Here is a 72089-nt window from a genome sequence, read left to right on the forward strand (position 1 = left end):
TAAAACTTGGTTCTATTGCTGTTATCTTTAATAAGTAAAAGGAAGTTGATGTGACTGGTTATGCAAGCCTAAAAATTTTCTGCGAATCTGACAGACTTTGAGAGAATTGAATTTCTATTGTTTAAAACAACAGATTTTTAACAATGTGTAACTAGCATGGTTTGCAAAAAAACAAAAACTTTGCACGTCCATCTTTAATACTTCCACGGTTAAAGACATCTTAAACTGATTATTCCGAAAGACATCTTGTTAAGATGTCTTACAGATGTTTTAAACTGGTTATCGACAAACTCTAACAACTTCCTTTTTTATTGATTTACATTTCTTGTCTACTCTTCCATCCTGTATTTGGAATCTATATATTTAGGCTTTAAATGAATAATCTCCTTAACAAACTGGCCCTTTTCTTCAGATTTAACATACGATTAGTCTTTTTATTACATCCAGTTTTAACATCACTTGGATGATTTGGTTAAATCTCACTCGTATCAAATCTAGCCTCAGCAATTGAAGACACATCTCTGCAAAAATCGTGGGCTTTTGTACATTAAACTTACCGTATCAGTATTCTAAATTTCTTCTTTATCTGCATATTTTCTCTTTATGTAACCTAACTAAATTCAAACATTGTATTTGCGTATTATTGCATTTTTGCTATAACCAAGAACACATTTACCAAGGATTACTTGTTTGTTGAATATCGCCTTTGTGCTTTTTATGTTTATACTTTACTGAGTTTTATAAAATACATTACAATATCTAAAGTTTGGTTTCGCAGCTAGTTTCTTAACCTTAACTTCATCGTTAGCTAATCTAATATTAACTCTAGCTCGTATAATTTTTATAGCTTTTTTCAAGAAACAGAATTTTTCAATAGCTTAAAAAAGTCCTTTTCAAACTCATTTTTAACCTTCACTTTAGCGTTAGCATTACATTTTTTATATTGCTTTAACCATAGTCTTTCATTAAACTTTATTTCTCTATGAATATCTGTAACTATCATTCCATATTTCACATATACTTTCAGTCTCATGATGAACAACATATTTTTATTGCTTAAAATAGGTACTACATTTTTAATATTACCTATTCTTTTTCTTTCAGGTATTAATGAGTAGTCGCGTAAATTATACGATTGTTTTGGATTTCTAGATCCACTTCTAAGATACAAGCATGATTTTACAATAAATGAATTTTATCTTCTACCATCCTTTCAAAACCATCTGTGAGTAGAGGATTACATATTGCACCTAAATAGAGATTATTTGCATCTCAATTGGTGATACGCTAGGGTGATTCATCTTCGTAGTATTCATCTCCCATTTAATTATTATTCGCTTTAGCATACCTCTTAGGAGGTTCCAACTCGAATACCTTTTTCACACAAGAGTAACATATCAGGACATGAAAGCAGTTCCAATTTTTCACCAGGTAATTTAGTTAGTTGTGCTACATTAGCATCAAAAGTAATTCTTGGTTAATATATTTTATTCTATATGTTTTTTAATTTCATTATCAGCAACAACTTATTCCAGTCAATTCGAGTGTTTATTATTTTAGGTACCATAGAAGGTACTGCTAAAGGTATCACAGGTTTAACATCAAATGCAATTTTATCACTCACCTCAATGTTTAGTATATCAATCACATATGGCGTTATTCTAATCAGCTTAGTCTTTCCCAGTTTTGAATAGCCAGTTATGCCTAAGCTTTTTATAGTTCTTCTTAATTATTTAATATCAGCATTTTTAACTGTGTAGATAAAACTTTTGTTTGCAACAGGATTTTTTATACCGTTTTAATTTAGTATTCATGTTTATTTAGTATTTCAACATGCTATCAAAGCATTACGCAATTGCTCATTCGGATCTAACAATAATTGGATATTTATTTTTCCCTACACAACTATACCAAAAAGATAGTGTTGAAGATTACCGATGAGTTTAAAAGCTTTGCACAAGCTTGGATAAATAAATTCTTCTCCAATCTCAACAGACTTAAATGACAGATTTTAGAATTTTTCTTACATCAAAAAGTAAAGAAGATTTTTTTAAGCTGGTCCAAGTCGCTCTAACGATTTTATCTTTAGAGTTGGTCGAACACGTCATTGAATCTGAAGGAAATTTTACTAATTTTATCATTTAGCTCTGTTTACAGTTCTTAACTCTAACTATGCCATTTTTTCTTACAACCCAGCCAGCGCCACGTTGAGTGTCAATTAACACCTCTGGTTCTCAACGCGTGTTTAAAACATTTAAAATTACATCGGTAGTTTTAAACACATGTTTAATACATTGTATTTAACCAAAGTTTTAGCTTCTGCAAGGAGTTGTCTTATTCGAAGAAAAAGAACCAGTAAAACATCTTCTGTACGTACTCTAAACGCGTTTTAATAATGTTCAATAATGTTCGTATTCTAGAAATAAAAGCCATTTAAATGGATGATTAAATTTTGTTTCACCATTTTTTTTTTCTTGTTTTATTTGTTTAACAATGTAATGTGTGTTCAATGTGTGTAGTATTGTAATTTTATGAATATAGTAAGATTTACTTGTATGTAAATTTTTATTTATTTATGTAATACACATTTTAAAGCAAATGTTTTTCTTATAAAAAAAATCAAAACTTTTATATAAAGGTATGAAGCGGTTGAAATGCTCAAAATCTGAAATAGGTTATATGAAAAGAAAGAGAGTTACCAATTTCAATCAGTTATCATAAGAAGAAAGTCAATTGACATCAGCTGATAATCAAGGTTTGCTATACCCATAGTTGCAATTCTGATGAGAAGGCATTAACTATATCTAATAAACCATTTGCTTCAGTAGAAAATGATCATATGAATAATATTGAATATGATTCAACCTCTTGGGAAAATGTTGATAATTAGGAATTTTTAGAAATTAAATCATCCATTGACGCAAAAAACAAGAGGTTCGCTATTAAATACAAACAAGACATGAATTTTTTGAAAGTTTCACAAATTGGGCTGTAAACTGCAATTTACCAAAAAAACAGTTCTGTAATCTGTAAAGATTGCTCAGAAATAGTGGCAGATATTTTGGTGATATACGAAAAGATCCACGCACTCTTTTTAATTATGGTTTATACGTTGCAGAATTGCTAAATGTTTTCAACAACTTTTTGTAATGGCTATCTGCTGTGGTATGAGTAAACCAAGTAATGTTGATGAGTTTTCAGCTGATTTTGTGTTTGATGCTAACAATTTACTTAAACATGGACGGTATGTTGACGGAAAACACGTAAATATTAGTATCCGTGCTTTTATTTACAATGCTCCCGCAAGGACATGTCTAAGAATGGCTGTGAACGATACACATGTGTTGGAATTGCATACCACCATTGAATTGTTTTAATAGAACCATAGGTCAGCTTTGAACAGATACTCAATTTCGAGCCGGAAGTTATCCACTGCACAAAAAATCTAACAGCCTTTTACTGCAAGTTTGTATTCTTGATATTATTCAACATTTTATTTTAGACAATACATCTTGGCTTTTTAGGTGTATGCATAAGGTCTATGCATTATATAATGGCAGGACCTCGAGATGTTTTTATTAGTATTGCAAATCTTGAACTTATTTCTAGGAATTTTATAGAAATATCAAAAAGGATACCTACCTTCAGAGTTTGCAAAACACCCCCGAAGCATAATACTATTTAAAAGGTGGAAGGCTGCAGAATTTCGTCAATCACTGTTGTACATTGGCATTGTTGTATTCAGAGATAAATTGTCTTCTAAGCAGTATGAATTGTCTTCTGCCTTTTCCATAGCTGTAACGATTCTACATATAAAAAATGATTTACAAAGAATTCGTCCTTTGAACTTTGTTAATGAGCTTTTGCAAACTTTTGTTCAAAATTCCAAGGTGCTTTTTAGAAAATCATTTGTTACTTGTAATGCATATAATCTTCTTTATTTAGTCAATGATGCTAAATACTATGGTTGTTTGCAATGGAATCTTTCATGCTTTCCATTTGAAAGTTACTTGTATAACTTAAACGTTGTGTACAAAGACTCAACAAAAATTGCTTAGCTTCTGCTATAAAACGCATCCTGGAACAATTCTAATTCTAAACTAATAACTAAGATTTATTTTGGATCTACCATTTATTTGATGAGATAAACAATTGATCTTTGATAACAATTTTTTAATCTTTGATAAACAATTGCAACTTGGCTTTCCACACAAAACATTGCTTTTTTTTCGCTGAGTTCTTTAATTTAGTTTTGCTTAGTTTGATGATATGCGTGATTCTTTAAAGTTTTGGTTTTATTCTTTCTTATTTTAAGTCAGCGAAGAAGTATGTGGTTTGGAAGAATGCTGAAAATGTTATATAATAGTTTCATTTGGCTCTTATCTTCATTTTTAGAAATTCCGAAAAAAACGAACTCGCTTTAAAGTTTTATTCATGTTGTGTAGTGTTAACCTTCAACTTTAAATACTGGAAAGTAAATATTCAATTTAAGACGACACGCTGTAAAGTGTAATTACTTCTTTGTAGGCCTGATCTCCAGCTTTAAATTTTTCTCACTTGTATTTCTTGTTTCTTTATTTTCACTTTATTTATCACTAGTTTATTAATCATCAATTTTGAGTATTAACTCGAAGGTATAGTAGTAGTTTAATTGGTTTATTGAAGGCCTTATCTCCATTTTGAAACTATACAAGCAGTTTTAGGCAACATCAAATTTTATCGATTTCACCGCCTTATATCCACTTTGAGGTTTAAGAGAGCAAATATGAAACATTACGGAAATTACTGTTCATGTTGTAAAAATATCCAGTTGGTGTTAACTTTAACACAGTTTTGTTATTTGACTGCAAAGAAATGAACATCACAAACATCAGACTTTCTGAAGCGCAATATTGAGAAATAAAGAAACTTTGATAGCTAGAATAAACTTATAAAGAAATATTGATAATTTTTGTGTTGATATAATAAATGTCGCTTACATTATAACATAAATTTACTAAAGATTTTTATTATTTAAGAATGTTTGCATAAATATTAAACTATAAAAGGACATCACATATGATCAGTGCCTATAAAACAGACAATGTTTGAAACTCTTTAGTTCCAAGAAAAGCAATAACTTTATGGCTAACTACTAACTAGTAAAGTTAACAAATGTTTCTTAATGATTTTCTATTCATACCATTTATGGTTACGGTTGGCTACCAAACTACCTATTGAATTGACACAATTATATTATTTTGTTGTTGCATGTTAACAATAAAAATACCATTTTCCAGAACTGCGATAGATTGTTGGGTAGCGTCCTCGGAACAAATACGGAACTGGTACTAGAACAAAAAGTGTGAAGTTCACTTTTTTTTTTAAGCATGCCATTCACTACGTTCCACTAAAAACTGCATTACATCTCGTCCCAGTTCTCTTGGTGGTGCCAATAGATCAACAATATCAGACAGAGTAAGAAAATATTTTTCGGTAAAGTCGGGTGAGACAAACTGGTTGTCCGTCATTCAGCAGTATTTTTTCAGCAATATTATATCAACATCTAAATTTTTCAGTAGACGTGCAAAATTAGAAGTGTAAATTTTTTTTCACAATTTACACTTTCAATGGCATAAATTTCATATATATGTGCGTTTATTCTGATTCGCTTGTGTCCGAACTCAATCCATTATACAATAAAGTTTTTCAATAAACCTTTTTACTTTTGACGTACTATTTTCCTAATTTCCCAAATCAAATCTTTTACTTGTCTATTTAAACAAAGATGGTTTATAAAGACTGCTACAAATGCTACACCAAAGTTTTTTTTCAATTTGTCAGCAACTAGTACTTCCAAACGGATTTTTTCTAAGTTAACCTTTTCACGAAGAAAACACATACCCTCAAACAATAATAATTTTACCGTAAATAATGTAATAAGTTTAAACTAGACTTCGGTAAATTCAAATCAGTTGATCATTTTGGATAAAGTTATTGATGCAACAAGTGAGCATCCAAACGGTGGTAAGCTATAGTCCAGATAGTTCTTTGTAGATGGTCTCTCTGATTGTGGTTAAACATTTATCTACAAGTATATAGTTGTAGATATGAACCGAGAGGCCTTTTTGCTGTTACAGGCGTAAATACTGGTATTGCCGCAGCGCTTCTTAAAGGAAAAATCACTTAAAATAGTTTATTAACACCATTATGGCGAAAAGTTTAGAAAATCAAAGCAAAGTAAACTAATAAGCTAATTGAGCTGTGACTTAAGATCAAATTAACTTGACCGAGTATTTCGCATAAGATTTGTAATGCACTCCTGTTTTTCTAAGAATAATGAATCCGAAATGATTACTAGGAATGATGAATCAAAAATAGTTTTTACGAACGATTAGTTAAAAATGTTTATCTAAGAAAGATGAACTCAAAATGGTTACTTGAAAAGATGAATCAAAAATAATTTTCTAAGAATTATGGGTAATACTGCAGTTAAGCGGCGTAAATTAATTTAATTTTCGCTTGATTAAACTCTGCGATGATGAAAATGAAAAAAATTAATCTGAAAGTGACGTTACGAAACATGAAAGAAAACCACATTCGAAATATGGAAAAATTCGAAATGTATAAAAAGAAAAGAAAAGAAAAGAAAAGCCTCATACAAAAGTTAAGTAAAAGTAATAGTCACTGTTAAATTTTCTTATTTTCTCATTTCTATTACATATGTATTATATACGTATTATATTTATATATAGAAAAATTAATTTTGTTAATTAATTCTGCACTGAATAAATCGTTTATATTAAAAAAATAGTTATTCTTAGTTAACATGGTAAATCTTCGTTTAGATGGCTATGCAGCGTGTTGGTCGTGGGAGACCAAGTGCTCCGACAACTATTGTTGGTGAAGATGAAACCCTGGCTGAACCACGTGTGTTGCAAGAAAATTGGTGTTTAATGGAGCTTGGTCACTCTATTAAACACCGATTCTCTGCTTTACAGTGGTTAGCAAAGCGAAGATTGATAAAAAATAGTATGTAGTGTGATACGTGCCAACGTCAGTTAGGGCTAAAGGCATATCAAGATGCAACAAATGGTTACCGGTGGTATTGTAAAGGTTGCAAACAGCGGCGAAGTGTAAGAGGGGGATCCTTCTTCAGTCAAAGTAGGTTGATACTTCAAAAGTTGATTTGTTATATTTATGGCTGGAGTCGCAATATGTCACAGAGCGATATACAACATGAAGCCTGTATGAATGACGCTAGCAATACATTAGGTGGTTTGGGAAACTTTTGCCGAGATGTCTGCGAAGTTTACCTGGAAACAAATCCAAAAATTATAGAGGGTTTTAATGCTGACGGGACATCAATTGTAGTCGAAATTGACAAATCTAACGTCTTTCACCGTAAATATCATCGTGGGCAGTGGCGCCCAGGTCAATAGGTATTTGGTGGAATCGAGAGAGAGAGTCACGCAAGTGCTTCTTAGTTAAAGTTCCAGATCGAAATGTACAAGCTCTCAAAAACCTTATAGAAAGATTTATTTTGCCAGGAAAGTCATATCGTTTCTGGGCTTCTTATGCTGGTTTAGATAACCTCCAAGATGGTATATATTCTCATTCAGTTGTCATTTGCATGAACGCAATTTTGTTAATCCCCTTAATAGCGATGTTCATACACAAAACGTCGAAAACCTTTGGATGCGTGTCAAGCGTAAACTTCGACAGCAGTTTGGTACGCGTGAAGACTTGTTTGCATCATATCTTCATGAATTTATCTGGCGTCAAACATCTAAAGATTTTCCAATATTTTCGGCGTTTCTATCTTGTGTGTTTCGTCAGTATCGTCTGTAATTGATAAATAAAACGGCTATTTTCATAGCCACACATTTTTTAAAAATATATTAGCAAGAACAGTAATTGTAGTATCCTATATTCTATAACTCTAATAAGAAGTTTGTCTAAAACAAACTAAAATTATACAATCATAAAATTTCTTTACATATTTAATAATGTAATAAGTAAATATTAACAATATAAATGATAAAATGATTAAATATCAACAATAAAAAAAGAAAAGAAAAATATTTAACAAAAAAGTATTTAAAAAATAACTACTTTGAAATTTATTTACTTACGTTTTTATAATTATTTTAAGAACTTTTAGCCTCTGCGAGCGAGAGCGCTAAAAGTAAAAAATATTGAATTATTTTACGCCGCTTAACTGCAGTATTAAGGAATTATGAATCCAAAATGATTTTCTAAAATTGATGAATCTAAAATGGTTACTAGGATAGATGAATCAAAAATAGTTTTCCAAGAATGACGAAACCAAAATGGTTTTATTAGAAAAAATGAATCCAAAATTGTTTTTTAAGAACAATTAGTGCAAAATGATTTTCTAGGAATGATGAATTCAAAATGGTTATTAAAAAAGATGAATCCAAAATCGTTTTCTTAACATGATGACTTCAAAATGTTTTCTTAGAATGATGACTCCAACATGGCTTTCTAAGAAATGATGAGTCAAACATGGCTTTCTAAGAAATGATGAGTCAAACATGGCTTTCTAAGAATGATAGCTCTAACATGCTTTTCTAAAAATGATGGTAATCGGTGATTCGTACTCTGCGTTGAAGCCTGAAGCACCGATTTTTATTAAGATTACCAGTAAGAATGTAATTTAAAATAGTTCAAATACTTTAACAAAATAAAAAAACGATTTATTTCAATTTTAAATTTATTTCATTAAGCGTAAAAATATCAAGGAATCATCAAACAATACACGCTTTCAACAAAATCTTTCATCTCTGCGGCATCTTTTACCCAATGACTCCTCCTTTCGGTCCCGTTATCCTTAAGAAAAAGTTGTAACTTTAAATATTACTTCCATTTTCAAAATATATTTCGTTCGAAACGATTTTTTAAGCAAACTTTATTATGAATGCGTACAACTAAGTACCATGACTGTTTTCAACGACGCCCTTTTCCTTTTCCACGCCCTTTTCCGCGCCCTTTTTTACCACCACGACCTTTTTTTGGATCGCTCATCATATCCATTTCTTCGTAATCGCTGTCATCAAATCTGAAAACAGTAGCGTTTTCAAACAATTGTTTGCAGTGATTTTAGTAAACATAGTTATTAAATAATTAAATAGTTTTTTTTGATAAATAGAACATATTTAAACTCACAACTCTCTATTTCCGTTAGTCATTGGGAAATCTTCTTCTTCATCCTCTTCCTAAAACAAAAAGATAGCTATATCATACACAAATTTATATAGTGTTTTGTTAAACGAGCTAAAGTCACATTTATGAGCTGAAATATAAGCGGTATATAGTTTGAAAAATCGTAAATAAATGCGCTCTAATTGGAAATTAAACTATTAATTACATAAGCATTCATATTGAGAAAGCAACTGAAACACCGAAGGAAACTAACTTACGCCATAATTATTCACAAACTGATAGTCTCTCTCTTCGTATCTAAAAGCATTTGTCTCTGGTAAATAACATAAAATAAACATTCGATTCATTGAAGTAAAATGAGCGACTTAAAACATGTTGCCATAAACTGAATTCGAAACGCATATAGAGAAGAGCAAAGTAACTTACCTCGGGATGGCTATAAAGTTGTTTCTTGCTCGCCAACTTGGTGCAGCTTCATTATGCTAAAAGAAAAACCAAAAAGCATTCCGAAGATCTGGACAACTCTACATTCAGCGGATAAACTGAAATACTCACCAGGAACTGAACTGAAATTACAACCAGAAGTAGAATGCTAAGTTGACCCATTTTTTGAATGTCTTCCTTAGGTAAAAAGCCAAAATTATAATATATATATCGTGTTTGAGCTTTTATAAACTTCTTTGAATTAGCCTTACAAAAGCTTAATTATCATGGATGTTGTGTGATTGGATAAATTCCAACCATGCGTGATAAGACAATTGCTCGTTGGTTGTCCGTTTTTATCCTTATTATTAAAATTCTTATGCTCTGTTTAAAGGGAATTAATTATTAATGGCCTAGTTTTTTTGAAACCACGGAATAAAGTTTATTTAATCTCTTTTATATTTCACTAATCCTTTTGTTTGACAAATAAAAATGTAAAATATTTACATTCACACAACGAAAGATGCTGTTTTCCGAAAGAAATTTTAGATTTACATTTTGAACTTTAAATCGTTATTTATTTTCAATTTTTAATACAAATTATCTAACAAATGGAATAACAATTGCAGCTAGAAAGATTGGTAGGAAGTAATGTTTATAAAATAGAGGGCTTCTCTAAGGTGGCAAAATGAATATCATAAACAGCGAAATGCAAACAAATTGAAAACCTCCTCGGGTTTTTTTTTCTTTCTACGTTTAGTTTTCACGAAAACTAATTTGATTTTCCTGCCTATTATCACAATGACATTCAAGCTTTAATCACAATAACTCTGAAACTATTTATGAGTTCACAATTTCAATTACATTTAAGCCACAACAACTTAAGAGTTCGCAGTATTAATCACTGATAAGTTTAATCTTTTCATGCTTTCCAAATTTTTATCGCCATCTACTCATAAGTATGCATTAATTGGATTTTCATTTATGGTTTATAATGACAAGTAACTAAAGTTAGGTTTGAAGCGAAAGCCTAATTTAATTTTTTACTGATTAAATATAGGTAGGTATCAGTTTTGGAAACACTCATTAATGCTTTTATGATTCATAATTGATTCCTTATTTAGATATTATATTTTCGAAACACTAAAATGGCTTTACTTAACATTAAAAATATGGATGAAAATTGCTTCTTTTGATTTGTTAAAGTTAAAGTGTCATTACCATTCTTGACAGCCATGAGAGTTTTATAAATATAACTGGTTGTGAGCATCCTGCAGTTTGTTCAACAAAAGATTTGTCTATTTTTTCTCTAAACGAAGGGTTATCAATGCCATCAGTTTCTTCTAACACTTTTTTATCACATTCGTTTATGCAAATAGCTGTGCCTTTTAAGTAGACGGCACACATCATTATGATATGTAGCATTATCAGCTCTATTTCTGGGCTTGTTTCATTTTTTAACTGTTTTCATTCTTCTTGTTTGTGCCAAGAACAGTGAACTTTTTATTTGGTAAATGCATTTCGAACGGTAGCTTTCTAATGATAGATTTTAATAATAATTAACCTTTGACCAACGAGTCATTTACAGTAGGTTTAACTAAAAAAAAGGCGTTTTGTGGAACTTTCAAAAATCAACTTTTGTTTTGCCAAATACTTTTTCATTCTCTTTTCATGTTGCAAACATTTTTGAAAGTTTTTGAACTCTTCACAATCAAATTTCAGTGATCTTTTAACCTTTTACGCAACATATTTTTTGTATGTAAAGTAACTTTTTAGATCTGAAGGATGCGTTGCGCAGTGCAGTCTCACACGCTACACAATCTTTATCTCTGAAAAAGTCAGTAGTGTCCTAATGCATACCATCATCCATAGCTATTCTTTAATCATCATCGAAACTAAGAGGCAATTGAATTACTTCTTTTGAGGAACTTCTAGATCTAATGAAGACGCCGGTTTTTGAACATGGTCAAAAAATGGAGTGAGCCAGCTTTCGATTCTTCAACTGCTGATTAAACAGTTTTTCTACAATACCGAACAACTGGATCAAACTCATTTGTCTTCATTCTTGAAACGTCACGTGAATGATGTTTTTACATCATTTGAATTTATTTTGAGCTTCTTCAGCTTTTCACTCAGTAGACTTCAGTTACAAAAATGGAGCTTCTTTTTTCTGGCTCATGGATAATGTTTTATGCAAAAAAGACGTATAACACCCATAACACAAGCAGAGCTTCCATGTTTGCATAGTTGCAAAAAGCCGAGAATGCACGCCTTTTATTTTATATAAAAGGTTTCTGAAGTGGGTAACACTCAAACTAAAGAAAAAGCCTGTCAGTTGCAAACTTTCATCCCAAATCCTATTGCGTTTAAAAAATTAGGCTTATTATAACTTAATTCTTTTTTGCTTTTAAAGCAATTAAAAGGAGTTTGGTTTTAACACGTTTGACATTTTTGAAACCACCGAGTGAAGGACACTTAATCTTGCTTACATTTCAGTCGTCCCTTTCTTAAACAAATAAAATAGGCATTACGTTTAAAAACACGCGACATAAGATATATTAGATTTATTACTTGAACCGATATCATTTCTTCTTAAATCGCCATGCGAGTTATCAAATAACTGATGCTAGAAACTTTGGTGAAGAAATAGCATGAAGTAATGTAATAAAATAGAGGTCAGTGAGGCAGGTGACGAAATGAATCTCAAAAACCTCTTCTGTAACTGCCAAATGCAGAAAAGTCGCAAAAGGAATATGATCATGATTTTCTTCGCTACATTTGCTTTTCACCAAAACTGAGTTTGAACCTTATGCATAAAGTTTTAATCACATTTAAGCCAAACCGGTTTATGAGATTGCAATTTTTATCCATCTTAAGTTTAAAATATTCATGATTTCACAATCTTAATCGCTTTCAACCCAAAATTATTTATGAGTTGGATTATCATATTTGAGCTGTTGAAACAAAGCGTAACATAACTTTTTTGCGGATTAAATAGTCTGATATCATTTTTAAATATAGTCATTCATGCCTCCATGACTTTTAATTGATTCTTTTTTAGGCTATAATATGTTTAGGAGTTATTCAACAGTTTTTTTGATAAGTTAGCATTTTTTATAGAAAAAAGCTTACAAAACGAATGGGCTAGCCAAGCTTGAGTCTGCAATAGAAGCACACGCGTTAGCTCAGCCGAACACTTTTTACGCTTTGCAATCATAAAAAATGTTGCTCAGCGAAAACATACGCTTCGTAGGATGGTTTATGTTTATAATGGCATGCAAAGCAAGATAAGGCAGTTCACAAATTCATTACTAATGCATTATGCACATGCAAATCCGCAAATTTCAAGTTCTTCTCAGCGCAGCATGCGCAGGTCCTTCATTTTTACCGTGCTGCGCACGGCCTTTGTAATAACAGGCCTGAAATACGCGTAAAGAAAAAACAAACTCTAGGCGGATGTTTGTAAAATCAAAAATGGAGAAAAGTTTGTCGTTTTTTTAGTGTTTACATATAATTTTACTGTTATATATATATATATATATATATATATATATATATATATATATATATATATATATATATATATATATATATATATATATATATTATATCTATATACATAACTGAATTATATATATATATATATATATATATATATATATATATATATATATATATATAATACAGTTATGTATATAGATATAATGCAGAATGTATTTTTATTTTTAAAATATATATTTAAAATCAGCTGCTTATAATTATTTGATAAGCAGTATTTTTTTATTTGTTTTTTATATATTTAGTTAAATGTAATCTTTCAAAACAAAACTTACCATATCATGTCTTTTAAATGTTTTGTAACTAGTTGTATAGGAGATAATGATAAAAAGCATAAAGTTAAACTTTTTTGATTACCAAATAAAAACCGTAATCCTCAAGAAAGAGAAAGATGGGTTTGATCTTTTCCAAGAGAAAACATTCCAAATAGTCCAAATACATTCATTTGTGAAAATCATTTGCCAGTTTATTATGAAACATTCATGTTAAAAGTCGTCCCTTAAATCTACCAACTATTTTCATCTGTGTATTTCAAAGTCAAATTCCTACAGCTCCATCAACAAAAAGAACAACGACAAAATCATTACCATCTACGCGTAACATGAAACCTGATGAAGTTTCAGCTCACTTGGATTTGTATGAAGTTAATTGTTTTGATGATCTTTACCTTAAAGTAAGCAAAGAAGTTATTCCATTTCCAGTAACATCTTTTGCAGTGGATGATGGTTTAATAGTCCAAAGTAAGGATTATATTGATGTCTCTGCTATTCAACAGTTTCTTTTAAAAGTTAGCATTGATATGCGATTTGAAGATTTTCATTTTGGATCTAGATGCTCTATTATACCACTGTGCAGGAATCGAATACATAAAATTACATCTTACTTACAAATTTTAGAAGCTATTCGATATTTACATTCCGTTGAAATGGATCATAAGAAAAACATTATCCAACAACAAGTTGTTAGCATACATGCATTAACATTTATTGGTAATAAAAAATATTCTCCAGAAACTCTAGGTAGGGCTTTTGAGTATTTTTAAATTTCAAGATCTCTTTACAGTCGTATTAGAGATGACTATGAAAAGCCAAGTATTGTAACACTTGGTAAACTTATATCTAAGGTTAGTAAGCTAGAGGAATTTGATTTGCTCAACAAATATTTTATGCAACTAGAAGATCCTCGTCAAAAAAATGTAATTATTATAATCGATGAAGTTTATGTAAAACCACAACTAACCCAGCTAACACAAAACGTTCCAGCACGTTCGACAAACGTTAGAAACGTTCGAGCACGTTTTAAGAACGTTCCATAAAAGTTCTGGATGCATATTCACTAAACTTTTTCTTAGCGTAAGTTATAAGCGCAAGTTTGGCATAAGTTCAAAATTATAAAAATCGTATTCACCAAACTTGCGCAGTTGCGTTTCAAAAAAACTTTCGTAAATTTTTGCGTAAGTTCAGTTCTAAACTATCGGTATTTACCAAACTGAAATGGGTTCACCAAACTTTTTAGAAACTTGCTCAGCTCTTTTACACAAAAAAAAATTTAGTTTGCTATGAGCTGCCCAAACTTTGGCGTAACTTTAAATTCACAAAATTATTAGAATAGCATTACATTATTTTGATGCATATATAGTTCTATTGTCAGATTGATATATTGTTAGGGATCTTAATATTTATAAACTATATATATTATAATAAGGGTTAGCAATAATCTTAGATATTAATGAAAATTAACTGTATCATAATGATATAACATCTTATTAAGATGCTTGATATATCCTATATATAATCATCATAATGATATAGCATCTTAATAAGCTTGATGTATCTTCCACATAATGATATAGCATCTTATATTAGATGATATATTGTCATGTTATTAATATCACATAATTTAACATCTTTATAATTGAACATAACATCTTTAAAGTTGTTATTATATATATATATATATATATATATATATATATATATATATATATATATATATATATATATATATATATAAATAGTATAACATCTTTGTAAGATGTTATATTATGAGGGGATTTGTATTATAAGTCCCTGTACAACAATATAACATCTTATAAAGATATAGTAAGTTTATAATATTTACATATAAAGATAAAATAAGTTTTATAAATAGTATAAATAATTTTTATATAATGAAGCTATAATAAATTTTTATAATTACATATATGTTCTTCTTCACAACTTTTTTAAAAAGGTACATTCATAATAAGTATTAAGATCATAGTTTATTTTGTTGTTTTAACAGCTTTATAAAAATTTAGTCAAAATGGATATTCCAATTATTCTAGCTGCACATGGTCAAGATCAAATAAGACTTTTATCAACTGGGAGTTTTCAAGCAGTAATTGGTAAGAATTGTTAGTCAATGCCATAAAGATTAACTGTAATCTTATGATTCTTTATTAATGGATGGTTACGAATGCAGCTGAAAGGTGGTACTTCCCAGACAGCCTACGACACCGGGCCAGAATTCCGGCGAATCATCGCACGCCGTGACGACTAGATAAGTAACGGGCCAGTACTGGCCCGAATCTGGCATGCTTCTGGCGAGTAGTCGTACGCCATTGCGATGGCATTTGTTATTGGGCCAACACTGCCCCGATTGTGGCGGTTAAAGAGTTCTGCCCAAATGTCGTTTTGCCATAACCGACATTATTTTGAATATTTTCTGCATCATCCATGATGACTTTTTAGACGCGAAGCCAAATGCTTACAAAATATATTTCGCAAATTTCTTGCTTTTGCTGTTTTTTATTATACTATTATTACAATACGTATTGTAGTGATAATAGCAAAAGTACGTTTGCTATTAAAAAAATGTTGCTTTTTTATGAAAACGTATAGTTATTTTGTAATTAGAATTGCAATTACTACATCCTAACTCTTGCAGTAGTAAGTGCTACTGTAAAAAGTTTAGATGTCGTTTGATGAAAATAATGTAAATTTCACTTGTGTTAGCACATATCGTTACAGTAATTTTATGTAAAGGTTAGCTATGTTTTTATATTATAAACAGTTTGAATAACATTCATGCAAGATTGATTTAACAATAAAACAGAAATGATCAAAGAAAAGGCTATTTAAAGGTTAGAAGATTAAGTTTTAAACACAATAACTGTAAGATAATCAAGTTTTTAAATAAAAAACTTTTTTACATTATATATATATATATATATATATATATATATATATATATATATATATATATATATATATATATATATATATATATATATATATATATATATATATATATATATATATATATATATATATATATATATATTACATTATTATTACAAAGTTAATCATTTACGAACAAATAATGGCATAAAGTCATTTGTGATGTTAATACTATTTTAATAACTCATTGCCCTAATATTTGGTGTATTGGGGCAAACTTTTTGGTACATTCTTGTTTTCAGACTCCAATTACTTCTTTCCATTTGCAAATCAATCTCATTTGACATAAACATGAACATACTTAAGCTTATAGTCCTTAAAGTGCCATATCTAAAACAAAATATCCTGCAGGCACCCATGCAACATTTTAACAATATATCATCGCCTTCGATTTTTAAACATATAGTTTTTGATTTGTGTTCTTCTTAAAATATCAAGTCAAATTTGGTTGGTTTGAGTTAATTCAGATTGAACGCCAGGTACACCATCTTAACTATTGCCCTCAAAGTTAATTTCAAAAATATTTTGCATGAAGTTTTAGGGGTGTACTGAAGTGTTCCACCACTTTTGTGCAAACACTTCCAACTGTTTTTGAGACGTCTAATGGTTTGCTCCACATCATTACGTACCTGATGATGAACTTTATTAGAATATATTTCCTCTGGAGTAGTTGGCTGTGTAATTAAATTGTGTAATCATGACTGGTGACAACCCATATCCTGAGTCTGCAAAAAGGAAACCTGCATTTGGATCATATTCTATTGACTGTTTTAATGCAGAATTAAAAAAGATAAAGCATCATGGCACGATCCAGGATACTTTGCAACATCTCTAAACTTTCCATCAGCATCAATGACAACATGACAGTTCAAAGCAGGATATCCTTTTCTAAAAAAAAACTAGTTTAAAACTTTTAAAATAATAAAATATTTAAATATACTGAGAGCAGCTAAAACCTTTTTGGGAAACATTGGTATCATGTTAGAAAAACTGTTCACCTTTGCCGAAACAAAAAATTGTTTTTTTACATGATCTTTTATCATAAACTATATGACCTTATATTATAATATTGTTTTAAGTTTAGCACTTACGTTAAATAACTAGATGTTTTCAAACTTTAAAGAACGATGATGTGCTATTTAAAATATTCAAAAAAACTTTGATTTTTGTAATAAACATGTTGCACTTTGTGAAATTGAAGTATTGCCTCTTCATAAATAAAATATTTTTTTTACATGTTATTAACAATATGAAGCGCTCTATAATAACTTAATTATGTGAAGTAAACTGCAGCATAAAAAACCACCTAAAAAAATGGAAATAGTAAATAATTTTTTTTTAATATAAAATAATAGAACAGAAATTTTTTTTTTAATCTTGTATGCATTATATGCAAACATACGTAGACAGAATAAATATGAAACTACAGCTTGACTGGCTTCCATGAGAGGTGTCACCTAAAATTATATGAAACTACAGCTTGACTGGCTTCCATGAGAGGTGTCACCTAAAATTATATGAAACAACATGTGAACGAAATATGGATATTGACTATTATATTTTAATTAAACAAAGCAATTTAGTTATCTGAGAGAAAAGTGACCTTTGACAAGGTAAAATCACAATTTAGGAACAGTAGAAAGGTGCAGTATAAAATTAATCTCTTGATATAATCTATTATGCTAAGTTAAAAAAGTTTAAGGTTTGTTTCATTTTTGCTATAAAATAATGAAGCATCATATTTACATATATAGAAAAAAGAAATTACACTTTTTTTCTTAATTTATAAACTGAAAAATGGATAAAGTTATCTTTAAGTAAGCAAACATGAGTAGCCTAAAAACAGGTTTGCCACCCCAATTTACTTTTTCTCTGAGTTTTCCCTGATAAAGAATGTTTTCCCCCAAGTTTAACTCTTGAAACTCCGTGAACTTCTCAATCTTTCCAGGTTATCCCAAAGATTTTATTTATACATATTAAAAATTATTTATACTAACAAGCTATAAGCTTTACAACAACAGTTACATTTTGGAAATTCATTGTTATTTGTCTTGACAAAATATTCTTTAAAAAAAAACATAAATTATGATATAAAATTGGAAAAAACATCTTTTCTGTAAACAAAGTTTTCCAGGATTTCCCTGGGATTTTTGCTACCTCTAGGTTTGCTAGGTATTCCAGTTTGAATTAAAACCCTGTATAAACCCAGACAGCCTCCCGTTAGAGGTCCAATGCTGGCCCAGTTCCACTTGCGACAGCGGCGCGATGCCGGCTATTGATCACGGCCTAATGTCAAAACAGCCAATGGGCCAGCATCGCTAGCCAGCACTGGCCCCAGGATTTGTCCGTGATCTTATGCCAGCACTGATCCGTTACTTTTAATCAATATACATTCACTAACGCGATATTATTAGCCATTTCTATGTGATATGGCACAAAAAGCAAATATTAAAGTAAATATTTTTTGATAATTATTCCAGTTCAAATTGACAAAAATAATTGTAAATAGAACAGGTATTATTGATAGTTTGAAATAGTGCTCTTTATCCATCGAGTTTTTCCGTTCTTCTCAAGCCTTTCGTCCACCATTTCGACCTCCTGAAAGCTAAAAATACTCTTCAGCCAACCCTCAAACTCTTCGCTTGATGCTCCCGAGTTTAAATGATTTAGCTTTACAGCACCTAAATACAAATTTTAACTTGACAAAACTATAAATATAACAATTTAACACATACAAATATATATATATATATATATATATATATATATACATATATATATATATATATATATATATATATATATATATATATATATATATATATATATATATATATATATATATATATATATATATATGTAATAAAAACAAAGATTCCTTTTTACCCAATAAAATCTTTTTTTTCTTCAAATTTTCGACTGAACTTAAGCAGCTCTTTTTCAACAGCTGTAAAAATCAGGATCTCTTAGAAATTTCATTGTTAAAATTGTAAGAAAATAAAAATAAACATTTACAAAAATTACTTAAAATATCTGAAAGTATAAATTCTAAGCATATTACTACTAACCAGTGCAATGAAGTGTTCCTTCACTCACTTTGGCAAGAATCCGTCTGACAAATGAATATCGATTGAATGTCAATGAAGAACCTGAAAACTAAAATGAAAAAGAAAAAATTAATGAAACTGTTTGTTTTAACAATAGGTTAATGTGCATTTTATTGCATATTTGAATTACCACCTCATATAAAACTATATATGAAAAAAGCATAATAATTTTGTAAGTAATAGCATAAGTAAATAGACTTCAACAAATTAAATTATAACAAGTGTAGCAAGGGTGAACAACAACACCATTATCAACTTGTAACAATACATACTTGAGAATTCTGTCATCTAAAATTGCTATGTTTTTAACTTTATCTAAATGTAATACTAAATGTGATTCTTAACAGACTTGAATCACAAAGGTTTTTTAATAATAAAACCTTGCAAAACACACAGAACTGGCCAAAATGATGTTTTGCAACTTTTAAACCAAGGCAAACCATTGATAGTCATCTGCACATAAAGAGCTGAAAATTTTGCAGATTTATCATAAACATGATTTAATATTTGTCAAACTAATTGCTGAACCAAAATAAAAATAATCACCACCTGCTCCATATACAACTATAAAATTGTTTTAAGTTTTTTAAATAGGCAAATCAAGAAGAAACAGACAGAGAATACACAGTAAAGATGACAAAGCAGTCAGATTAACACTAAACTGAACAGCCCAAGCAGCTTATAGGGTAGTCAAATCTGATGAAAATGTTTCATCATCATCATCATTTCTAAGATTTTAAATATGATCAAGTTCAGTTTCAACATTGACATTGTTATCTGAAAATATATTAACAGTTCCAAAAACTGAATCAGTAATATCTACAACTTTTTTACTTAAAGCAGGAAAATTGTCTTTTGTAGATATGTATCAAGGGGTAACAGTTATCTTACGGTAGGAGTTCTGTGGATTAAATATTTCACAATTGTTATCTTCATTAAATATTTAATGCAAGCATTTTCAAATAACTCTGACTATATATGTAACAAGAACAATACATTATCCTGAAGTTAAGATAAAAAAATATATAAAAATTTAATTTGGATAGTTCACTCTTATATTGAATTGCTAAAATGAGAAAAGTGATAATTGACAAAGCCATTTCATGAATATAATGTATTACAACCAAGATCACTTAAATTGAGTTTATAACTAACTTAAATTAGATAAGATAACTTTAATGACAAGTTATAATAAGCATATATTATTATCTTTTCTTTGTTGTTACATATATATTCACACACGCAAACATATATGTATATATGTATATATATATATATATGTATATATATATATATATATATATATATATATATATATATATATATATATATATATATATATATATATATATATTAGGGGTATTCAAAAAAAGTAAATTTTCAAATCTAAAAAACCATACCCCCTAAATTTGGGGCAAATGTATAAAAAATGAGCCTCAAAAAGTTTGAGCGCTATCGGATCACTTTTGACCCCCCCTCAAGCTAATAATTTAGGGGAAAAATGACCGAAAAGTGGCCATTTTCGGGCGTCTTGAGGGAGGGGCTTTTTTTTTTTTTTCAAATTTTTTTTTTTTCTGCTATATGTATATAGGCCTATATTTTTGTTTAAAAATATATGGTTTTTTTCCTACCGCTCTAAAATCTATGTTTGGTGGTATTGAAAATCATGAAAATTGGTATTTTTTAAATGTATTTTCTGTTGCGTCTAATGTTATATACTTATATTTTCGTGCAAATTTTGATAGTTTATTACTTTAAATTTTTCTAATAAATACAGAATAGTACATACAATAAACATTAAAAATGAGTGAAGCACAACTTAGGTCGATGAAAAAGGAACTTTTTATTATAAAAGAGGCAAAACCAGCTATATCAGGTAGAAACATTTTTATTAATACTGGATCTATAATGAGTCATTAGTCGCTAAAATATTTATTAAAGAATGCCTAAATTTTTCTATTTAGATATACAACTCCCAACAGGCTTGGATATTCTTCAACATTTAATATATAACCAACAATGTCGATCTGCACCTATATCAAATATTATTGCTTGTCCCCCTAAAAAAAATTTTTCTAGATGTTCAGATTGTTGTGAATGTATTTTGTCTAAAATCAAGAGACCCTGGATTAAAGCTGGATTTGATGTGTTAACTGATTTAAGTTTAGTTAAAAAACTTTTTAATTTGCATAAGTCCTATTCCAACTTGAAAAAAAATGCAAAAAGGGGAACTAGTGGTGATTTGGCTAAACAAAACGAATTTGAGATAGAAATAAAAAAACTTTTTTGGGCTGGTAATTCTAATCTCAAAAACATGATCAGTAAAGATAAAAAAAGATCACTAAAAGACAAGATTGAAGATCTAAAATTTCTTGAAGATCAGGAAGGTGAAAGGAAGTTTGTTATTGGTTCAGAGGATATTAAGTATAGAAAAAAGGTATTCATTGCTTTTAATTAACTTCTTTATCTCTGGTTCAACTTCTATTAATTCTCTTTTCCACTAATTCTAAAATTAAAAGCTAAAACTACAATTGTTATGTAAATAAGGCAAAAGAAAGTATCAGGAAGAAAAATCGTTCACAGCCTAAGAGTTTGAGAGATGATGTACCCAACGTTGAACTTATAGACACAATTCTGAGCGATGATTCTTCAATTGAGTCTGATTTTGATCCAGGTGATTGGTATCATATAGAAGTCTCGGAAAACCCAGACACAGTAATTGCAAAAATTCCAAAAGATATTTTTGCTGGTAATGTTTCGCTTACTGCTACAGCCTGTGATATATCACCAAATGTTTTACAGAAGGTAACAAATGCAATTCTACATCAATCAGGTGTTGATCTTAAAGAAATTAAAAGCAGTCAGTCTACCGCATATAGAAAAATAAAAAAAGAAAATGAGAACATGGCAACCATTTCAAAAGAAGATGTTAAAGCAGCCATAGACGCATCTCCATATCCATGTATAATTCATTTTGATGGCAAGACCTTGTTTGAGCTAAACAAAGGAAAAATATTAAAGAGGGATAGAATCGCTGTTTTAGTTAACATTAATGGAGAGACTTACCTACTTGGAGTCCCACCACTAGCGTCATCCACTGGTGAAGATCAGTTCTTTGGTGTAATGGACTTAATTAAGGAGTATCAACTTACGTCAAAAACTAGAGGAATATGCTTTGATACAACATCATCCAACACTGGGACGAATAAAGGATCAGTTTCCAGAATATCTAAAGAACTGGATAAATATCTCCTCCAAATAGCATGTAGGCATCACGTGACTGAATTAAGAATGCTGCACTTTTGGAAATTAGTGACCAATGAAGAAACTAATGGACCTGATAATCCTCTTTTCAAAAAGCTAAAAAATATTTTTGAAGAACCTAATTTTAACTATGATTCAGTTCTACTGTTACGGTTTGATTGGAATAAGGTTAAAAGCAGTCTTTTAAAGAAGGCAGCTATGAAGTCATTAAAATTTTGCAAAGCATACGTTGGTAAACCAGGTATTATAAGAGATGATAGAAGTGAGCTTGCAGAATTAGTTGTCACTTACTTATCCCCTATAACATATAAAGTAAGAAAAACTGGTGCTATTCATCATGCAAGATTTTTAGGAAAAGCAATTTATTATCTAAAGCTTCAGCTTTTATCCAATCAACTTACATTTGTTCAGGAAAATGATTATCTGAAAATTGAAATTAAGCTTATTACAGAATTTATTGTTTGCTTTTATGCAAAATGGTATCTACAATCTGAGGATGTCATCAAAGCTCCTTTTCTTGACATTACAGCCATACATCAAATGCATCTGTACAAAAAGGTATGTACAAACCCATTAGCTGTTGATGCTGTATTAGAGTCTCAGTATAAACATTGCTGGTATTTGGATTCAACAATGATACCTCTAGCTTTGCTAGATGACGAGTTAGCATCAGATGAGAAGGCAAAAATTGCATCAGCAACCCTGTCATTTGATATGCCTAGCTCTGACTATTATAAACCTGAGAATAAAGTTAAGCAAGATATCAAGGAAATTTATAAAATGAACACAAATATTGGGAAAAAAACACCATCCTTGTCTGCCTTGGTTGATGTCTTTTCTTACCTGATTTTTGACATGATTGGGTTTGATAAGCAACGAGTTCAAGACTGGCTCTCACTTCCACCAAACTATTGGCATACTCAGTCATGCTTCAAAAGTTTTCAAAAATATGCTGAAACTTTGATTTTTGTAAATGACCATTCAGAACGGTCAATAGGTATGATGGGGCAGTATATTCATAGATATTCTGATGAAACTGAAAAGCACAACAGATTGCTCACTGTGGACAAAGTTCGATCTGTATTCAGATCACCAGAACAAAAATCGAGTACAATTTCGAAGACTAAGTTTAATGATGGGCTTGATGTGATGCGGAAAAAGATAAAGATTTAAACTTGATTATTATTAGATTTTCAAATGTTTTTTCTGTTCTAAAACTTGAATAGAAATTTATCTTTTTATTTATTCTTGCTCATTTTGATTTTTCAATATAGATAAATAGTAATTTTTTCAATATAGATAAACGACATTGCTGAGGTCACAACCAACCACTGTTCATTCTTTCTGGCAAAGTGAAGTTGGTTGCCCCCTCCAGCATGTCTTGGGAATAGTCAGAGAGGCCCTGTGTATGTATATATATATACACACAGGGCTTATTTATTTGGTTATATATATATATATATATACACACACACACACACACACACACACACACACACATATATATATATACACACATATATATATATATATATGTATATACAGTAGCGTCCAAAAGTAATTGGACAAACACCTTTTTGGTTATATTTTCTCATCGAGTCAACATTTTTAAATGAAATTTTGCATAAGCATGTCAAATTATACTACAATTATGAAAAAGAAAACAAAAATTCCCTTTTGGGAGTAATTACTTAAAATTTTGCTAAAAGAATGGAAATGACTGGCTCAAAAGTAATTGGACAAACTAAATATGTCGTTTAAAAATAAAACTTTCTCAACAAAAGATAAATTTTCAGCATTTTTTATGAAGATTTCTGTTAAATAATATATATAATATTACATAGTGTTATATTCTGTTACATAATGTATATAATCTGAGCATAATCCTAGTACTTCGTTGGAAAACCTTTTGCCGCAACGACAGCATTACATCTACGTGGAATTGAATCAACCTAATTAATTAAGACACCAATTGGTATTTCCTCCCAAGTGCGCTTAATCAACTCAAACAAATCATGCTGATTAGATGGTTTCCGAACACTAATTTTTCTCTCAATATGTTCCCAAAGATGTTCAATTGGGTTCAGGTCCGGAGATTGTGACGGCCATTCCAAGATACGAACTTTCTTTTGAGCTAAAAAATCCATGACTAGCTTGGAGGTGCGTTTTGGATCGTTGTCGTGTTGGAAAGTCCAACCACGCAACATTTTGTTATTTGCATGTGGCAGCATTATATCTTTGATTATTCCTTTATACATGTTTTGGTCCATAATGCCTTGAACTCGATAGATTGGACCTACTCCATCACGGCTAAAACTTGACCAAACCATAATTGAACCACCACCATGCTTTACTGTAGGAACTTGGTACTTAACATCATTTTGAAGACCTATTGGACGTCGAACATATTTAATACCATCAGAACCAAACATATTAAACTTTGACTCATCACTCCATAGTATTTTTGACCATTGGTTTGCTGTCCAACTTAGATGTTCTTTAGTGAATTTTAACCGTGCTCTACGATTTGTTGCAGAAATAAAAGATTTTAATAGGACGACGGCCAAAAAGGTTGTTTTGTCTTAAGTGACACCTTACTGTTGCATAAGAGCAAGAAATTTGATGGGACTGTGTAAGTTCTCTATGAATTTCTTTAGCACTCTTGCGCGGATCTGCCTTTAACGATCTTACTACAATATTATCTTAGCGAAAAGTTGTTGATTTCGGGCGTCCTGACTTTGTTGATACTTGGAAGTGACTCCGTTGTTGAAAAACTTTTAATGTATAACCAACTGTTGATCGTGGAATATTCATATCTATTGAAATTTGTCGCACAGTCTTACCGTTATTAAATGCTTGTACAATCAATTTTTTCACTGCCTCGCTTAAATATTTATTATGTCCCATTACAAATTATTGATCATTGAATGTTTTTATAAAAATCTGCCTTCAGAAAAAGAAGTTAAAATAGTCTAAGTTATGTCAACATTGTTAGAATTTAGTTTGTCCAATTACTTTTGAGCCAATCATTTCCATTCTTTTAGCAAAATTTTGAGTAATTACTCCAAAAAGGGAATTTTTGTTTTGTTTTTCATAATTGTAGTATAATTCGACACGCTTACACGAAATTTCATTTAAAAATCTTTACTTAATGAGAAAATATAACAAAAAAGGTGTTTGTCCAATTACTTTTGGACGCTACTGTATATAAACCTAACCTTCCACAAAAATACCAATTTTCATGATTTTCAATACCACCAAACATAGATTTTAGAGCGGTAGGAAAAAAACCATATATTTTTAAACAAAAATATAGGCTTATATACATATAGCAGAAAAAAAAAAAGTTTAAAAAAAAAAAAATAGCCCCTCCCTCAAGACGCCCGAAAATGGCCACTTTTCGGTCATTTTTCCCCTAAATTATTAGCTTGAGGGGGGGTCAAAAGTGATCCGATAGCGCTCAAACTTTTTGAGGCTCATTTTTTATACATTTGCCCCAAATTTAGGGGGTATGGTTTTTTAGATTTGAAAATTTACTTTTTTTGAATACCCCTATTATATATATATATATATATATATATATATATATATATATATATATATATATACACATACACACACACAGATAATATATGAACTTTTTCACTGTAAGAGGCGTTCTTTTGTGTTACATCTATTTTTTAATTCTATACAGCTCAGCCAGTTAAGTCCATTATCCTTGAAACGTAATTAATAAATCAGAGTAGGTTACATGAAATTTTTTAATTGATCAAATATTAGATTGTTATATATCATTGGAAAGAGCTTTATTGCAGTATTTTAAAAATGAAAAAATTATCAAAATCCAACAATTTGACAAAAAAGTTATAACGTTTTAAACACCGATTTTTTGATATATTGATTTGTTGAAGAAACTGTGGTCAAAAAAAAACTTTTCTTAACTAAAATTAATATAAATTTGTGAATTATTTTTTAAACGCCTATAACTTGGTATCAAAAGCTAGGTATAAGAGTAGGCTACAAATTCATATTGGTTTCTAGCCACCGGGCGTATATGGGAGGCTAGAGGGGGTACCAAACCAACACCTACACCGCCAATAAATGCAAATTTTATTTATAAAAAAGTTTTTTTTTGGTAAAATAGTTGATTTTCATATTATTTTTTAGAAGTAGTTATTATTTGCTTCCAGACCACTGCCAAATATGAGACTAAGGGTGGGTGTAAGGGTGTCAGTGGGTGTAAAGGTGTTAACACACCCTAAAATGAAAAAATCTTTTCTATAAAATTTTTTTTCTTTATTAAAAAAAAATAAGTATCAAATGCAAAAACTTTATTTTACTACTACTAGCGATACACACATTGATTCAGTGAAATACGGGGTGTGTACCACCACGTCCCTCCAAACTAAAAATAAAATCAAATTTTTATATGCAATTTAGAAAAAGATTTAAATTACTTTTATTTAAAATAAAATAAAATAACATTAACAAAATTACAAGATGCATCAGAGGATCCATTCTCTCTGTAAAAATAGCGTTTAAATCCCCCTTCCCAATCTAAAAATAATATTTTTATATTAAATTATTTTGAACAAAACTAATTATTAATTTTTGTCTTGGCTTTTAGTAAATGATAAAAATTCTAAATTCCATCAATGAAAAAATCAATCAATGAAACAAAATAATAATCATTTTTAACGATAGACACGACGAGAACATAAGCCAGAGCCGTCTATCAAAAAAATTGCTAGTCACACCACTTGCGATACTTTTTTTGTAAGTCACAACACTTGCTATACTTTTTTTTGCAAGTCATAAAACTTGCTGTAATTAATTTATATATATTTTATATATATTATTTTCTTTTTTATATATATATATATGTATATATATATATATATATATATATATATATATATATATATATATATATATATATATATGTATATATATATATATATATTTATTTATAATACTTAAATCACATAAGTAATATTAATATTGGTTTCTACTATTACATAAATAACATTAAACCACATAATAAAACAGCAAAATTATGAAAAAATCAACTCTCCTGCAATAACATCAGCAGCAAGCTGGATTTTTTTTATGAGATGGTCAACAGCTTCTGAATCAGATTCATCCTTTTTCCAGTAAGAAATGGTATAAATTCTGTCTTCTTTTCTCTTACTTACTTTTTCTACTCGCCCATCATACATGACAGATTTGACTTACGACATTCATCAAAGGAAAGTGAGAAATATTCTGAATAAACTAAATCCATATGATCCACTGCATTACATATGTGATTTTGGTAATCTTCAGATGTACCTCCAGGTAATTGGTCAAGGGCAATGACTTGACATTTATTCTTTGAAGTCAAGTGGATGCTGTTGATATGAACACCCTCTTGCGTTGTTCCATCAAACCCAAGAGTTAGATTATTATTATTAAAAGCCCATTCTGCTGCTTGCAATTCATATATACTGCCTAGTTCACGAGCCATTTGCTCAACTGTAATACGCTGAGGAATATGTAAAAATTTAACACCTAAATATTGTGCAATAAGAATGGAATGTTACATGTTGGGACATTAGACAACAACATGCTGTAAATTATCATTCTTGTTTGTAATGCATGAGCCTTATTGTCTTCTGATGTATCTGAAAATGCAATATTGTCCTCCTCCATCTGGATCATATCATTTTCTAATTTAGATAATGCCATTTTGTTTTCCCTTATGACATTATTATGTTTGAGATTTATTTGTCTTAACTTTTCTTTTTCTTTAACTTTTTTTGCCTTTCTTGTAATTATAAGGTTGCAAATACGTCTACTGTAATAATATGTTTGTAACTTTTGTTTTAAGTCTCTAACTTCTGCTCTTAAACCTTTTATAATATCTTCTTTTCTTTTCACACTTTGCCTTAAAACTTTCAATTGATATGGTGTGCTCTTTATTTTAGCTTTTAATGAAGCTATCTTATTTTGGTATTCTTTAGAAGAGCTAGCTAACTTTGAAGACAAATGAGACAACCTATTCTTTAATTTTATTTTCTTTGGAGTTAATTCTTCTCTTGAACTGTGCCTACTTTGTAGATTTATAATTTGACCTTGTGAACATAAAGATTCACTATTTATCAAAGATAACATAGTAATGTTTTCCAATGATGGCACAACTGAAAAAGTTGATACAAGGTTTATGCTACTAGAATTAGCTTGCAATGAATTGGTCAATAGTGGTTTTTGGAATGCATAGGTCTCATTACAAAATGAAATAAAATGTTTAGAGTCTCTTTTAAAGTTGTAAACCCATTTCTTTGCTTTATTAACAAGGGTCTAAATATCATTTTTGCTAATGCTGAAGCCAAAATACTCTTTGACTTGTTTGACAGTTTCAATAAACAACTCACTGTTTAAAGTATAACAAAAAAGTATATGCTCTACCCTACACTGATTGTTTGTTTTGCAAGGTAATGTGAAGTTAGCAAACAAAAACTTTTTAAACTTGCCACAAAATATATGAAAATTTCTTTTTGGGCCCATATTATCTTTAAAATTATACCAACTTAGTCAATTGGGTAAATACTATGCAATAGGAGAAACACTATAATAAGAAAATATAAATAGATAAAAGAAAAAGTAAGTGCAAACAATAGCATAAATACCTTCTACAACAAATGCTAAGTACAATGCTAATGTTTTCAATTTCACTAAAACCAATTTTATTCTTATTAACTGCATATTAAAAAAAAAGTTAAACAAAAATTGGTTAAAGAACTATTTAAAATTTCAAATAAACTGTTTTAATTGAAAAATTGTAAATTAATAGCAAATTAAAAAATAAATGAAAATATATAATGAAAAAAAAATTTTTTTTAATGCAATAATGAAGAAATGAATCAAATAAACTTTTCAAGTTTAAATAAATAATTGTAACTTTTTGTGATCTTTTTAACAGTGCCTTCTGTCATATTTTTGTAGTAATATTAACTTTTATTAAGTTAAAAAAATCTTGTGCAAATAATAAAGTTAATTATACTTATTTATTAATTTAATTGAAGATAAAAACTTTAAGAACTTTATCTACAGTTGAACTGTAATTAAAAATATTAGAGTTTTATAGTTGAACTGTCTCAATACTTAGCATAAAAACTTATAAAAATTGTAACTAGCTAAATCATTTATTTGAATCATACTTAATATGATTCAAATAAATTACCATTCAACAAAAAGTAGTGGTAATATCATTTATTAAAATGATTTTAATAATTGATTTAGGAGAACTTTTAATTCCCATAAGAGAATTATTGAGGAGAACTTTTGATTACCACAAAAAATTTTATTTTTTCATTTTTATTCATTTTTCTTTTTAGTTAAATCTGAACCAATTATTATAAATTTAAAAGCAGATTGAAGTTCCTCTTCATCCGCTCCTCCCCCTCCCCATGTCTCAAAATAAAAGCGGAAAATCAAAATTTAAGTACCAAAAGTGCTGCACAAAGTAGAGTATGTGCTGTATGAAATAAATCAATAAAATTTGGCAGGTGCAAAGAAATTGTGTAAACTTAACATCGAGAATAGTATTGCAAAAAAAACAAGCATATCTTCAACATTTTTTGAATGCACAAAGTATAACTAAGTTTTTGTCATTTAAAAATCTACTTAAAAAAGTTTTTATTGTAATCAAAAGGTACAGATTTATAAAGTTTAATTACTCTAGTTTTTAAAAAATATCTATACTAATATATAACTCTAAATAAAAAACCTCAAAATACGTTTCTCCCTCAATAGCGAAAAGCAAACTTCAAAAAACGTGGCACAGAATTTTAGCACAAATATTGGTTCCGTATAACGCGTAATTCTAAGTACCTAATCAGAGTCTTTCAAGTAAGCTTGATATGTAATTCAGCTGATAATAATAAATTTGTACTCGTCAAGTAAATCTCTGAAAGCTCAAAAAAGCATTACATGTACATGGTTGGTTAAGTTGTATGTTAAGCAGTAGTTTAATAAAACTAAAGATTGCATTTAAATTTTTAGTAAACTCCATGTAAACCTATTCTATATATATATACATATATGTATATATGTATATATATATTATATATATGTGTATATGTATATATATATATTATATATATATATATATATATGAACGTTCAAGAGCTGTCAAATAAATATATATATATATGAACGTTCAAGAGCTGTCAATACAACGTTCGCTGTCTGTTAATTAAACGTTCGATGCGAACGTTCAATTAACAGATAGCGAACTGTAAATCGGAGTTCACAAAAGTTGGTTCAAGTTACGTTTGCAAAGAACATTAAACGAGCCTAAATGAACGTTTGGACAACGTTTCTTGAACGTTAATTGTTAGCTGGGAACGTATCGAGGGGGTAAATTATTTGGAGAAGCATTAAATACTCCAGAACATTTTGCAACCACTGTTTTGAGTTTTATTATTTGCTCATTATTAGGAGGAAAGAGGTTCCTGTACAAAGCACTGCCAGTGTACCGTTTAAGTACTGATTTTCAATATGAACAAGTTTTTGATATGTTTAATTTGATTCGTTCATGTAATGGCATTACTGTTACAATTTTATGTGATAATAATAGAGTAAATCTATCATTCTTTAAAAAATTCAATTTGATTTCTCCATGGCGCACAACTAAAAACATTTTTTTGCTCTATGATTATGTACATCTAATCAAATCTATCAGAAGCAATTGGTTAACTGAATAAATGCAAGAGTTAAAGTATTCTGACTGCGGCCTTAAAAAAACTGCAAAGTGGGTTGACTTGAAGACGCTGGTTGAGTTAGAAAATAATTCTATTGTGAAACTATCAAAGCTTAATGAAGTTTCTATCTGTCCAAAACCTAAAGAACGACAGAATATTGATTTGTCTTAAGATTTTTTGTGTTGAAACGGTAACTGCACTAAAAAATCATCCGGAAATGCAGGATTCAGGTGGAACTATTGATTTTATAGAAAAAAATTGTAGGCTTTTTCAAAATCCTAATTGTAAAAAGTCAGTTCGAAGACGTTAAAATTAAAGACTTAAAAAGTGTTGTCTTTGATAACCCTGACGATCAATGATTAGAATTTTTACTTGATAGAGCAAGTATGTTTGAAAAAATGGTTCCTAAAAAACAAGGACAAAGATTAAAACAACTTACCAAAGATACTGCTCTTGCTCTTGCATACACGAGTAGAGGGCTGGTTGAGTTAACTAAGCATCTCCTCAGCACTTCACACGAATATGTATGTCTAGGAAATTTTTCCAGTGATCCCATTTAAAAAATGTTTAGTAGGCTACGTCAAGGTTCTGGTGGAACATATTTTGTTAATGTTCAACAAGTTTTACAAAAAGTAAACATTAAGAAAACAAAGCTTCTCCTTGATTTAAACACAGATTTTGATGGAATTCAAACACGTTGTGAACATGCTTGTTTGAAATGTAGGTTTTTGCTAAATAATTGCAATACCTTCAATGTGTTTCATAATCTTTCAAGTATGGAGTTAGCCTTGTCTAAGTCTGTAAAAATGGCTTTAGTTTATATTGCAGGATACATCAGTAGAAATAATGTAGATGAGTATGATAAACAGTTCTATTTCGACGAATTTGGAGAATTTACTAAAGAAATCAACAGAGGAGGCTTGAAGATACCTGGAGGCAATTTGTGTCAATGGGTGATTTATTGCTATGTATTTTTTTATCACATCATGTCATCAGTTTGTAGGACAAGATTTATAAATATAACAATGATGATAGCAGAATTTAATGGATTTGAAAACATAGATAAGTTTCATGGAAAAATACTATCTAAAATATTATTTAACAACTACACCAAGCTTTACTCACCTTAATCGACAAAAGAACCAGCTTTGGAAGTACTTAAATTGTAACAAAAATGATCATAGCGGAGCAGAAATATAAATTTATGTAAAATATGTTTTGTGAAGTTGTAGGGTTTGTGAAATTTGAAAAGAAATCATCTATATTGTTAAAGAAAAGTGTTATTTTTTTTAGTAATCGATTAAAAAATGTTATCTAATTGTAAAAGGCTTTTAAATTAAACAGCTCTAAAACTTTGAAAACAAGTAATTTAGCAGCTAGTATAGCAAATTTTAAATTTTAACTCAACTTATTTGTTTACAAAATTGTTTAAATCGACATATTTGTTTACATAATATCCGCCTACAGTTTTTTTTTTTTTGCGCGCGCGTCTCTCAAGCCTGTTATTAAGTAGGCCGTGGTACTGCGCTAAAACTGTTTGGCTCGATAACAGTTTGCCAGAATGAGGGTTTAACTTCTGTTTCCGGAGAGAGCCTATGGTGGGATGTTTGCTGACACCATCCTGGTGACTTGTAAAAATACTGAAAATCAATTAATAACGTTTTAAAGAGATATCAATATCTATATTTTCAACTCATAATTTTCAACATGTAGCATCAGTTATTAGACTGATTTCACCAGAACTCACAATTATTTATTAAAGCTTGATCCTTTAATAGTAGACACATAATTATTTAAACAGATATATATATATTTTTTTGAGTCAAATTAGCATAAAAATCATTAATAAATACTTTTTGAAAATTTTTAGAAAAAGAATGATTGTTATATCACTTGACAGGAAGTTAGTAATCAGAATATCTGAAACACACTCGAAATAATGATTAACAATTCACAGGAGTTGTTAATCATCATTTCAAGTGTATTTCAGAGGTTTGGACAGGAGCAATGAAATGCTTATTCTCTTTAAATATTCAAAAGCAAGAGAATCTTTAAGTTACGGACGTTCTTCATGAGCTGGTAAAAAAAAATGTGCCTTTGATGTATTTGACTGTGTGCACTCTTTCAAAAAGTTCAAAGGTGTTTTTTCGGCTTAATTTGGAAAAAGCCTGGATGAAGACTTCGAAGCAATAATGGAAGAGTTTCAAAAATCTTGTACTGCCTTATAACAACAACAAAAAAATTACAGACAGTTAAACAATTCATGGTAAACTTTTCATGCAGAAGGAAAGAAAACCTACGCATTCAGCAGGCAGCTGAAGTCATGCACTGCAACTTCAAAAGCCATTGGCAGAGGTTCAAAAGGGTTCCAACTCTCTCTTACTATTAAAAGTATTAGCTACACTGTCTAGCTGATTACATCAGTAAACACATCTAAAAAGTGAGACAATGCTCTTTTGTTTTATGTTAAAAGTCGCTTTGGAAATGTTGATATAAATATGTTTTGTGAAAATATACTTTTAGAGCTCCAACCCTTTTCAGTAATTCAAGAATCGTAACTAAAAAAACGGGTAGATGTGTTGGAAACACAACTAGGATATATAAATGGTCCTATTTTATTGACTGATCAAAGTAAAACAATAATTTAAAATAAATGCTTGTAAAATCTGGTAAACAAGACTAATACACAGTTATCACGGAAACCAATAGTGCCAACCTAGCTGACCCGAGAACGCCACCTATATGGGGTGATAGCTGACACATTCAGGTATCCTGTGATGCAAATTTTGAAATCAATTAATTACATCCGCGGAAGAAAATTCAGTTTTAATGCAAAAATTTTGTGTTTTTTGCCCCTTTTGAGAACTGCGGAAAATCTGCTATAAAATCAGAACCACTCAAGAAAAATCAATGAAAATTTTTCCACTTATAGACCATTGCCTTAACTATGTTCATGTAAAATTTCAGCCAGTTTCATGCTCTAGTTTAAGATTTATAGTCATTTAAAGTTCAAATTTTACCATTTTTTGGTACTTTCGCCACTTATCTTTTCATTTTAGAACACTTAAAATGTGACAATACTAATAGTTTTGTAATATTTGAACTCCTCAGGGTAAGGGCAACAACTTTTGTAAAAATGGTTTTTTTGATTGTCATTATCATTTTCGAACTATGAGGCAAAACGTTTTTCCTGCAAACCAAAGTCTATATATATAGGCCTTATAAGAGGCTCTGATATAAAAAGACCAATTTTAAATTTCAAGACAAGAAATGTAGTCAGAAACTTTTAAAGAGGAGTATAACTTAAACAATTATCTAAAAAATTAAATTTTTGTATATATTTTTGCTTTGAACGTGTTTTTAAAATATAGTACAAAAACGGATATTGCTACCACCTTAAATAGTTAGGGATTAGCATGTATTTGTTTTGAAATATCATTTTAAAACCTTTTCTTGCATAGTGCAAACGTTTTTTTATGTGTAATAAGTGCTCCAAAGAAGAATTTTCTTTTGAAAAGAAGAAAAGCATTCATAACATTCTTTAATTCACAGTAAGTATTTTTTTTCCTATTTAATATACTTATATTTGAAAGGCTACCAAAAACAAAATTTTCCCTTTGTAGAAAAGAGACTTCTTTAATTCAAATCAGGGAGTAATTAGAATTAAGCAGTATTGCATTAAACATTTCTCCCTACTAAAGTCTCAAAGACCATTTTTAAAGGATTTTGTTTGAAGCATTCAAACAATCATAGGCAAAAGGTAAAAATGGATTTTTTGATGGCCTATGTTGTGTAGCCAAAATCCCTTACTTATTTTTTTTTTGTGTACATGATGTTCAAAAACCTTTTTCTTCTTATAAAATAAGAAACTATTTGCTTTATGTAGATCAGAACTCATCATCAGTAAGTCATTAGAATTCATCAATTGCGGATCTTCAAAATTTATCAATGGAGATTCATTAGGATTCACCAACAGAACATCAGGGTTCATCAATACTTCAGCTTTTATCTGTCAGGTACATTTTTTGAGTATTTTTAAAAAGTTCCAATAACCTAAAAGAGACCATTACTTAGTTTTCTTTAGTTAAAGCTTTTTTCTATTTAATAAATGTTGGTTTGTTGGATTTGAGAAAGCTTACTTTTGAAATATAAAAAGAGATAGACATGGTTCATCAAGGTAATTTTAAATGTAGATTTTTTCAATAGATTACAAATTAGAATATATGCATACAAATTGCCTGTGACATGAAAGGCTGCATTTGATTGTGTTTTTCATTTCTTTTTATGATTTGTATGGTGCCTTGTATCTAATTTAAACCTTTTGATAATCTGTAAGTAAAAGGCAAAATTAAAAAGTTCTCTAGTGTGCACTCTCTTGTCTTTTCTTTTTTACAGTTAAAGGAAATTGTGACAATGCCTACCCATGCCAAAAGTCATGAAGAAAACCGTAAATGTGTGTGCCTGCTCTGCCTCAAAAAAAGTTCTAGGCCACTCACCGCTTTCCAAGCACAACGTATTTGCGAGTTGTACAGCACCAATCTTGATGTTTGTGATTCCCGGGTACCGCAAGGACTCTGCGAATCTTGCAGAACTGCTTTGCGCCGGAAAGAGGAGGGAAAAGAAGTCACACTTCCTTCCTTGTTTGACTTCAGCTCAATACGGTTGAGAGCAGAAACTCGTAGTCAAGTGTGTGATTGTCTCCTTTGTCAGATTGCACGTTCAAAGCTGCAAGATAAACACCCTCTTGAAAAACAAAATGCTGGTGAGAAAGAGCCAAGTGTGAGATGTCATGAGTGCCTCAGTCCACTTGGAAAGGGACTGCCACATCAATGTTCTCAGTTGCAGTTTCGACAAAATCTGCAGTCTTTGGCAGCAAAAGACTCCAAGGCAGCAGAACAGATAGCTTCTCAAGTTATTGCCAACAAGGAATCATCCCCAAGAGGAACAGTCAAACTTGCTAAAGCAGGTGGAGGGCCTACACTCTCTATCAAACCGGGTAAATATTTTAACTTCATTAAATTTTTACATAGTTTATTAGTTTAAAACTCAGCTTGTTAAAAGGAGTCTAGGTAACTTGCAGTATGAATTTTTCTCACTTTTCTGAGGTTAGAGCACATTTTCAACACTGAAAATATTAAAAGAAATAAAGCCCATTGCTCTAATGAATTCAGGTCCAAGTGGTGCCAAACCTACATTGAGCACACCAATGTTGACTACTCAGGCTTTGGTGAATGTCCAGTTAAATACTGGGCTATCAAACAACGGATTGAAGAAACTTGTCCGAACTGTAAATTAAACATCTGATGCCAAGATGGTGGAGCCAAACTTTTACATGAATTTTCAGAAAGCCGGCCGAGAATTGCAAGATTTCTTCACCTGCACTGCCTTGAAAATTCAAGATGGAAAGGCAGATTCTGGTACAGTTCGGGTTGTGGCACACTGTAAAGATTTGCCAAGTCTTGTTAATCATGTACTTAAGGCCCGCAAGGTTTCTGGTGGTTATTTTGTCAAGCTAGGCATCGACGGCGGGAAAGGATCCCTTAAGTTTTGTTTCAACATTGTTGAAACTCCGGCAAGGAATGAAGCAAGCCTGTTGGCACAAAAACAACTTCTCACTGAAAGGACTGGCAAAGACACTGGGGTCAAGAGACAGATTCTTGTTGCAGTATCAGAGGATCTTCCAGAAACCCATGACAATATTGAAAAAGTCTGGTCTTTGATCAATGCAGGTGGACTTCAGCTCCTTTTGGCTTGTGACATGAAAGTTGCAAATATTGTTTGTGGTCTGCAAACCCATTCAAGCATGCACCCATGCGCATTTTGTCACATTGATTCAAAAAGTCTTGTCCACACCGGAAACTTACGAACACTCGGTTCAATCAAATTAAACCTGCAGTCTTTTGAGCGATCAGGTGGGGTTGTTGCCAATGCAAAATCATTCGGCAATGTCATCAGAAAACCGATAATCAGTGGACCTGACACCTCTCTCATTCTAGAAATCATCCCGCCAATGGAGTTGCATCTCCTCTTAGGCATTGTGAACTATTTGTTCAAGATGCTCAAAACTGCATGGTCTGACGAAAATAAGTGGCCTGCTGCACTCCACATTCAACCAAGTCCTTATCATGGGGGTCAGTTTGAGGGCAATGAATGCAGAAAGCTTCTGAAAAATGTGGACGTTCTGCACCAACTGGTTGAGACAAATTCAGTTCATCAAACCTTCAGTATTATTGAAGCATTCAAATGTTTCAACCTGGTTGTGGAAGCTTGCTTTGGTTTCATCCTTCAGCCGGACTTTGATGAAAAAATTGAAGCCTTCAAGAGGAGCTATCTCATGATACCTGGTGCAAGTGTGACTCCCAAAGTTCACACGGTCTTCCACCACATTACGGATTTCATAAGTCGCAAAGGATCCCCCTTGGGATCGTATAGTGAGCAATCAGTTGAAACAGCGCATCAAGATTTTCACCAGCATTGGTCCAGATATAAGAGAGACAAAAATCATCCGGAGTACAAGGAAAAATTGTTGAACTGCTTGATTGATCTGAATAGTAAGCATCTTTAAAGAGTTGTTCACAAAAACTATTTATGAGAAGTTTTCAGAGTTAAACTTTTTTTCACTGTTGTGAACAAACACTATTTATACGAAATTTTCAGAGGTAAATTGCTTTCCTTTTATGAAACCTGTTGCCATTAGAGTCCTTCATATATGTCATGCTAGAAACTACGATATAGTAGTTATGTGACAGAAATTATCTAAAATATTTTTGAAAAAAATGAACTTTGAGGAAGAAATCAAAATTCATATTTATGGTTTGTGATAACATCTCTGAAAACAGTTTGAGAGAAAATTGTTTCAAAAGGTTTTTCAGACATTATTTTTGTCTCTGAACAGTTTTTATTTGTAAACAAAGAACTCATGAAGATTCTGTAGCTTATTTATTTTATCTGCAGTTAGGTTATGTCATCAAGCATTAAATAGAAAAAGCTTCTCCATTAATTTGAAATAAAAATAAGAGAAAAAGGTGGTGGGGAGTAAAATATCATTAAATTTACACTAACTTCAGCTAATTATTTACAGAATGCTTATTTTTAAAGTTTCTGACTACATTTCTTGTCTTGAAATTTAAAATTGGTCTTTTTATATCAGAGCCTCTTATAAGGCCTATATATATAGACTTTGGTTTGCAGGAAAAACGTTTTGCCTCATAGTTCGAAAATGATAATGACAATCAAAAAAACCATTTTTACAAAAGTTGTTGCCCTTACCCTGAGGAGTTCAAATATTACAAAACTATTAGTATTGTCACATTTTAAGTGTTCTAAAATGAAAAGATAAGTGGCGAAAGTACCAAAAAATGGTAAAATTTGAACTTTAAATGACTATAAATCTTAAACTAGAGCATGAAACTGGCTGAAATTTTACATGAACATAGTTAAGGCAATGGTCTATAAGTGGAAAAATTTTCATTGATTTTTCTTGAGTGGTTCTGATTTTATAGCAGATTTTCCGCAGTTCTCAAAAGGGGCAAAAAACACAAAATTTTTGCATTAAAACTGAATTTTCTTCCGCGGATGTAATTAATTGATTTCAAAATTTGCATCACAGGATACCTGAATGTGTCAGCTATCACCCCATATAGGTGGCGTTCTCGGGTCAGCTAGGTTGGCACTATTGGTTTCCGTGATAACTGTGAATAGTTGATGCCCTAATGCTTATCTCTTCGTTTATAGTTAGAAAAGTAAATGCCAGAGTAAGTGTTGAGAGAAGCAAAAATAAGAATATTTGTCACACGACGTTCGGCCATGCCTATTGAGAATTTGAAAATATCTGAGGAAATTACAGAAATTGCAAACTGATGATTGAAACAATAACAGAAGTTGTTAAGCGATGTTTTAGGCAACAAACGATATGGCCTTCACGTTAAAAACCGGCTCACTCGGTTTGGTATTAGCCACATATTGCGTCGCTTTATGTTTTTGTTGTTGCTGTTGTATATAGTTATCGGTGAAGATTTTTAAAATCAAATCTACTTGTTCCACAATTTGAGGCACTTCAAAGAATAGGTGGCTATTTGGCTTCTTTTTGATAATAATGTTCGCAGAAGAGCGCGCTTCGGGTGTGTGTTTCAAAACTGACTGTTTCTTAAAGATATTTCTTTAACAAAACTAAACGACGAAAGATGAGTCGAGCGCGGACATGACTCAAATTGCTTTAAAGCGAGAGTCTCGAAATGGTTACAACAACTCCAGATTATTCCTTAAATCGTTATTTTGTCGGAAATGATCCTATTTTGACTATTTTAAAAGACGTCCTCAATCATCTAGCCTCTTCTTTGCTTTAATTGGACTGATAATATCTTGCAAAATACCTGTAAATAAGCAATATTCGGGGAGAAGAGATTTTTCTTTAATTTAAAACTTTTCATTTATCAGCAATCATTATGTAATACGGAAGGACCTATGGATATTCTCTGGAACGGCATAAACACAACACGCGCGAATCAAATAAATGCAGATACTGTTCTAGCTCCTAATTCAATTTACAAAAAGACCATTAGGTATATAAGAGGAAAGTATTTTCATAAACTGATTTGGCTTAAATGTGATTAAAACTTTATGCATAAGGTTCAAACTCAGTTTTGGTGAAAAGCAAATGTAGCGAAGAAAATCATGATCATATTCCTTTTGCGACTTTTCTGCGTTCGGAAGAGGTTTTTGAGATTCATTTCAAGTTACAGAAGAGGTTTTTGAGATTCATTTCGTCACCTGCCTCACTGACCTCTATTTTATTACATTACTTCATGCTATTTCCTTCACCTATGTTTCTAGCATCAATTATTTGATAACTCGCATGGCAATTTGAGAAGAAATGATATCGATTCAAATAATAAATCTAATATATCTTATGTCGCGTGTTTTTAAACGTAATGCCTATTTTATTTGTTTAAGAAAGGGACGACTGAAATGTAAGCAAGATTAAGTGTCCTTCACTCGGTGGTTTCAAAAATGTCAAACGTGTTAAAACCAAACTCCTTTTAACTGCTTTAAAAGCAAAAAAGAATTAAGTTATAATAAGCCTAGTTTTTTAAACGCTATAGGATTAGGGATGAAAGTTTGCAACCAACAGGCTTTTTCTCTAGTTTGAGTGTTACCCACTTCAGAAACCTTTTATATAAAATAAAAGGCGTGCATTCTCGGCTTTTTGCAACTATGCAAACATGGAAGCTCTGCTTGTGTTATGGGTGTTATACGTCTTTTTTGCAAAAAACATTATCCATGAGCCAGAAAAAAGAAGCTCCATTTTTGTAACTGAAGTCTACTGAGTGAAAAGCTGACGAAGATCAAAATAAATTCAAATGATGTAAAAACATCATTCACGTGACGTTTCAAGAATGAAGACATGGGTTTGATCCAGTTGTTCGGTATTGTAGAAAAACTGTTTAATCAGCACTTGAAGAATCGAAAGCTGGCTCACTCCATTTTTTGACCATGTTTAAAAACCGGCGTCTACATTAGATCTAGAAGTCCCCCAAAAGAAGTAATTTAATTGCCTCTTAGTTTCGATGATGATTAAAGAATAGCTATGGATGATGGTATGCATTAGGGCACTACTGACCTTTTCAGAGACAACGATTGTGTAGCGTGTGAGACTGCACTGCGCAATGCATCCTTCAGATCTAAAAAGTTACTTTACATACAAAAAATATTTGTTGCGTAAAAGGTTAAAAGATTACTGAAATTTGATGTTGAACAGTTCATACTTTCCAAAAATGTTTGCAACATGAAAAGAGAATGAAAAAGGATTTGGCAAAACAAAAGTTGATTTTTGAAAGTTCCACAAAACGGCTTTTTTTTAGTTAAACCTACTGTAAATGACTCGATGGTCAAAGGTTAATCATTATTAAAATCTATCATTAGAAAGCTACCGTTCGAAATGCATTTACCAAGTAAAAAGTTGACTGTTCTTGGCACAAACAAGAAGAATGAAAACAGTTAAAAAAATGAAACAAGCCCAGAAATAGAGTTGATAATGCTACATATCATAATGATGTGTGCCGTCTACTAAAAAGGCACACATCATTAGGATATGTAGCATTAAAAAGGCTATTTGCAAAAACGAATGTGATAAAAAAATGTTAGAAGAAACTGATGGCATTGATAACCCTTCGTTTAGAGAAAAAATAGACAAACCTTTTGTTGAACAAACTGCAGGATGCTCACAACCAGTTATATTTATAAAACTCTCATGGCTGTCAAGAATGGTAATGACACTTTAACTTTAACAAATCAAAAGAAGCATTTTTCATCCTTATTCTTAATGTTAAGTAAAGCCGTTTTAGCTAATTCTTTAGGAAGTGTTATGTATAAACTACCTCTTAGTGGAATTTATTTAGCAGAGTGAACTTTTAGATATTCTATTGGCTCTAACATCCAACCACTGCCATTTCAATAAAATTCCTCAACATTATTTTTAATACAATCAATCAAAGTTTAATACAAGTCATCTTAATCAGTAGCTTTTAAATTTAGTTCTATATTAGGATGAAAGTCAGCATCTACTACTTTAAGGTCTGTACTACCATTATCTGATGCTTCTGCTACCATAATGCATTTTAGAAACCTCTTAATCTTTGTTTTTGTGTCATGAGAAAGACGATATTTTGTTGTTAGTCGCACAGATTTGAAAAAAGATTGAAGATTATTATATATTTCACTATTAACTAGTTGTATTACATCAACATCAATGGTAAAAAATTTCTCAAAGCAATTTTTCTCTTTTTTAAGTGATAATACTCTTCAACGTTTTTTTTTTGTTTTCCTGGGATATGTTGACAAGGGTATTACCAAACATGAGATTGGGCAATTGCATTCACACCTAATATTTATCTAAAAAACTTTGTCTTTCAACGTTTTGAATAAATAGCTATAATTACGCTTTTTATAGTACTTAGCAATTCTTTTAACGTTGACATTTTTAACTGTGAAGATAGAATTATTGTAAGCAACAGCATTTTCTTAAATCATTTTGAAATTTTGAGCTTTATCCATCGATGCTTTGTGGTTCCTTTCGAGCTAATATCAGTTGCATATTTATTCTCGATCATCCCAGAAAAATTCTGTTCTTGATCATATAGTTAAGGACTTTGAAGCTTGCACAAGTTGGGAAAAGTAAATTCTCAAGTTTCTACAAACTTTAATGAGCAAGATTTTGGATGCTTTATTGTATCACAATACTATGGACAAGATTTTTTGGAACGGTCTTTTACTTTTGAGTTGGTAGAATTCACAATTGAACCTGAAAATATTAACTTTTTATTTCTGAGCAAGACTATAATTTCTTTTTTTATTTAAATGTCATCCACATTTGTTGTTTTGGTTAGAGCATCACACAATGGCACTGAAAACGCTGGTGCTAAAACGCCAAGCTCTTTCCGAGCTCATTCACCAACCTAAGTTTCTATCAATCAGATTGACAGTTGACACTTTTACCGTTAGTAAGAACTGCAAAAGCTTTAGTAGGTGCTGGAACAATTGGCAAGAAATAGCACTTAGTATGAATATCATTTACAGATGACTTTATTCTTTCTACTTGTTTGCTTAAATCAAAAACAAAGATCGAGGGAAAAGTTTTGTAATCAGATGGTGTTATATTTGGGTTTGATAGAAACTCAAATATAACACCATCTGATTGTAAAACAAAGAAACGACCATTACTTGGATATGTAAAATAAATATCATAATTCTTAACAGGATATCTAGTCGAATGCAATTTGAAGTAAATGTATGCCGGATTTACGTTTTCAAAGATGGTTAGACTCTAAAGGTGATCATTATCACTATCTGTCTGAAATCCGACCAAAGCAAATTTAGGTATCTCTGGTGATAATTTTACAAGGAGTCTCCTCGTAAAGTTTGATTAAACAGGTATATCCAACTGACCACACTTTCTCCCCTTCATGCATGAAATAAGATCGCTTTGGATTGCTTTAGTTTTAAAAGTTTTTTTAACATCCACCAATAAACTTGATCAACGGTCACTTTTCCACCAGCTGTTGCATTTTTTCTCACCATAGCATCGTTATAAGACCTTCTTTTAAGTATTAAAGTTTTATACCATACAAAATTTACCATATAAATACCATACAAATATGGTTGGTCTACTAAAATATACTGAAGACCTTTCAAGGTTTCAAGTAATTTCAGTAATAAAGAGTATTACAAAGAAAAGTTGGCTAGATGTTGTGAGTGGTGGCTTAGATGTGCTTGCCTCGGTATCACTTTTTGCTGGCTTAAAAGGATTATTTGTAGCACCCGTTTTATCTTTAATATCAATTTGTTTACGTGCATGCTGCTATGGTTTTTATTGTTACTGCATCTTTATCCCATATCTGATTTAATCCATGAAACCTTGAAAGGTCATCAGTATATTTTAGTAGACCAACCATATTTGTAGATTGAGCAGGATAGTTTATAGACTCAACTCTTGTCCTCTTAGTTGATACTTGACCTCACTAAAAACATGTATTAACCAATTATTAGTAAGGGTAGCATTTTCTTTTTTAGCATGGTCTGTACTATAAGTTTTAGATAATCTACCTTCAATTATAAGTCTCACTTAGACAAGTATAGATATCTTGTAACTCAATATTTATACGTATATTACTTTTGCATCTCTTCCTTGTTCATATGATTGATACTCTTACAAGTCAACACATTCTTCAGTTAGAGGCGTTTCTGTGAAATTTGAAATGCTCATTTTATTCAAGTAGATTATTTTCTTATTTTTAAAAAATATTGACAAAAAACGCTTTTTTAAAATACCCAAATCTGAGCAAATTAAGTTTCCTCTTCATCTAAAATATAATGCCCAAGTTTTGAATCCATGTGTGTATGTGGGTGTGTTCTTTATACAAATTCGCAGATGTGATCTGATCCTTACCAAGTTTTTCACACAGGTCTATTTTTTCCCAAGGAAGGTTTTAGGCTAAGTTTGGAACATCCCGGACTCCATGAAAGGGTGCTTATGGATGGAAACAAACTCAAGCCCCCGCCCATAACTCCTTTTGTTCGGTAAGGAAGTGATAACGGAGCATATAGTTTTAATGTCACTAATAAAATAAAACCAATAATAAACCAAAAAAGTGTAAAGATGTGTTTGCGAATTTTTTATTATGATTTTTGAGGGATATTTTTGGTAAGGTATACGGAGTAAACGAACGAGCGCAACAAAAACTTTGCAAAGAATGTTTTTTCGTTCGGAGAGGAGATTATTGTGATTTATCGAAGTGTTCGTTGCGAAAAAGCTACATTACCACAATGTGGTTTAGTTCCCAAAAACAAGACTACATAGCTGAAGTTGCATTTCTGATTAATACAAATCTCATATCTAACAGCTGGAAAACCTGGCGCGTTGCACCGGTGTAGCGTTTTTAATTTACTGCCATTAAAACTTTACTGCGCAGCAAAATTCCAACGTAAAAATTTTACTGCGCAGTAAAATTTCAACGTTGGAATTTTACTGCTATCGTTATTTTTTTACTGACTTTTTTAATATACAGTTTCTGGCGTTTATTTTTTTGGCGTTTTCAAGATGTACAAAAATATTAACTTTCATGGTATCAGAAAATACTTGAATGACAAAAAGTTTCCTGGAGGTGTAAATGAGAGAGGAAAAAAGGCAAACTTTAAAAGGCAATGTAAAAACTTTGCAATTATAGACAACAAATTGATTTATTGCAAAAAAAATAAGGGAAAATGCATAGCTTTACATAAAAAAGTGAATCAAAATCTGGCCTGGAAAGTAAACTCTCATTTAATGTATGCATTAAACAATAAAAGTTTCATTAAAAGAAAAATTGAAGTACCCTTAGTTTTATAAAACATGTATATTTTTACCCGCCCCTCCCAAAAACTTTAACATCTCTTCTTTTCTTGATGACAGTAAATAAATAACGAGCGCAGTAAATTTTTAACATTAAAATTTTACTGCGCAGTAAAATTATAGCGTTAAAAATTTACTGCGCAGTAAAATTTCAACGGAGTAAAGTATTAATATGACACCGGCAATTTCAGGTACTTAATATATGCGCTACTAAGATTAGCTAATCCAAATGGTTGTCGCATTTGCCCTTGAGTAAATCTTATCACCATTCAATATAATTCTTTCTCTTAAAACTTTCAATTTCAGATATTCATTCACTTTTTCTATCTTTTCCTTTTTCTGTTCTAAAAGCTTTAGAACTAGTCTGGCATCGAAATTTGTATTTGCAACTTCTAATACCTCGCCTCTTTTAAAGTTATTTTATCACCACCGCATCATAGCTGTGTTTTAGTGTTCCGTTCATTTCACCGATGTCCTTAATGGTTGCAATATTTGTTTTGAGGATTGTTTTTTCTGCTCATTACAGGTGTATTTTTAGCAAATCGGTTGTTATGCATTGATCTCATTGAGGGTGGCTTCAATGATAAAGATATTCACGCTCTTTTCTGTTTAATTTTGTTCTCACAGTATATTTTTTATTCATCATATATATATAAATAAATATATATATATATATATATATATATATATATATATATATATATATATATATATATATATATATATATATATATATATATATATATATATATATATATATATATATATATAAAGATAGATAGATAGATAGATATAACGATGAAAGTAAGATAAATATACTTTTTCTTGACATTTTAAACTCAAAAAACATTTCAAACAAAAAACGTTTTTGACATTCCTGTTTGGGGCATCAATGGCAAAATGACTTCTTCTATCGGTTTCGGGGCTTTAAAAAAATTAGAAAAAGTTGCAATTGTCAATTATTTTCTTTTTCTAACAAATTTTCTTAGAGTTACATTTTGAAACACTAATGATTATGAATGTTAGAGAAAGTGCGTTGAACTAATTTTAACTATGAAAGCCTTTTGCATGATTCCTGGAGCTTTTTCACGACCATTTCTTGAATTGCTCATTATGTCCATTTCTTCGTAGCTGCTCTCTTCAAATCTGAAAACACTTACCGTTTTCATGTAACTGCATGCAATTGAATTTAAGTTAACATTGCTTTAATCAAACGGATTTTTTTAAACTCACAGCTTTATATTTTGATTGCTAATTGGCAATTCATCATCTTCCGAAATTGAAAAAATATAATAAAGAAAATTCAGGCTTAGTTTACTATAGCACTTTACTCAACGAGCAAAGTTAGCGTTTAAGACAAAACATTAGTTTATGATTTGTAAATGTCCCAACCAAAATTTCGTTTAGTACGGTAAGTAGTTTGAATTGAAAATTGAACCGAAACCGAACAAGAGGAATGTTGCTGAAACAGAACTTTCGGTTTCGACAACACTCCGATACCTTAGCCGAATGTTTCTGTTGACTATATGTCATCAAAAGCCAAATTACAATTCTACTAAAGAAATAAAGTGTTCTCTGTTAACAAAATGCATCTTCAACGAATAAGAAAGTAATATTATTACGAGAACTAGTTATTACGAATGTGATTCGATAATCGTTTAGATTATTTAGTAGACTTGTAGCATTAGCATTGTTAGTTTTTTTTCACTTTTTACACTTTCAGTAGCATAAACTTCATAGTATGTGCATTTATTCCAATTCATTTGGGTCATTACTCAATCCATTTTTCAATAAAGTTTTTCAATTAGCCTTTTTACTTTTTCCTAGTTTCCCAAATCAAATCTTTTACTTGTCTATTTAAACGAAGTTGGCTTACAAAGACTGCCACAAATGCTCCACAAAACTTTTTTTATCATTTATCGACAACTAGTACTTCCAAACGGACTCATAGGCAGTAACATATAGCAATTACTTCCTGTTGTTTGCAGAGAAAAAGCAATTAAAGTTATTTAGGCATATTTAAAGAGTTCTCCATTACGGCGATAAATTTAAAAGTTTAATATAATGTAAGCTAATGAGCAAAGTAAACTATCAATTTAAAATCAAAGTTAACTTAACCGAGTTTTTCTCATAACCTTTGTAATGCAACCATGGTTTCCTAAAAATGATGAATCCAAAATGGTTACTAGAATGGTTTTCAAGGAATGAAGAATCCAAAATGGTTCTATAGGAATGATGAATCCAAAATGTTTTCTTAGAATGATGACTCCAACATGGCTTTCTAAGAAATGATGAGTCAAACATGGTTTTCTAAGAATGATAGCTCTAACATGCTTTTCTAAGAATGATGGTAATCGGTGATTCGTACTCTGCGTTAAAGCCTGAAGCACCGATTTTTATTGAGATTACCAGTAAGAATGTAATTTAAAATAGTTCAAATACTTTAACAAATAAAAAAAAGAGCATTTATTTCATTAAGCGTAGAGATATCAAAGAATCATCAAACAATACACGCTTTCAACAAAATCTTTCATCTCTGCGGCATCTTTTACCCAATGACTCCTCCTTTCGGTCCCGTTATCCTTAAGAAAAAGTTGTAACTTTAAATATTACTTCCATTTTCAAAACATATTTCGTTCGAAACGATTTTTTAAGCAAACTTTATTATGAATGCGTACAACTAAGTACCTTGACTGTTTTCAACGACGCCCTTTTCCTTTCCCGCGCCCTTTTTTACCACCTTTTCCACGGCCTTTTTTTGGATCGCTCATCATATCCATTTCTTCGTAATCGCTGTCATCAAATCTGAAAGCTGTACTGTTTTCAAATAATTTTATGTATTGAATTTAGTGAAAAGAATTATGAAATAATTAAATAATTGTTTTTGTAAAATAGAAAAGTTTTAAACTCACAACTCTCTATTTTCGTTAGTCATTGGGAAATCCTCTTCTTCCTCTTCCTCTTCCTAAATCAAAAAGATAGACATACAAAATACCAGTTTATATTATATTTTGTTCAACGTAGTGTTGTTACGACTTTGAAATTATTTGACTGTCGAATAAATCGATTAATTTATTTTTCAAAGTCGACCAAAATTGACCAATACATTTTTAAGGTCCACGAAGTCGACTAAAATTCGATTTAGTCGAAACAATTGAATAAGCTTTTTCATTCAAATATTTCGACTAAAAATTGTGAAGCAATATTAAAGTATATGATTGTAATATTTAAACATTATAATCATATTCTTTAATGTTGCTTGACAATATATTTTTTAAATGCTATAAAACAAATAGAACATTAAGAGAGTAAATAAATGAGCTAGGTGGTATGCGATACTTTTATAGTAACATTTCCTTTGTTCTATTTTAATTCTTCTAACTAATTACATGAATTAAAACCGATTAAAAAAACGAAATAAAACGGAAATTACTATCACAAACTGAAGAAAAAAAACACGAAGGGGCCTTTATATCATTTTTTACAACAATTGAAGCAAAAATTTAACAAAAGTATTAATAAAAAGTGGTCGCTTAGGTGGGGGAAAATGGGGTGGCTAATTTTATTTGGGGTGGCAGATTTATAAAAAATTTTCGAATCCTTAACTGAGTACCATAACACATTACTTAACATTTTGTTTTAAAAAGCATCAACTAGTTACTATAACGAGAAAAAGGAGACATTAATGAGATATTGGTTTAAATAATTAGATACAGTAAGCTAAGAATTAAGTTAATGTGATAAAGTAAATTAGGTTTTATGGTCAGATATTTTGGTCAAATTAAAAAAACAGCTATGAATTGTATTCTTGCGTATGGCTCAATCTTTATAAATAATTTATCTTTACAAGATAAACCACTTATTTAGTGAAAAAGTTGAAATTAGGATTTTAGGATAATTATCCGACTAAATCGACTTTAAGTCCATTTGAAGGAGACCCAAAGTCGATTAAATCAACTATTCGAATTTTCAAAGTCGTCTAATTTCGACTTTCGACTAGTAGACTTTTAGTCGATTTAGTCGAAGTCGATAACAACACTTGTTCAACGAGCTAAAATCACATTTATGAAACGAAATATGAGTGGAATATAATTTGCAAAATCGTAAACAAACGCTTCCTAATAGGGAATAAAATCATTAATTAGATAAGCATTCATGTTGAGAAAACAACCAAAAATAGAAAGGAACAAACTTACGCCATCATTATTCACAAACTGATAGTCTCTCTCTTCGTATCTAAAAGCATTTGTCTCTGGTAAATAACATAAAATAAACATTCGATTCATTGAAGTAAAATGAGCGACTTAAAACATGTAGCCATAAACTGAATTCGAAACGCATATAGAGAAGAGCAAAGTAACTTACCTCGGGATGGCTATAAAGTTGTTTCTTGCTCGCCAACTTGGTGCAGCTTCATTATGCTAAAAGAAAAACCAAAAAAACATTCCGAAGATCTGGACAACTCTACATTCAGCGGATAAACTGAAATACTCACCAGGAACTGAACTGAAATTACAACCAGAAGTAGTATGCTAAGTTGACCCATTTTTTGATTGTCTTCCTTAGGTAAAATTATTATATATGTATCGTGTTTGAGCTTTTATACACTTCTTTGAATTAGCCTTACAAAAGCTTAATTATCATGGATGCTGTGTGATTGGATAAACTCCAACCATGCGTGATAAGACAATTCCTCGTTGGTTGTCCGTTTTTATCCATATTCTTATAATTCTTATACTCTGTTAAAAGGGAATTATTTTTTAATAGCCTAGTTTCTTTGAAACCACGGAATGAAGTTTATTTAATCTCTTATATTCACTAATCCTTTTTTAAAAAAATGTAAAATATTTTCAAAGATACAACAAAAGAAGTTGTTTTCCGAAAGGAATTTTAAATTTACATTTTGAACTTTAAACCATTATTTATTTTCAATTTTTGATGCAAATTATCTAATAAATGCCATAACAATTGTAGCTAGAAAGATTGGTAGGAAGTAATGTTTACAAAATAGAGGGCTTCTCTAAGGTGGCAAAATGAATATCAAAAACAGCGAAACGCAAACAAGTTGAAAACTTCTTGGGTTTTTTTTCTAACATCGTTTAGTTTTCACGAAAACTAATTTGATTTTCCTGCTTTAATCACAACAACATTCAAGTTTTAATCACAATAACTCTGAAACTATTTATGAGTTCACAATTTCAATTACATTTAAGCCACAACAACTTATGAAATCGCAGTTTTAATCACTGATAAGTTTAATCTATTCATGCTTTTCAAATTTTTCTCGCCATCTACTTATAAATATGCATTAGTTGGATTTTCATTTACGATTTATAAAGACAAGTAACAAAAGGTCGGTATGATACCAAAACGTAATTTAATTTGTTACTGATTAAATATTGGTAGGTACCAGTTTCGCAAAAACTCATTAATGCCTTTAAAACTCATAACTGACTCCTTTTTTAGATATTATATTTTCGAAACACTTAACAGGTCCGTTCATTAAAAATACATTTTCATAATTTAACTTTTTTTCTATTCGACAGTATATGATTACATTTATTATATTTGTTTTGATTGCACTGTGCTACAAAAAAGCAAAATTGTAAACATTCATGAAAACCAATATAAGTGTCAAAGTAACTGGACAATGCAGATTTCATAACTGAAATCGTTTTTAGGTCCTCACTCACAAATGGGCTATAAATAATTTGATGAAGTGACATTTTTTTGAGAAGCAGGTACAAAACAAGGGAGAAAGTGACATTCTAGCCTTCAATAGAGGCACTTGTGTTTTTATAAACGGTTTAACGCTGGTTATTATCTGCCATTATAAGTTTCTTAAATGCAAAAAAATAAGGATATAAATTCCATTGTAGGATTTATCTTTATAAATGCATGCAAAGCAATATGTCATAGTTCATAAAATCATTACTTATATATTGCGCACACACATATGGGCAAAGTTCAAGTTGTTCAGGTCCCTTATTGGTCACCATGTTACATTAAAGGAAACGTGGTGACTAATATGGTACCTGAGTCTGGAAGAAAACTTTAATTGGGAAGATGTTATGTAATATTTAAAGAAGACTTGCTAAGTTATAGAAGTTATAGGAGAAAATCTAGTTTATGATATTTTTATTTTGTATTTATTTCAATTGAGGCATTATTACTATTGTTACGACATACATTAATATTACTAAAGAGTTTCTCCGCCCTCACATTTCATTCTTATCTAACTTAAATATTTTATACCAGTAGTTCCTTTCACTCATAATAAGTATTGCAATCAAAATTCATCCAAATATATGCTCTTACTATCTAGAGAATCATGACCAAAGTATCTATGTTATTACTAACCTCACTATAAAGTAGCCGAATCACTTTATTTTCTTTACCTTTTCTTTCAAAGCCTTTATTCTCATTTTCACAAAAAAAAAAACTTTTTCGTAAATCATATGCAATTCCAGCTCAGGCAATTGATTTTATCTTCTAGTTAAATTTGTGCTTTTCTTTTGAACTCCTAGTCTTGATTCTTTAAAAACAGATTTTACCGGTTTTCTTTCAATAACCCTTTGCTTCTGGTCTCGACTAGTTTTCGAAAATTATTAAATAGCTACAGAATTTTGAAAACGTTACTCGCTAAACTATTATAGTTTTATCTGTATTACTGATTTATTTTCATAACTGATTTCGATATTGTGACTCATTTCTTTTCATGCTATTATACATCTGAGTCAACCCGCTGCATCGGTTATTTCACACTTTTCTTCGATAGAGTACGTTATATGTTTTAGTGGAATAAAAGTTAGATTGTTGGTAATTTTTCTTGTTTTCCTCACAGTCTAGATTGTTCAGTACCTTAAATGTTAACTTAATGCTACAGAAGTTCAATGCGACTACTTTAATAAATGTTTCATGACTGCTTTTAACTACTTATTACTATTTTTATAACCTGCGAGTGTAAAAGTTTAAAAAAACAGAAGCCGAAGTTAAGTATTTTGGGTTTACCGTGCAATAAAAAAGTCGAACTTTGAATCAAATGTTTATTTAAACGACAGCCCAAGAGCAAAAGTGCACTAACGCTATTGCTTTATTCGCGTGTGTTTTAACTTGATTATGTTACTTTTAACTGTTTTTAGAACTTATACTTTCTATTTATATAAATTTGTTATATAAGGTTAGTATATCTCATTATACTGCGAGAAAATTAGTTTTTATCTATGGTTTAAATCTGCTGTTGGTTTGCAGAAAACATTTGAGTAGGAAATGTCATATTGTTTTTTAAGTTTCCGTAAATCAGCTAAACTCTGCACTCTTTTTAAATACATTTTTCACTTTATCAATGAATTTTTTATGTTCAAAAAGAGTTGCTTACTTAGTAATCTTTCTCAATCAACTAATAAGCTTGAAAATAATAATTTAGCCAGTTCCCTTTTAAAGTGCAAGTATCGAAGCATAGCTTTTGAAGTAAGTGAAAGTTGAAACTAATCTCCTGCGTTTCATGTTACTGCCATACATTTGTTTTACTTTGAGTAAATGTCTCATTCAAGTTTTTCTATTCTTTTATCAAATAAAAGGTTTGCTCTTGATCATCAACCTAGATCGGGTTCATGTACAACCTTAGAATTTATAGTTAATCCCAGTCTCAAGAAACGACACCCCAACAAAAAAAAGAACATAAGAGATTAAATGCGAGTTCGTCGCATACCAGCTACAAATATAGAAATTGTGAAAGCCCTACCGAAGCATCGGCGAAATGGTTGATCTACATAAAATTCTGCTTTGATAAGAAAACGGTTAAAAGACAGGTAAGGTGAAAACACTGCTTCGATGAGACAACAGCGAAATGAATAGCATGCAGCAGCAACAAAATATTCGGTATGCTGGAAAAGTCTAAAAAGCAAAAATAACCTAAACATCCGGTACGCCGAAAAATAATTACAGCAGAACATCCACTACGCTGAAAATGTACCTTTAATTACGCACAAAAAAAAAGGGCTTTAACGAGTTGTATTTTCATGGAGTTATGCTGCAATATAAGTAGTGGTGTTTATTGTCTTTGGAGAACGCTTTAACCTATTGAATTTGCCGTCTGAGTTATCCCTTGATGCTGCCCTCTGTGATGGGCTGTGGAGACCTCTGAGAAATATGTGGAAGCCCCCAGAGACAGGCCCAGCTGTTAATGGGTAAAGACTAAAGGCACGGATTGTCTTCTGCGCTATCTTTAGGTCATTGCTCTGGGTCCTAAAGCGCTTCGCACAGCTTGCGAAAGGTTTGATGTTCGGTTTATGGCCAGGATTCAGATTGCGCGATATATTTTTTTCTATTTAGGGATTTTACTTTCTTTAGGATACCAAGCATCCGACATAAAAATCATCACTAAGCAAGACCTCATAGGTTTGCTTTGAGAAAAATTAATGACTATGTATGAGTCTTAGAATATTTCTAAGTTTTTCCGATCACAAGATTGAGAAACCAAACAACAAACAGCTCTGATTGCATTAACCAAGCTACCACTAAGCCTTAGCCAAAGACTAACCACAACTACTGGTGCTACCACTTACCAGAGACCTGAGTCTTTAGCTTGGAAAAGACGCTTAGCAATGAAGATGGGATCAAGCACTTCGGAGAGTTGGGATTGATAGTAGTTGAGCCAATAATAGTTCCACACGGATGGATGCCAGTCTTCAATATTTACAAGAGTATTGACGAATTTAATAATTATTATTCATCATCCCACCAGGTCATTAAATTAAGAATAAGCCGCTAGATCTGATGGTTGCCATGGAGCCCCGCAGTACTGAAGTGCTGAAGAAGGAGACAGATGAAGGACGGAGAGTTTCGTTTATGCTTACTGTTTAAATAGAAATCCCAAACATGGATGGCGGTGGTGAGGCAGAGTATATTACTACGAAAGTTTGTCTGTGGACTAGGGTTAAGCCAAATCTCAATAAAAATGATATAGTGAAGATGCTCAAGATATTCAAGGCCGTGATCATGGAAAAGCTGATCCATATAGACCGTACGACTAAGTACAGTCAGCATCTGGATGAGCTCAACAAAACAGGGATTGGTTTCCCGTTGAAGGTCACGGATTTTGGAAAATTTGATTGTTTGAACCCTGAGCTATCGGTGAACGTATTCGCATGGAAGAGCGGGTTATACCCAATCAATCAAAGCATGTATGAAAACTTTGCTGTCGACCTCTTACTCCTAGTAAAATAAGGCCAATCAAAAATGGATGAAAGACCTGGAAAAACCTCAAAGCACTCTGATGATAAAGACTGAAAACAATACTTGAAAATTTGTGAACAAGTACCAGCAGACGCCGGTGCCTTTTATAATATAAGCAGACTTTGAGCGTCCTAATTAGCTAGTGGAAGGCGTCTCAGCTAACCCTGATACGCAGGTACCATTTAGTTATCATTAAGTTAGGATTACCAGCGATGGGAAAACTAAGGGACCCTTCTTATACCGTGATGAGGATGCGTTAGAAAACCTCTTGCAAAACCTACGTGTTGAGAAGGCCGAGATTACTGAATTCTTTGAGAGCCTAGACACAACAATGAGCTCGAAAGATCACTTCTTCTATGGGAAAGAGAAAGAAATTTTCATTAATGACAAATCCCTGGATAATTACAAGGTCACTCGCCACAGCTACACAAGTGATAAGTACAGGGGGAACTGCCCATTTTAAATGTAGCTCCAAAAGTATAAGAGTGAGCATAAAAACTTAAATTTCCTGTTGTCTTTCAAAATCTCAGCGGCTATAATAGGCATCTCATCATGCAGGTTTTAGGTAAGGATATGGTAAACGAGAAAAGAATTAAACTGGCTGTTGATTTCTCATAGAATTGTCACAGAATTTCTTCAAAGAATTTCTCATAGAATTTCTCATAGATTGTAATACGCTTACCTTTTATTTGAAATCTTTCATAAGCATTATGACTCTTTATTCATTTTAAATAAGATCGAGCTGGTGTATCTCAATTAAATGCTAATTAATGTTGGGGGACGTCCATAAAGTACGTACGCAGTAAAACCAATGCTTTTGGACCCCCCTCCCCCCTTGTACGCACTTGTACGCTTTTAACACCCCCTCCCCCTCTGCGTACGTACGCGTTATTTATTAAAAAGTATGACCTCCCCCCCCCAAAAAAAAAAGTTTTCAAATCATTAAATACAAAAAAGATCAATTTAGCTATTTATATTTCCATAAATGGTGACTTAAATAAATTGAAAATGTTATGGAAAACAGGCATGAACTCTGCTTCTAATCTTTCATTAGTAATCTCCTTACTGACTTCTTCACTTTCACTTAAATCACTCTCCATATCATTCTTTATTTTTTGTTTTTTATGTGCTTTCTTGTGCCGTTTCATTGCTGCCTCGCTCGGCCAGTATTTATTGCATTTGTCGCAAATTCCGTTTAAAAGCTTTTTTTCCAATGAAGGACAATACAGATCAAATGGTATGATTTCGTACTTTAAGCCTTCTATAAGTATATCTTGTAGCAAAAGCTTATGCGTCAGAGGTGCAAAGTTTGAATGGTTTGATATGTTTTTAAAATATCGAGACGGTTCCATCGCTTTAACCATTCTCGCAGTACTCGTAGATGGCCGGAAATGGAATGAAACGTTGGGGGATGGTATTCAGCCAATTTCTTTCAAACGATGAACGACATAACTTGTCCTGGCATTTCACAGTTTGAAGACAGTATCGCGATTGCTGGCAATGTTTCTCTGCCCAAACAGGATCAGGATTCGGCGGTTTATATGCTTTTCCAACTGGTACTGCCCGGCAATTAACAAGGTAACCGTCGATGACGGTTTATTCCCAAACTTGGGATAAAACGTCAGCCGCTTTTTGGAAATTTTCTACCTCCAGTTCTTGGTTGATTGTCTTCCCAGAAGAATCAAGGTGATCGCCAAAATAATCATGGGGAAGAACTATTCCAGCCAAATCACGAGAAAGAGGTGCCATTCTTCTTTCAATGGGGTTGAAGGCTGAAAGCCCAGCTGCATTCACACCGTGAAGCAAGACATCTAAATCCAGCAAGCGGAAGAGATCAACAGCAGCTGCTAACGTTTTAGGGAAGCGTGGTGCCTCATCTTGAGCTCCATCAGTCTCCATTAACATAATTGGTTTACGTCTAACCCTCTTGGTTTCAAAAAGCTCCCTAACATCAAAAGCATGTGTAAAAGCATTCGATGTATCGTGTTTCCCACTTCTTATGCGTATGAAAGTGTCTCCACTGTAGGATACATTTCCATTATTGTTAACTTCGCATATGCCATACACCGATGGGATTAACTTGTGCTGTGGGCCAACGACATGATCCATAAGTTTGACCTTGTATTCCATATGCATCAGCAACGGCACTTGAAGCCTTGCAGCAGTAAGACCCAACGGTACCCTGGCTTTATCATTATTGGACATGAAAAACTCAGCTTTTGGTCCAAACAATTTGCAAACTTCAAACATGTCATCAATAAAAGATTTGGCAAACATTCCACCATCATTTCTTTTTCGCAGTGAATTTTCTGGACGTAGTAGCTTCACAGGAACTGTTTTTACATGCTTTTTTCCTTCATGAGTTTTTTCACGTCGTGGTAAAAGACGAAGGTACAAACCACTTCTACTCAAGTTGAAGCCTATTTTCGTCAGCTCTTTCTGAAGATCATCCAAAGTGGAGACACTGCGAAGACATTCTGTTCTTCGACGCTCATCTGCTGCTGATAAATTTTGCACAATTTTTATGATTGTTGATAAAAGTTCTGGTTGATCAATTTCGAGCCGTGGTCGTCCTGGATGGTTTCGCATAAACTGTTTCAAAGCACTTGATACTTCAGGGTTGTTTTGACAAACTGTTTCGATGCCCTCTTTAAGTTTTTGCCTCCGTTTTCTTTGTCGTGCCGATTCATGAATCAATCTGAAAACAAAATATTACATAAATCTTTGATTCCGTTATAAAACCTTCTATACTTAAGGTTTCCTGGATTCTGCAAACTTTGTAAATCCTCAATTAGAAGTTCTTATTGACAATTTGGAAAACAAAATTTTGAAAGTTACTGCCTGCTTAAAAGTTTGGTTTTTATGGCCAAGACGTCTGTCTATACTTCTTAGCTCTATTCGATATATCTCTTAACATTTACCTGTCCAAGTTTGTTTTTTCTCTTCTTATGCTTTCTTTCACATTGTCTAATTGTTTCCTCGTTACAGTAGACAAACCAGAATTGCGTAAGATTATCAAGGATGAAAGCTGTAATTCGAGATCTGAGATTTTCTTCCGACTTTTAACTTGTGCCGGATTTGCTCTTTCCTTCTCGTTTGATGTTAAATCTAAATTAGGAAATACCCAAAAATAAACTAAAATAAATTCTTGACAGTTATAGAGATTGGATGTAGAGAAAATGGTCAAGTTGTCCAATTATGATGAATAAAACTATGCAACTCCAATATAGTCGTACAATGTAGTTTAATTACCAATTCGGTTGAATTCAATATATAGAAAATCACGAGAGAAAAAGTTTGTAAATTATTACAAAAAATGGCTTACTAAGTTCAATCCTTTCAGGTTCTGTCGTAGTTGCGTTCGGAAAACTTTGTATTTTATTTGACGAAGGCACTGGATGGATATCTTTTTTCTTTTTGCTAGACGGTGATAAAGCATTTCATCAGAATGACACGATTGATCCTTTTGACTTTTTTGCTTTCACTTTTAATTCGTTTACTTTTTTTTCATACAAAGACTGATCATATTTTACTATTTTCCACAACTCCTATGCGTGCTGATACTGCTTTTGTTTTTCAAGTGTTGAATATGCTTTCTTACATAACTCAAGGAGTTGAAGATACTTTTTCTCGTTCCCAACAAATTCGTTCGACATCTTGGGAGTAAGCAGCTTTTTTTTTGTTGCAACGTTTTCAATTATTCGAATAGGAAGATAAAAGTTTTTGTTTATTTGGAAATAAGAGATTTCATCATAACATTCAGTGTCGTTAAAGCGAAGAACGTAAAGAAATAACCCGACTCAAACTAATTGCAGTTACATTTCGCAATAAAAGTTGTTGGTCTCTATTAGCATTAAAATTGTTGTTTTTAAAAATATTTGTTTTTTTTATAATCAGAAAAAATACATTTAAACTTTAATAATAATTTGAAGTAGTACATAGTTAATAAAAAGTTAATAAAAAAATATTAATTTAAAATAATAAAAAATTAACTTGTTGTAACGTTTTAATTGAAAAGATAAAAACCAGGTTGCGTAATTTAAAAAAAAGATTTTTTACATTCGAAAAGTTCGTTGCTTTTTATGCAGATCAAGTTTTAAAAATAATTCCTGAGAAAGATAGTCAAACCGCGTACGTAGTCGCTGTCTTGAACACCCCCCCTCCCCTTGTACGCATTTGTACGTTTTTTGGTAACCCCCCCTCCCCCCATACCTGCGTACGTACTTTATGGATGCCCCCTTGCAAATTTTATCTGACTTCAACTTTTTGTATTCAGAAATAAAATCTGATAAAAATTCTTGAACAGAATATGATTTATTTTTCCCATAAAACAAACATACTTCAAAAAGCATTTAGTTCTTAAAGCAGCGCAACATTGGCCAGAAATTATCAGTTGTTGATTTTTTTAATGGTAATTCATTAACATTAACCTTTAGTAATATTACATGTTGGTCATTAGCAAATGATGGATTTTCTTTTAAAAATTGCACCATTGTATTTTTTAAACAAAATATGGTAGTAACTACCCCCACATTTGTTTAAACATGGTATAGTTGAAAGAATCACTTGACGAAGAGTGGGACTATATTTAGGCAAATTTAAACCTCGCTTTCTTAAAATACTGAGCAAATTATCTGCAAGCTCTCTGCTACGTTGACTATTTACAAGCCAACTAGCGAACTAAGTCTGCAGGTTTTTATTTCCTTTCATAAAATCAATATTATTTTCAACCTTCAATTCTTTTTCTGTTCTAAATAGAGGTCTGTCTTTGTTAATATTAGAATAAAACTCTGAACTTAAATCTCTTATATCACTGAGACTCAATGTAGCTGATTGGTCTCTAATTAACATATTATTATGATCACTTTCTAATTCATTTTTAAGTCTTTTCACCTTTTTTGCTTATTCTATTATAAATTTTTAAAAAATTTCGTCGATATAACTAATGTAAAAAGATGATTTATTAATATCGCCAACAGGAGCTATTTGCGACATGTGGCGCTCTTGAAAACAGCATTCAAAAAATAGTATCTTAGTATAGTGAAAATAAAGCAATATATTTTAATCTATTAATCCTTTTTGCCGTCGCTATCATTTTGTTAAAATTATAGCAACGGCAAAAAGCATAGTTGATTTTTGTAAAACTGAATACAGGCTTGTTTACAATTATGTAAACTTATAGCAGAAAAACTTTCATTTGTAATCTCATAATCCATATACAAACTTTCTTATAATATAGAAAATATTAATTTATTGCCTATGATGGTATGACAAACTAAATTCAAATAAACTTATTTTATTCTTTAAATTTTACAATTCTAGTTCCAGTCCTCATAAAAATATTTGTTAACATGCTGTGAAATTTGATAACAAAAGTTTTAATAAAACTTAAGGCATTTACGTTTTCACAAGTAAAACATTATAATTAGAAAGTCTTGAAAACCACGTTTAAAAAAAATGACTTAGAAAAAGGTTTTTTTATAAAAAGTTGCTTAGGAGTTGCGAAAGAGCAAGAATTCACATTAATCACAATAAGTGCTTTTTACTATTAAAGCACAAAATAGTAAAAATGTAAAATGGAAAGTTAAAAAAAAAAATTTGTTTTTTCGTTTTTAAAATTTGTTTTTTCGACTTTTAAAGAGGGTATATCACCTTAAATGAAGGAAAAATGATATAACTATGGTGAGAGCAAACATAGCTTGGTACTATTTTGCAGGTAATAATAATTCCAAATTATTCCATAAACCATCATTTTGTTCGAAATGATGTTTGGTGACTGTTTTAAAAGACCTCTTCAATCGTCTAGCCTAATTTTTTGAGCAGAAGAGAGAAATTTCAAGTAAAGAAAGAAATTTTTTAATTACACAGAATGTATTACAAAATACATTTAAGTAGCAATATATGGGGGGCAAGGACATTTCTTAAAAATTCTATTCGATTTTTTTTTTTAGGTCTCAAAAATAAATTACGGAAGGACCAACAAAACGACTCAGGAATGTTATCTATATTTTAAGCGTGGATTATATCCAACAAACACAGATACAGCTATTTCAATATAGGAAAAGATCAGTTTGTTATAGGAAATTACTCTTAGCTACTATTGAAATACATGTTTCTCTTTTCCAAGTTAAGGAAAAGAGAAACATTTTTTATTGACAAATTCGCGCATGTGCACTTATTATCTTTCTATGTCACAGAAGGATAACAAGTGCACATACGCGAATTTGTCTCAAGACTAAATTTGTTTAGAACTCTTCTAAAAGATATGGAAACAAAAGAATGTAGACTTCTAAGGTTTTTTTCACCCAGATTACTTTCTTCATTTTTCACCCAGATTACCTTCTTCATCCCAGATCAATATTTTAAAAACACCTAATGAATTGGTGATGATGCTTTTAAAGGTAAATCCAATAAGATGAATTAATTATCTAACAAGGTGAGCATTAATGGGTCTACACTTAGCCGCAAAATTGTCGCATCACCTATAAACTCCAACTTACTTTTCCGGATTAATCAATTAAAAAGATGATAATGTTTATTGCTACGCCTTTTGTAAGTTTTATTCTGTTTCCCTAATTTAATTTCGAAATTATAGCAGCTTTTCATAAGTAGCATGTTTTGCTGTAATTAAACCTCACTTCTGAAAGAAAATTATGTATTGGTTTTAAATTGTTTTATTAGTACACACGAAAATAGTCATTTGAGCAACGCATCTGTTCCCAATGCTGCGTTCAAGACGAAATTTAAGCCTTGATGAATGTGTTGCGAATGTTACTTACATGTGTAAAGACCAATGATCAAGCGAGATGACTTTGCCAAAGCAGAACACGTGCTACCGAGACCGTGTAAAATGGATTTATAATGCTTTGAACACTGAGAGAACGGTTCACTAATGCACGAAGTCTCCAAATACAACTTTCTCCAAGTACAGCTTGCAGCAACTTGTTCATGGAACTGCTGTTAGTCAAGATACCATTAGAAGAAAACTTTGTGCTTTAAATTTTTGACCTCTTGCAGCAGCTACTGGTCCCAGATTGTCTGTTGATCACCAAAGATACTGTCTTTTGCAATGAGGCATATGAATTTGGAAATACATGGTAATGGAAAGGTCTTATTTACAGGTGAGTTAAGGTTTTGCCATGCAATTTCTGATCGCCGCCCAAGAGTGTGCAGAAGACCAAGTGAAAGATATTTTGCTTGTAACATTCGAAAAACCACTTTATATTAGGGTAGGTCAATTTTACCCCGGCCCATTGCGTAATGTTGCAGTAGTTGGAGGTAGTTAAAATGAGATACCTCAAAAAATTTCAGCGATTTTCGATGAAAAGTAGTTAGCGGATTTAATTTTAAAGATTATTGCGATTGTTCGAAAAACGCTATAAAAAGCGCGAAAAGCGGAAACTAAAATTTTTAGTTCTGAAAATATGTTAAAAAATTTTCTAATCACCTTTTTTATAATTTATGATTCTAAATTTATAAAAAGTTGTTTATCTAATTTAGTAACTTTTTGAAATTATTCAAAAATATCATCATATGAATGGGAATAATATCCTTTTGACATATATGCTTGACGCATCTTTCTGCTAAGCAATTTTGTCAAGATGCAGCTGTGTCGATTCTCAAACCCGTAAACGTAAAGGGATGCTTCCGATACTAGTTTTACAGTTTGCTCTACACTCAGGGAGTGAGATGGGAAGTTCGGAATATCTGGCTTAACAGAATTGTTTATGAAGTATTGAATTTCTTGAATTGTAAAATATTTCGTAGTAGGAGGTTCCGTAACGTCTGTGAGGTCTATCAACTCATACCAGTGATTGGCATTAAAAGTTATTACAGGACTTTTTTTCAATTCATTTTGAAAACTGGTCAAGTTCATTCTATAAATATAAAATTGTGATCAATACTGCGTTATATTTGTGTTTAAAAGAATAGTAAGATAATTTTTTTTAGTTACTCAGTCAATTAAATAATTTTAAAAAATACCTTTGTCTAAGAGTCAGTATTGATTGAAAACCATGATTTCGGATCTTGTTGTCATCATCTTTAATCATGGCAAAGAGAATGTTTTCAGGTCTTAAGCAGAATGCGTTATTTTTAATGTTCTGCTTCACAATATGTATCACATCATTAAATGGGAGAATATTAAGTCGAACGATTGCAGAAAAAAGAAGACGAGGAGAGTCGTGCAGCTTGGATGATCTCCTTATTTCAAACCATGCTGGAGCATAAACTTGAGCAATAAAGTAGATAAGTTTTTTTAAAGACTGGCTTGGTTGATTGTCTCTTGTATATAAACAGAGAATGCGAATAGCTAGAGTTAACCACCTTGCATGGTTAAGTGGACCAATTTTGTGAGCAGCCCATTTGTCGGCAACATCACCAGACCCTATTCTTTTGCAATACTCAAATAAAAGTCTTTGATCACAACTATGGTCTTTCAGTACTTCTTTTGGAATACACCCATCAACTATAGGGTTTGTGACAGGTTCAAACAAAACTTGATGTGAATCCTGAATATTTTCACTAACGCTTTCTGGTCCAGTTGTTACGCCATCTAGTTTTTTAAAAAGAGCTCTTAAAGGAAGTTCGTTTTAATGTAGCGCGCACCCAATGAGATGCAGTTTTTGTTTTAACAACTCTTCAAGTTTTACCACTAAACCACTTAATGGGCCAGTATTGGTAGCAGTATTATTAAGAAGAACTGCCTGAATACTTTCAACACTGTTACATTCTTGTAAAAAACTGAACGTCTCTTTTGCAAGTACTAAACTAGTTGCGCCAATAAAAGGAATTGTTCTATGAGTCAAATAGGTTCCAGTAGATTTTCCATCTTCATAAGTAAATGTGAGGTGATGTTCAGTTTCAATAGATTTTTTGAGCAATTCTCCTTCAGGTGAGTTTATTATGCAAGAGGTTCGAGTGGTCTGATCAAGTTTGCTATCCACACCAAGGCAAATTAACTAATTTTTATTTTCTAGATCTTTACCTTCACTAACTATCTTTATTTGTGCTTTAGCCCTATCTAATTTGCACTTGTCAATCAAGATGTGATTAATATTAACATCTTTTCTCAAAATATGTTTAATGTCATTTAGTAAAGCATTTGAAGAGCTGCACCTAAGTTTGACGAACACTCATTTCTGACTATTTCCATAGCAAACCTGGGAAGTTTAATTAAGCTGTAGTCTCCAGGAAATTTCTTTATTGGTTGCCATTCAGCTTCTTCCTGAAAGAAATGACAGCATAAAAACTTTGCGTGTACTTCAAATATATAAATAAAGTTACAATAAGTTTACCTCAGTTTCAGTTGTTTGTTGTATGAGAGATTCTGCTTTATCAACTACCCTTTGAGATAGTTGTTGTCGCTCATTATCAATCCTCTTGTTTCTTTTGAAAGCTACTTTATCAGCAGATGAAAGTTGATAAGCTCCTTTTGGACCAGTGTTCTGCCTCTGATCTCGAAGATAAGCTCTATCTTCAAGAGGTACTTTCGCGTTTTGAGGGCAAATACATATAATATGTTCTTCTGAGCAACTTGCTTTATTGCATAATACTTTTCTATCACTGCAAGGTACCATATCCAATGAACAAGAGAAAGCAGAAATATCGAAAAGCTTATCCAAATTTGCATCAAAATTTTGTTTGGTACTTGCTCTACCATGCTTGCGATTAATGTTTTTCACTAGAATGAGAAGATCCTTTACCTTTCTAGCAAAAGATTTGTCAGTTATTAGAGGTAGATTAGGATTCACTGCAGCCCAAATTGATTTTTAACTATTTTTAATTTGCTCAGTAACTTCTATGATATCTGCAGTTGGCTTTACATGAATAAGATAGTAGTAGTATTGAATACCCTATCTGTAAGTACTTGGCTCCGTCATTAATAATTCACATGGACCACCACCATACTTCTTTCCACTTGTTTTTCGTCTAATAGGTGTAACTATAATTTTCGGCATTTTTTTATTGTTGATAATATTTGTAATTCTTGTTGAAGTTTTTGTTTACATTTTTATATTTATCTGTTTATTCATTTAACAATCGCCAGATGCGCTAAATTTGATTGGTTGCTGTAACTTAACAAACATTTTTATTGATTGCATTATATATTCAAAATGAGATATTTTGAAACGAGATACTTAATTGGAATTTAAAATTTCAAAGATCGAATTTCCAAATATTTTAGAAACTTACAAATTTAGGGCATAATTGAAAACTTTAAATGCAAATCCGCAAGCCATTTTTAATACAGTATTCTTGAAATTTGGTGGAGTTGTTATTATACCCTAGTTACAGTAACTGCAAAATTACTTAACTTGATATTAAAAAAGAAGTTACTTTTTATTCATTAAGCATTAATTTTCTCAAAAGTAGGTACAGAATGTGTAAAAAAAAAATTTTTCGAACACCAATAATATATTGATGATCACATAGAGGCCTATAATAGTCAAAATAACCCCTAAAAATTGAGTTTACTAGAAACACACTTACTCATGAGTAAAAGCTCATTTTACTTTCAAACTTGGTATACTTGTTCGTGCTACCTGTATCTAGTGCGTGAGTTTTTTTTATTAAAAGATCATGTTTCTATTAAAAGTTATGTTTCAAAACAACTGTATTTTCGAAAAATGTGCTATTAGGCCTCTGATATTAGTTCCCTAACCACAACTTACAAGTAATAAACTTATTTGAAAAAACTCAGGCACTAGCAGTACACTGGATGAATAAGTCCTGAAAAATCCAAGTAGCTATCACTATTAATTCAAAAGTTATGATGTTTTTTGTGAGACAATTTTCTTGAAAAACGATACGTTAGAAAATCAAAAAACAAGAAAAAAATTTGTTTTTGTAAAACCAAAATCCTCCTTTTAAATAAGTTTCTCCTCCTTCTTTATGTAAGTCTTTATCCAATAAACCCTTCTCGATGGCTTTTAGTTTTTTTCTTTTTGATTTTGTCTTATCTAATGTTTTAATAAGTAAATTTTGGATGCTGCGTCGGTTCATTTTTTCAGATATAATATTAAAACAGATACCGGTCTGTATTCCAATTTTTTCATACACTTTAACAAGTCCAAATTGACCTTCGTTGAATTGAAGAATAGCACTATATACACCTAACTGTAGAATTGACCTTTCTAAAAAGACTTGCTTAGGACATTTCATCCAGATAATATTATTCAGGGACTCGTTAGCATTTTTAGTTTCCCCGTAGATGCACTTGCGAAGAAGATCATCATTTGAAAGATCTTGGAAAATCTTTGACAAGATAGGAAACATCCACTCTGGAAAATTAATTTTCTCTTTGCGTTTTTTAAGTTTATTTTTCTTATAACTACACCACGATTCTTCTCCTGGTGGACAAAACATGTGGCGCTTATTTAAGTTAAAAAAGTTGGTACAATGATGAAGGATAGCACCTATCCACTTTTTCATTGTGTAAATTTTTTCATCGTTAGTGCAATTTAATTTTAGACTTCTTCGAATGGCAATACCATAATAATTTGTTATTGAATTGATGGTGTTGTTTGTCAATTTTCCTTTTCCACCAAATGGTGTAGAGGTATTTTTATATTCTTGTACTAGTGCCCTAAGTCGAAAACCTATTCGTTTATTTACATGTCAAATACATTCAAGTTTAACAGGTGTAATACCAAACTGCGCCTCGTAGGGTTTGGAGTTAACAACTTCTTTGTAAGATACTGTGTCTCCATCTCCAAGATACTCATTATAAATTAGTTTATTTCGAATTACAGATTGCTGAAATTTTTCAATAGCACCTGAGGATTCCATTGCTCCTGATGACTTTCGACGTTTAATTTTACAATTATGTGCCACTTTCCAATTTTTGTATTTTGTTGTGCTTTTTTTTCCACCCCATATTAAAGATTGTCTACAATTTTTTGATAAAACAATAACATCCAAACACTTTCCTTTGCTCACTGCTGTCACTACATCGTTCAATGAGGAGTGTCCTCTTTTTTCTCAAGTTCCATCAATCGATACACGGCAAGAATGTATACCTGGGACAATTTCTTCCACTTTTGCTTCATTTGCAGCATTTTGCATTCTTTCTAATTCAGAATTTTCGTATGCAGAAAATAACTTACTAATATTTCTAAAGGCAGTATTAGATATTGAGTGCATATTCATACACCTTGCAAATGTTTTAATCGATTCGTGCCCTTTACCAATTTCTTGAAATGTCATAACCAATCGAACATTAATTTCACTCGGTTTACAACCATACATTTTTTCAGAAAATACTTGTGTATACTTGTGACTTTTATTTTTACATTTTCTACAAAAGTAAACAATTTTATGAGAAAATCCCTTTCTATCATCCAAATTATCAGTTAGTATGACATTGGCTTCCCCACATTCTTGACACTTGTTCCCTACTGCTATCATTTCCATAAGTATTTTAAAGTTTATAAATAAAAAATAATCATCACCACTTCCAGAATGTTCAGCTGGTTTAATGGTAAACTTTTTTTTGGTGATATTTTCTATACTTGCATTTTTTTTATTCCGATTTTTATTCCACATTTATTATTTACAATATGTACAGATTTTTTACAACCACGACCACCAACACCCTTTCTTGATGACTTTCTCTTGTTATTTCGAAGGTTTCCCATATTAAATCTTAATTATTTTACTAGAATCTAACTAAAATGTTAAATAATTTCAACAAATGCATTAGAAAACAGTAAAGTAAAAAAATTATTATAAAAAAGCCTGCTTGCGGTTTGAACTTTGCAACAGCATAACCTATAATTATTAAATATTTAATAACTTTGACGTATAAAGCAACATTAGAATAGCAAAAGAGATGTACTACTTAAAGTTTTAAAGTACATTTAAGATATTAACTTGAAAAATAAAACGGTTACTATCGCCGTTGCAAGGCACTAAAGCTATACTTACCTGTATAAAATTAAAAATATTGTAAAAAGCATAAACAAACTTAAAAAAAAGTATATGCCACGAGAAAGAGCAATAAATTTTACATTAGAATATCTAATATGCCAAAAAATCAATTTTTGAAAAAATTTTGACTTTTGATTATGTAGGAACCACCTTAACAGCTCGCACAGAGCTTTTTATTGTTGATGGTGGACGTCTGACTTCTTAACAATATTTAGCAGACATTTTAGAACCTTTTGTGGTGCCTTTTGCACAGGATAATGCTAGACCACATGCGGAATATGTTCTTACTGAATACTCAAATAAAATTAGTATTCAAGCTTTGGAGTGGCCAGCATACAGTCCAGATATGAACCCAATAGAACATCTTTGGGACCTAATGGGATGCCGTGTTAGAAGCCAACATCCACCACCCAGAAGCATAGACGAGCTGCGACAAAATCTTATCCGCGTGTGGGAAGATATCCCTCAAGAAACGATTAGATCTCTAATTGAAAGTAAAAACATCAAGATGTGGTAACAATAGTTATTGATAACTCAAAAATGCTTTAATATAAGCTGTATTAGTGTGCATTACAATAATAATCATTTTACTTTATTTTATTAAAGGAACCATATTTTTGGCATAAATTTTTCACAATCCACAAAGTCAATTGCATTATTTTCATCGAAATAATTGTATTCATGCGTTCTTTTCTTAATATGTTTGTAAAAATATATTACAATATTGACGACAATTAAAATAAATCGAAATATATGTGGTTCTTTAATTTTGAAGTTAAGTATAGATGCTAATAGGAAAGTCTTAAAGTTCAACAACTTCTGTCACAAGGTACATTGCTATAATTTTACACAGTCGGTCATCTGTTGTGGAAAACTTTTTAGCATTTTAGATTAGAAATTAACCTAATCAAACTAAATAAGATTCTACGCCATATTTACCATCTCCAGCAATAATACCTTTGTGATGGCAACAAGTTGCCTTAAATATTGTAATATTTTTATGCCCTAACTAAGAAATCGGGACCTGACGGAGTTGCTTACTTTTACAATTCTTTGAGTAACCAACAGCCATATTAGTTTTTGTAACCAGTGGTAACATGGTTACATTTTGCAGTAACATTTATTTTCCATTATTCATGTCTGTTACCAGCATTGTGGTTCTTTGCCAGTAGCTTCTTCTGAACTTAGCAAACAACTTTTTTCCAGATCAAGGTTGTAATGTTTTGATTTCCTGACACAAATCTTAAATTACTGTGAAGAGGGATATAGAGAAAATTTATGAACATCATCTTTGTGTTTTTAATTCTCGATCGAAGAATAGACCCAAAATACCATATGGACAGGCATGTATAGTTACATGAAAGTAAAAAAGTCACACCATTAAAGTAAGATTTGCTTAAATATTGAAGGCACTTTGGTGCTAAGTCCAAAGGTTGTAAGAGAAAACATTTGAGTGACTTACATTGTATTATCGGTAATGACACATTTCTTTTTGTATATTGTTATTTGTATATGTTAAAAGAAAATTTACGAAATAAATTGTTAAGATCATTTATAAAGTAAGATTAGTAAGAAACCAGTGGTAAGTATTAGTATTTTGTATATATTTCGAACTAGACATAAATATTAGTGCTGCTAAGTCTCATACTTTTATTACCATATCTACGCCACGAACAATTTCACCTCAACGACATCACACCATTATCTCATACACATTCTCACCGCTCATAATTATCACACTTAGAAAATCCTTTTTTCACATATTCATTATATAAACATAATAGAAAATCCTTACTACTGAAAAACAAAGCACAAGGTTTAACTTTTTATCTTGTACCGTTTCCATCTCAAATATAAAACCATGATGATTGGTGACTATTTTAAAAAAAATGTAAAATGAACTATTTGAGAAAGTTAAAAAGAAATGGCACGTTGACTGAACTTGTTCAAGTATTCTCTATTTGCTTGAATAGCATGGCATTACGGTGTGTCGATTTTTTTATTTTACATTTTTGGTCGTTTTATACGTTAGTCATATTTAAATTTTTTTATGTAATAGCGCTGATAACCATGTACACCATCCATAGGCGTAGGAAAATAGTAAAACAAATGAAAAGTATTTATAACGATAAAGGTCAAAAATTTTAGCTATTTAAACTTTTTTGAAAGTCTTTATCTACTTCCCTACAGTTTTACGAGGGTTGCCATATCTTTTTTGCTTCTATTTTGTTACATTAAATATCTACCTACCAGCTGAGCATGTATAAATGGTTCTCTTCTCTCATGTGTGTAAACATGGCTTGCAGTTACCAATTTGACACATCTCTTAACTGACTGCGTATGAAAATTCCAGTGAGGAACTTCCATAGCATAGTTTACAAACTCCTTGATTGTGGCAGAGGTAAGAGTGCAGGAAATTGGACGCTCTTAAGTTACACTTAAATTCTATGCTGTAAGGCCTGATAGCTGTTTAGCATTAGGATTTATCTCAGGTGTTCTTCTTACTCGGAGAGCTTTTTTACCACGTCCTATACTAAAAGCAAGAGCTGATTTCCATAAGTACTTAAGTTTTTTGAAAATTATTTTTTCATGAATGACAACAGTATATGTAAAAGTACATATGCTTTCAACAATTGGCCAAGTAAAGCGGGTTACATATCAGTAACTAGATGATCTACATTATAGTTCCTAACATTTTTATCATTAGTTTTTCTTAAAAACATACCATACCTTAGCATATCTCGAGCTTTCGGAAGCTTAGATGTACGAAGATCTTTTCCACTTACTACAAGATTGCTCATTTTAATAGATAGGGCATTCCTTGTTCTTTTTAAAAATTTTTTATCAAATTGTTTTCGGAGCTTTCCTTTTGGTCCGATTATGACGTATTGATCACTTTTTATAGAAAAAAAATAAGAATTTGCGAATTATTGGTTATAACCAAATATATGTAAATTAAGAATCAAAGTTTACCAAGCTAGCACTAAAATGATTTCATTTTTTAAAATATCATTTTTCTTAAAAATGGCGAAGTTATATTTTTTCACTTCTCTTTTTTTCGAAACTTGAAAAAGTTCATTTTACCTTAAAAATCGACACACCCTATCAAGGCATGTTAATTATACAGACTGTCAAGTTCGCAATTTATCAACTTTTTTTCAATTTCTTCAATTTTGAAAATTGAAAATATTTTAAGAAAATAAAAAAATATCACAGCAAAAAAAGACCAATAACTGAATGAAAAAAAAGAAAAAAAAGAAGATCTGACAATAAATAGCTATGATATTTATTAATGCATCAATACAAAAACAAACGGAGAGAAATAGTCATTTTAATACTTCTAATGATCTTTACTATATAACCTTTTCAGCAAATCAATTAATGTTAAAATCTGTTCTCATGTTGGAAAATAATTATCAAATGATTTTTACAGATTCAAAATCCATCTCGACATTTTTGAGTTTTAATATCAAATACACCCATGCTTAAAAAGAATCTGGAAATCCCATCAACATCCTAAAGGTAAATGGTATTCATTTTTAAATATTAATTTTTTTTTTTTTTTTTTGCAAATGTATCAACTGGAATCAAAGCTATTGAAACTTCATCAAACGGAGTTTTTCTTACAGTCTTCCACAATTTAATTAATGGAACTTGGATAAAGATGACTATTCAAAACAGAAACTTGTTTGATCCTAGAGGAGAAATGTAGCTCTGACAGTGTAATTGTGCGTACACACAAAAGATTCTTGTAGCGAAGCTCATGCAATAAATAAATTATTTAAATCGCAAAATGATTTGAATATATTTCTTGCATTATAAAAATAATAGTTAAAAAGTAAGGAGCCAGTAAAAGTTTTATTAACTTAAAGCTATGACCTAAAAAATGGAGAATTCAATCATTTTGGGAATAATATTACAAGATCAATTTAAGCAACTCATTAGTGACAAACAGGCTTGTAATAACTGTAAGTTGTAGAGTTTAGTGAAAACAACTAAATGAGTAAGGTTCTAATTTGGTGACAACGATAAATGAAAATGGAAAGGAATATGCACTTGTTTATTGCTGTGGTTTTAATGTGCGTCATTCTTGCTAGTTATTGACAAAAGTCACACGTTGTAGTTTTCTTATTATTAGAGCGTTTTTGTAAAAGGATTATTAATTATCGACAAGCTTTGCAAGTTGCATTTTATAGCATTTTATAGCATTTTATAGCATTTTATAGCATTTTATAGCATTTTATATGCATTTTATATATATATAGGAAACAATTTTTATTTTCGGCAGTTGGTTGAGAAGAAAGAATTAAAAACATAAATGGCTCTTAAATACGTTGAACAACAAGCTAACCGGACATGTCGATCATTTTCGGAATATGAAGATGGACAGCGAAAGCGATTTATTTGACAGATGACCTCCTTCTTCGTAATAAACAATATAAATTCAGATCAACATGTAACGTACTTTTTTGCTGCTCCACCGTTGAAGACTTAAAAGAGAATGGAAGAATTGACAGCACCAGAAGTTCCAGAGAACGTTTCGTACAAAGAACTG

General features: G+C 31.1%; 4 protein-coding genes and 5 pseudogenes across 5 annotated transcripts; 3 read left to right on the plus strand and 6 right to left on the minus strand.

Moving 5' to 3' along the window:
- Positions 1-6827: 6827 nt before the first annotated feature.
- LOC149879160 (uncharacterized) lies at positions 6828-7830 on the plus strand (annotated as a pseudogene).
- Positions 7831-8698: 868 nt separating this feature from the next.
- Positions 8699-9871, minus strand: LOC149879161 (uncharacterized). The gene is made up of 6 exons (XM_090072261.1): positions 9721-9871; positions 9592-9647; positions 9423-9462; positions 9169-9218; positions 8939-9061; positions 8699-8832 (listed from the first exon to the last, which is right to left on the minus strand). Exons 1-5 carry the CDS (start codon positions 9769-9771, stop codon positions 8950-8952), a joined length of 309 nt encoding a protein of 102 aa, XP_089928387.1. The 5' UTR covers positions 9772-9871; the 3' UTR covers positions 8699-8832; positions 8939-8949.
- Positions 9872-21044: 11173 nt separating this feature from the next.
- LOC149879162 (uncharacterized) lies at positions 21045-23911 on the plus strand. The gene is made up of 3 exons (XM_090071289.1): positions 21045-21350; positions 21439-21911; positions 22022-23911. The coding sequence occupies exons 1-3, from the start codon at positions 21278-21280 to the stop codon at positions 23909-23911; spliced, it is 2436 nt and encodes an 811-aa protein (XP_089927415.1). The 5' UTR covers positions 21045-21277.
- A 4027-nt stretch (positions 23912-27938) lies between these two features.
- Positions 27939-28891, minus strand: LOC149879163 (uncharacterized; annotated as a pseudogene).
- Positions 28892-35742: 6851 nt separating this feature from the next.
- On the plus strand, positions 35743-39166 carry LOC145192382 (uncharacterized). The gene is made up of 2 exons (XM_090071846.1): positions 35743-36478; positions 38508-39166. Exons 1-2 carry the CDS (start codon positions 35896-35898, stop codon positions 38519-38521), a joined length of 597 nt encoding a protein of 198 aa, XP_089927972.1. The 5' UTR covers positions 35743-35895; the 3' UTR covers positions 38522-39166.
- An 8654-nt stretch (positions 39167-47820) lies between these two features.
- LOC149879164 (uncharacterized) lies at positions 47821-50021 on the minus strand. Of its 2 annotated transcripts, none has more exons than XM_090072260.1 (6): positions 49863-50021; positions 49733-49788; positions 49564-49603; positions 48280-48332; positions 48056-48172; positions 47821-47949 (listed from the first exon to the last, which is right to left on the minus strand). In XM_090072260.1, exons 1-5 carry the CDS (start codon positions 49911-49913, stop codon positions 48067-48069), a joined length of 306 nt encoding a protein of 101 aa, XP_089928386.1. In that variant the 5' UTR covers positions 49914-50021; the 3' UTR covers positions 47821-47949; positions 48056-48066. The 2 variants fall into 2 exon arrangements, with proteins under 2 accessions (XP_089928386.1, XP_089928385.1); XM_090072259.1 differs by having other exon boundaries at positions 48056-48184.
- Positions 50022-62088: 12067 nt separating this feature from the next.
- On the minus strand, positions 62089-63758 carry LOC149879165 (uncharacterized; annotated as a pseudogene).
- Positions 63759-63885: 127 nt separating this feature from the next.
- On the minus strand, positions 63886-64607 carry LOC149879166 (uncharacterized; annotated as a pseudogene).
- A 702-nt stretch (positions 64608-65309) lies between these two features.
- LOC149879167 (uncharacterized) lies at positions 65310-66754 on the minus strand (annotated as a pseudogene).
- Between the last annotated feature and the right edge of the window lie 5335 nt (positions 66755-72089).

This window comes from Hydra viridissima, unplaced genomic scaffold, assembly GCF_058129835.1.
Source record: "Hydra viridissima isolate aposymbiotic clone 2 unplaced genomic scaffold, HvirCarnegie_v1 scaffold_14, whole genome shotgun sequence".
Taxonomy (NCBI): Eukaryota; Metazoa; Cnidaria; class Hydrozoa; order Anthoathecata; family Hydridae; genus Hydra; species Hydra viridissima.

Excerpts from the sequence above, each read along its gene's own strand:
- LOC149879161 (XM_090072261.1), bottom strand. The coding sequence starts at position 9,771 with ATGGGTCAACTTAGCATTCTACTTCTGGTTGTAATTTCAGTTCAGTTC. Across the intron at positions 9,463-9,591 it reads AACTTTATAGCCATCCCGAG|ATACGAAGAGAGAGACTATC; the intron begins GTAAGTTACTTT and ends AAATGCTTTTAG. Across the intron at positions 9,219-9,422 it reads AGTTTGTGAATAATTATGGC|GAAGAGGATGAAGAAGAAGA; the intron begins GTAAGTTAGTTT and ends TTTTTGTTTTAG.
- LOC149879162 (XM_090071289.1), top strand. The coding sequence starts at position 21,278 with ATGAGTGAAGCACAACTTAGGTCGATGAAAAAGGAACTTTTTATTATA. Across the intron at positions 21,351-21,438 it reads GGCAAAACCAGCTATATCAG|ATATACAACTCCCAACAGGC; the intron begins GTAGAAACATTT and ends TTTTCTATTTAG. Across the intron at positions 21,912-22,021 it reads ATATTAAGTATAGAAAAAAG|GCAAAAGAAAGTATCAGGAA; the intron begins GTATTCATTGCT and ends TATGTAAATAAG.
- LOC145192382 (XM_090071846.1), top strand. The coding sequence starts at position 35,896 with ATGCCTACCCATGCCAAAAGTCATGAAGAAAACCGTAAATGTGTGTGC.
- LOC149879164 (XM_090072259.1), bottom strand. The coding sequence starts at position 49,913 with ATGGGTCAACTTAGCATACTACTTCTGGTTGTAATTTCAGTTCAGTTC. Across the intron at positions 49,789-49,862 it reads TAATTTCAGTTCAGTTCCTG|CATAATGAAGCTGCACCAAG; the intron begins GTGAGTATTTCA and ends TTTTTCTTTTAG. Across the intron at positions 48,185-48,279 it reads ACTAACGAAAATAGAGAGTT|TACAGCTTTCAGATTTGATG; the intron begins GTGAGTTTAAAA and ends ATTTGAAAACAG.